The sequence below is a fragment of the Drosophila innubila genome, chromosome X, assembly GCF_004354385.1.
Source record: "Drosophila innubila isolate TH190305 chromosome X, UK_Dinn_1.0, whole genome shotgun sequence".
Classification (NCBI taxonomy): domain Eukaryota; kingdom Metazoa; phylum Arthropoda; class Insecta; order Diptera; family Drosophilidae; genus Drosophila; species Drosophila innubila.
In genome coordinates, this window is record NC_047626.1 from 39,813,135 (window position 1) to 39,876,889 (window position 63,755).

The 63,755-nt window shown below is 37.6% G+C and overlaps 1 protein-coding gene across 3 annotated transcripts; it reads right to left on the reverse strand.

The window, feature by feature from the left end:
- Window positions 1-22,228: 22,228 nt before the first annotated feature.
- On the reverse strand, window positions 22,229-31,225 carry LOC117792614 (WD repeat-containing protein 6). 3 transcript variants are annotated; one of them, XM_034632839.1, is made up of 4 exons: window positions 31,094-31,225; window positions 30,255-30,980; window positions 29,388-30,182; window positions 22,229-22,324 (listed from the first exon to the last, which is right to left on the reverse strand). In XM_034632839.1, exons 1-4 carry the CDS (start codon window positions 31,161-31,163, stop codon window positions 22,275-22,277), a joined length of 1,641 nt encoding a protein of 546 aa, XP_034488730.1. In that variant the 5' UTR covers window positions 31,164-31,225; the 3' UTR covers window positions 22,229-22,274. The 3 variants fall into 3 exon arrangements, with proteins under 3 accessions (XP_034488730.1, XP_034488713.1, XP_034488721.1); XM_034632830.1 differs by lacking the exon at window positions 22,229-22,324 and having other exon boundaries at window positions 27,882-30,182; window positions 30,255-30,776; window positions 30,843-30,980; window positions 31,094-31,187; XM_034632822.1 differs by lacking the exon at window positions 22,229-22,324 and having other exon boundaries at window positions 27,823-30,182; window positions 31,094-31,199.
- Between the last annotated feature and the right edge of the window lie 32,530 nt (window positions 31,226-63,755).

The following is a 63,755-nucleotide window of genomic DNA, read 5'->3' on the forward strand; positions in this document are numbered from 1 at the left end:
TTGGGGATTTATGACAAAACGGCTCTAACGATTTATTTATTTTATTTATTTAGTATAGTTCAAGGCGATTTGTTCCAGCTAATATTTAAGATGGATGTCGCGTAAATGAAGACCCTTAGCTTGGATAGCAAAATGCACTCGTTTTTCAATAATTTAAGACTTATATAATTTTAAAAAGAAATGATTTTGGCATTCGGCACATTTCACAATACGGTCCCGATTCCATTACGCAAAAATACCTTTTATGCGCAGTGCCGAACGCCAAAATTGTTTTGCACTAAGTTTAACATCGTACGTCACAAAATTGGATATCAGAAATTTTGGGTCATGGAAAGACTTTGGTCACTAGCCGATTACCTCGTAAAGAGTAAACGATTATACTATCCAATGGCAAACAAGATTTTTGGTTAACGGCAAAGCTCTAAAATTAACGAAGTTTTTCATATTTTTAGCTCGGTGCCCAAAAAAAATGGGCACTAGAGCCTATTAGATTCGTGACAATTATGACAATTGTGACACTACTTTGAACACCTTTATCTCCGACACTATAAAAGTTAGAGCAACCAAATTTGGTGAAAATACTCCGAGGATGTTGACCTATATCAAGTTTATTTTTAAATTTGGCCACGCCCACGTCCGCTCACTTAAATGTTATAAAATATAATAACAAGAGTTATTTTAAAGCTACAGTCTTGAGACTTGGCACACAGGATGGGGGGACGAGTCCTGAGGTGTGCTTCTTCGAGATCGGTTAGTAAACTGAGAAGATATTTTAGGAAATATAATATATGGAAGACATATAATCACCTGGATCTCAGAAACTATAAGAGCTAGAACTAGCGAATTCGGTTACAATACTGCTATGCTGCGCACGCAGATCAAGTTTGCTTTAGAATTTTGCCACGCACGGTCTGGAGGGATGGGGGTAACAGCAGGTACACATGCTCTGTTAATGTTGTAATAACATAATGTAATTTTAGTTATACATGTTACATCGATGTTATATTAACAAAGTATAATTTATGTTGGACATGTTTTAAATTCTTATCAAAAATACGCGTCGATTGATACCTCGATTACCGAAATCCGACAAATGGCTGAAAAGATAAACAAATTAAACATTTCTAGTGGTCTTTCCAAAATGAAGTAAAAAGTTTGTTTGTTTGTATCAACGCGCTAAAAAAATAGCTTAAATGTAATGATTGGGTTTATTCCTTTTCGAAACTCTAGAAAGGTTTGTTTTACGACTTTTTGAAGAACCCTCTAGTTTAGCGGGAAAACGCTAATCCCCGCTAAAATTGAAACCCCCCAAACCATCGAAGCTACAGATATGTCCTATATATCGTTAGGAAGGTGCGTTTGGGTGCTTTTAGGCGTACCTTTCAACTTTTTTTTTAAAGTACTCAGGCTAAATTTTAGAGGTGAAATAAGTTTTTGTCGCTTACGTTTCGGCGATTTATGACAAAACGGCTCTAACGATTTATTTATTTTAAATATGTTGTAATACGTAAAATTTCGCGATTTTTGGTATATGATACATCAATTTTGACTGAGGGGTTTGGATGAAACAGGGTAGGCCATTTAAAGCTGACCCATGGGATTTTGAAAAAAAAAATAAAACAATTTTCTTTCTTTGTTTCAAAATTTAATTAGTATGGTTCAAGGGGATTTGTTCCAGCTAATATTTAAGATGGATATCGCGGAAATGAAGACCCTTAGCTTTGATAGCAAAATGCACTCTTTTTTCAATATTTTTCATGGCATTGGCCAATATTTCAGACGATATGGCGGCTATTTCAAATCGAATGTTGACTTTCAGTTGAGCGGAGATCCTTAGCTTACTAGCGTATACCTTGATTTCAAATAATCCCACAAATAAAAGTGTGGTAACGTCAAATCTGGTAATTCCGGTGGCCAGTCAAAATCACCACTTTTCAATGGTTTCCATAAAATGATTGTTTCTTTAGCTGAATGGCATGAGCTGTTGAGCTGCTGTGTCGGAGAGGGGTGCGAGCTATGCCTAATTGCTGAGAGTGGCGATAGCTGGATGTCGTCGGAGTCTCCTCAATACTGGCTCGTCCGGTTTCAATGATTTCATCGGAGCGTCTTGTTCGTTGTCCAGATGCATGACTGACATTACTAACTTTTGTGTATGACACAACTTTTGCGTATAAACCCTTAATTGTGCTCTTAACTGGAGCACTTTTCACTCTATTTTTATTTCGAAACGCATGTTGAGTAAACAAAATTAAGAGGTCTTTTTTAATTTATAGCTACATAATTTCGGTGTGTTCTTTTGGAGTGTAATGCTCCATGCCATAAATTGCCTTCGAACGACACTTTCAACGCGGTATAACAATTGTCGATCGGTCAGCGCAGTCAAAAGTTATATCGTTTTCACTTGGGTTAGCTTAAAATGGCCTACCCTGTATTACCTGTTAACTCAATACATACATTTTTCGATCGGTCGAAAATCACGTTTTACTACAAAAAACTTTTTTGTTTTTTGAGATATCAGAACCAACCTGACAGATAATGCATTTAAATCGGACATATACATTCTGACTAAAATTCATTCAAATCGGTCAACTATATGATATAGCTACCATAAGAACGATCGGCAAAAAATCACGACTTAGTATGAAAAACTTTCTAGTTTTTTGACAAAGCTCAATTACTCTTACCGATAATGCATTTTAGTCAGTTGTATACGTTCTAACCAAATTTGGTTCAAATCGGTTCACTATATCATATATCATAATTTTAGTATGAAAAACTTTCTTACATATTGAGATATTCTAATCTGACAGAATATGCATCAAAATTCGTCTTATGCATTCCGACCAAACATTATGTTAATCGGCTGACTATATCATATAGCTGTTATTGGAACAATCAGTCGAAAATTTAATGCTTCTAAAGGCCTGAGAGCATGGTATCCTGCTTTGATGTAATTGTGAATTGTTTTTTAAATTTGAAGTAAGCATATTAGAAACCTTCTTTCATAGTATCAATGTCGGAAACATATGAAATTCAAAAACTTCTGATATCTTAAAAAAAAAATTTTCTACGAGGTAAAAGTCTAGTGACGAAAGTCTTTCTATGCCCCAAAATTTCTGATATCCAATTTTTTGACGAACAATATTTAATTTAAAATATAAACTTTTAACAAAAATACATTCGGCACTGTTGAAAACTAACTTTATGTAATAAGAAGCACAATCTTTTTGGGCATGGTGCAGAATGTTTTTTATTTCGTAATTTATATATTTTTGCTAAAAATTTATATTTCAAATTGAATATTGTTCGTCACAAAATTGGATATTAGAAATTGGGGCATGGAAAGACTGTCGTCATTAGACTTTTACCACGTAGAGTTTTTTTTTTTTTGGAAGATAGAATATACATTTAAGTTCGTCTCATGCGCTCTGATCAAACTTTACTCAATCGGTTGACTATATTGTATAGCTGTCATTGGAACAAACAGTCGAAAATTTATTGGAGCACTCTGCAATTGGATAAAATCTTCGGCGTGCCAAATGGCTTCTAAATGCCTGAGTACATGATATTATACTCTCGAATGCGGTCGACTGATCTGCTTGTTGTGATGTTATTGTGATTTGACTTTCAAATTTGGAATAAGCATATTTATAACCTTCTATCAAAGTAGCAACGTCAGAAACACTGAAAATTCAACAAATTTCTGATATTTTTATAAAAAAAAAATTTCTTTACGAACTAAAAGTCTAGCGACGAAATTCGGAAACTTAATTTAATGACGAACCATGTTTTATTTAGTACTTATAATATTTAAAAAAGAAATGATTTTGGCATTCGGCACATTTCACAATACGCTCCCGATTCCATTACGCAAAAATACCATTTATGCGCAGTTCCGAACGCCAAAATTGTTTTGCACTAAATTTAATATCGTACGTCACAAAATTTGGTATCAGAAATTTTGGGTCATGTAAAGACTTTGGTCGCGAGCCGTTTTCCTCGTAAAGAGTAAACGATAATACCATCCAATGGCAAACAAGATTTTTGGTTAACGGCAAAGCTCTAAAATTAACGAAGCTTTTCATTTTAAGCAATTTTTAGCTCGGTACCCAAAAAAAAAAAAAATGGGTACTAGAGCCTATTAGATTCGTGACAATTATGGTACACTACTTTGAACACCTTTACCTCCGAGACTATAAAAGTTAGAGCAACCAAATTTGGTGACAATACTCCGAGGATGTTGACCTATATCAAGCTTATTTTAAAATTTGGCCACGCCCACGTTCGCTTACGTAAATGTTATAAAATATAATAACAAGAGTTATTTTAAAGCTACAGTCTTAAGACTTGGCACGCAGGATGGGGGGACGAGTCCTGAGGTGTGCTGAAAGTTTCATCGAGATCGGTTAATAAACAGAGAAGATATTTTAGGAAATATAATATATTGAAGACATATAATCACCTGGACCTCAGAAACTATAAGAGCTAGAGCTACCGAATTCGGTGACAATACTGCTATGTTGCGCACGCAGATCAAGTTTGCTTTAGAATTTTGCCACGCACGGTCTGGAGGGATGGGGGTAACAGCAGGTACACATGCTCTGTTAATGTTGTAATAACATAATGTAATTTTAGTTATACATGTTACATCGATGTTATATTAACATAATATAATTTATGTTAGACCTGTTGTAAATTCTTATCAAAAATACGCGTCGATTGATACCTCGATTAACGAAATCCGACAAATGTTTGAAAAGATAAATAAATTAAACATTTCTAGTGGTCTTTCCAAAATGAAGTAAAAAGTTTGTTTGTTTGTATCAACGCGCTAAAAAATAGCTTAAATGTAATGATTGGGTTTATTCCTTTTCGAAACTCTAGAAAGGTTTGCTCTACGACTTTTTTAAGAACCCGCTAGTTTAGCGGGAAAACGCTAATCCCCGCTAAAATTTAAACCCCCCAAACCATCGAAGCTACAGATATGTCCTATATATCGTTAGAAAGGTGCGTTTGGGTGCTTTTAGGCGTACCTTTCAACTTTTTTTTAAAGTACTCATGCTAAATTTTACAGGTGAAATAAGTTTTTTTCGCTTACGTTTCGGCGATTTATGACAAAACGGCTCTAACGATTTATTTATTTTAAATATGTTGTAATACGTAAAATTTTGCGATTTTTGGTATATGATACATCAATTTTGACTGAGGGGTTTGGATGAAACAGGGTAGGCCATTTAAAGCTGACCCATGGGATTTTGAAAAAAAAATAAAACAATTTTTTTTCTTTGTTTCAAAATTTAATTAGTATGGTTCAAGGAGATTTGTTCCAGCTAATATTTAAGATGGATATCGCGTAAATGAAGACCCTTAGCTTGGATAGCAAAATGCACTCTTTTTCAATATTTTCATGACATTGGCCAATATTTCAGACGATATGGCGGCTATTTCAAATCGAATGTTGACTTTCAGTTGAGCGGAGATCCTTAGCTTACTAGCGTATACCTTGGATTTCAAATAATCCCACAAATAAAAGTGTGGTAACGTCAAATCTGGTAATTCCGGTGGCCAGTCAAAATCACCACTTTTCAATGGTTTCCATAAAATGATTGTTTCTTTAGCTGAATGGCATGAGCTGTTGACCCAGAAGTTATCCATGTCATTTTAGCTATGACTTAAGCGTCGGAGAGGGGTGCGAGCTATGCCTAATTGCTGAGAGTGGCGATAACTGGATGTCGTCGGAGTCTCCTCAATACTGGCTCGTCCGGTTTCAATGATTTCATCGGAGCGTCTTGTTCGTTGTCCAGATGCATGACTGACATTACTAACTTTTGTGTATGACACAACTTTTGCGTATAAACCCTTAATTGTGCTCTTAACTGGAGCACTTTTCACTCTATTTTTATTTCGAAACGCATGTTGAGTAAACAAAATTAAGAGATCTTTTTTAATTTATAGCTACATAATTTCGGTGTGTTCTTTTGGAGTGTAATGCTCCATGCCATAAATTGCCTTCGAACGACACTTTCAACGCGGTATAACAATTGTCGATCGGTCAGCGCAGTCAAAAGTTATATCGTTTTCACTTGGGTTAGCTTAAAATGGCCTACCCTGTATTACCTGTTAACTCAATACATACATTTTTCGATCGGTCGAAAATCACGTTTTACTACAAAAAAATTTTTTGTTTTTTGAGATATCAGAACCAACCTGACAGATAATGCATTTAAATCGGACATATACATTCTGACTAAAATGTATTCAAATCTGTCAACTATATGATATAGCTACCATAAGAACGATCGGCAAAAAATCACGACTTAGTATGAAAAACTTTCTATTTTTTTGACAAAGCTCAACCACTCTTACCGATAATGCATTTTAGTCAGTTGTATACGTTCTAACCAAATTTGGTTTAAATCGGTTCACTATATCATAATTTTAGTATGAAAAACTTTCTTACATATTGAGATATTCTAATCTGACAGAATATGCATCAAAGTTCGTCTTATGCATTCCGACCAAACATTATGTTAATCGGCTGACTATATCATATAGCTGTTATCGGAACAATCAGTCGAAAATTTAATGCTTCTAAACGCCTGAGAGCATGGTATCCTGCTTTGATGTAATTGTGAATTGTTTTTTAAATTTGAAGTAAGCATATTAGAAACCTTCTTTCATAGTATCAATGTCGGAAACATATGAAATTCAAAAACTTCTGATATCTTTAAAAAAAAAAAAATTTCTTTACAAAGTAAAAGTCTAGCGACGAAATTCGGAAACTTAATTTAATGACGAACCATGTTTTATTTAGTACTTATAATATTTAAAAAAGAAATGATTTTGGTATTCGGCACATTTCACAATACGGTCCCGATTCCATTACGCAAAAATACCTTTTATGCGCAGTGCCGAACGTCAAAATTGTTTTGCACTAAATTTAATATCGTACGTCACAAAATTTGATATCAGAAATTTTGGGTCATGTAAAGACTTTGGTCGCGAGCCGTTTTTCTCGTAAAGAGAAAACGATAATACCATCCAATGGCAAACAAGATTTTTGGTTAACGGCAAAGCTCTAAAATTAACGAAGCTTTTCATACTAAGCAATTTTTAGCTCGAAACCCAAAAAAAAGTGGGTACTAGAGCCTATTAGATTCGTGACAATTATGGTACACTACTTTGAACACCTTTATCTCCGAGACTATAAAAGTTAGAGCAACCAAATTTGGTGACAATACTCCGAGGATGTTGACCTATATCAAACTTATTTTAAAATTTGGCCACGCCCACATTCGCTTACGTAAATGTTATAAAATATAATAACAAGAGTTATTTTAAAGCTACAGTCTTAAGACGAGTACTGAGGTGTGCTAAAAGTTTCATCGAGATCGGTTAATAAACAGAGAAGATATTTTAGGAAATATAATATATGGAAGACATATAATCACCTGGACCTCAGAAACTATAAGAGCTAGAGCTACCGAATTCGGTGACAATACTGCTATGTTGCGCACGCAGATCAAGTTTGCTTTAGAATTTTGCCACGCACAGTCTGGAGGGATGGGGGTAACAGCAGGTACACATGCTCTGTTAATGTTGTAATAACATAATATAATTTTAGTTATACATGTTACATCGATGTTATATTAACATAGTATAATTTATGTTGGACATGTTTTAAATTCTTATCAAAAATACGCGTCGATTGATACCTTGATTACCGAAATCCGACAAATGGCTGAAAAGATAAACAAATCAAACATTTCTAGTGGTCTTTCCAAAATGAAGTTAAAAGTTTGTTTGTTTGTATCAACGCCCTAAAAAATAGCTTAAATGTAATGATTGGGTTTATTCCTTTTCGAAAGTCTAGAAAGGTTTGTTCTACGACTTTTTGAAGAACCCGCTAGTTTAGCGGGAAAACGCTAATCCCCGCTAAAATTGAAACCCCCCAAACCATCGAAGCTACAGATATGTCCTATATATCGTTGGGAAGGTGCGTTTGGGTGCTTTTAGGCGTACCTTTCAACTTTTTTTCTAAAGTACTCAGGCTAAATTTTACAGGTGAAATAAATTTTTTTCGCTTACGTTTCGGCGATTTATGACAAAACAGCTCTAACGATTTATTTATTTTAAATATGTTGTAATACGTAAAATTTCGCGATTTTTGGTATATGATACATCAATTTTGACTGAGGGGTTTGGATGAAGCAGGGTAGGCCATTTAAAGCTGACCCATGGGGTTTTGAAAAAAAAACAATTTTTTTTCTGTGTTTCAAAATTTAATTAGTATGGTTCAAGGAGATTTGTTCCAGCTAATATTTAAGATGGATATCGCGTAAATGAAGACCCTTAGCTTGGATAGCAAAATGCACTCTTTTTTCAATATTTTCCATGACATTGGCCAATATTTCAGACGATATGGCGGCTATTTCAAATCGAATGTTGACTTTCAGTTGAGCGGAGTTCCTTAGCTTACTAGCGTATACCTTGGATTTCAAATAATCCCACAAATAAAAGTGTGGTAACGTCAAATCTGGTAACTCCGGTGGCCAGTCAAAATCACCACTTTTCAATGGTTTCCATAAAATGATTGTTTCTTTAGCTGAATGGCATGAGCTGTTGACCCAGAAGTTATCCATGTCATTTTAGCTATGACTTAAGCGTCGGAGAGGGGTGCGAGCTATTCCTAATTGCTGAGAGTGGCGATATCTGGATGTCGTCGGAGTCTCCTCAATACTGGCTCGTCCGGTTTCAATGATTTCATCGGAGCGTCTTGTTCGTTGTCCAGATGCATGACTGGCATTACTTACTTTTGTGTATGACACAACTTTTGCGTATAAGCCCTTAATTGTGCTCTTAACTGGAGCACTTTTCACTCTATTTTTTTTTCGAAACGCATGTTGAGTAAACAAAATTAAGAGGTCTTTTTTAATTTATAGCTACATAATTTCGGCGCGTTCTTTTGGAGTGTAATGTTGAACGACACTTTCAACGCGGTATAACAATTGTCGATCGGTCAGCGCAGTCAAAAGTTATATCGTTTTCACTTGGGTCAGCTCACGTTTTACTACAAAAAACTTTTTTGGTTTTTTAGATATCTGAACCAATCTGACAGATAATGCATTTAAGTTGGACTTATACATTCTGATTTAAATTCGTTCAAATCGGTCAACTATATGATATAGCTTCCATACTAACGATCGGTCAAAAGTCACATTTTAGTACGAAAAACTTTATTGTTTTTTGACATATCTCAACCAATCTGACAGATAGTGCATTTAAGTTGTTTTTAAATATCCTGTTTCAATTTGGTTAAAATCGGTTCACTATATCATATAGCTTCCATAAGAACGATCTGCAAAAAATCACGATTTAGTATGAAAAACTTTCTAGTTTTTTGACAAAGCTCACCCACTCTTAACGATAATGCATTTAAGTCAGTTGTATAAGTCCTGACCAAATTTAGTTCAAATCGGTTCACTATATCATATATCATAATTTTAGCATGAAAAACTTTCTAACATAAAGAGATATTCCAATCTGACAGAATATGCATTTAAGCTCGTATTATGCATTCCGACCAAGCATAATGTAAATCGGCTGACTATATCATATAGCTGTCATTGGAACAAACAGCCGAAAGTTTATTGGAGCACTCTGCAATTGGATAAAATCTTCGGCGTGCCGAACGGATTCTAAATGCCTGAGTACATGATATTATACTGTCGAATGCGGTCTACTGATCTGCTTGTTGTGATGTTATTGTGATTTGACTTTTAAATTTGGAATAAGCATATTAATAACCTTCTATCAAAGTAGCAACGCACAGTGGGACAGAAAGGGTGGGGGGTGGTATTTAAATCATTTTTTCGATGAACGCGATTTCAAAAAAAAAAAAATGCATTCGATAGAGAAATCTCCAGAGATTACAAATCCAAAAGATTTTTGAAATCAGGTAAAAATTGTGGGCGTGACAGCCTCTCAAAGTTGAAAAATTTTTCAGTGCGCGCACAATTGTGCAAATTTTACTAAAAATGCTAACTTTAAAACGATTTTGTTGTCAAGTTATACGGCCGATCTTTATGTTTTGGTTTATATGAAATGTACATTCATTTCTAAATGAATGCCGTAAATTTTGTTTCTTCACGTGTTGGCTTTTTTATCCAGCGATGTTTAAAAAAAGCACTAAAATTAGGCTATTTTTTGACTTTGATGGAATAGAACTTCTAATGGACTCTAAGGACTCCACCCACTATAACAGGAGTCTTCGGTAATCAATTCTCTATCCAATCAACCCCGGTCTTTCTTGCGTCCAGCTGCGTCTAAGAGAGTTATAGGTCAAAAACTGATGCAACCTCGCAATAAAATGGTGTTAGAAGAGGAAGAGCGCAGTACAATTTCATACGTTATCGTTATGCGAGGCATCATACAAGATTTATCAAAAAAACAAAATTTTTTTTTTTTTAATAAACGTAATTAAACTTTTTTTTATATTAAACGATGCTGTTTAAAGAATAAAAAAGATTGAAATTTATATTTCGACCAAAAAATAAATAATTTTTTTTTTAATTTTACATGTAAAATATGCACTGAAAATATTTTTCAACTTTGACCGAAAGCCCTGAATCAACCAGTAGGCCTGTTACGCAGTGCAAACACTCATTTTAAAGCTTATAAAGTTCTCTATCAAATGGTTTTTAAATTTTTAAAAAATCTTCATTGGTTCAAAAGATATGATTTTAATACAGCAAAATGAGAGATTGTCCCACTGTGCAACGTCAGAAACATTGAAAATTCAACAAATTTCTGATATCTTTATAAAAAAAAATTTCTTTACGAAGTAGAAGTCTAGCGACGAAATTCGGAAACTTAATTTAATGACGAACCATGTTTTATTTAGTACTTATAATATTTAAAAAAGAAATGATTTTGACATTCGGCACATTTCACAATACGCTCCCGATTCCATTACGCAAAAATACCTTTTATGCGCAGTGTTGAACGCCAAAATTGTTTTGCACTAAATTTAATATCGTACGTCACAAAATTTGGTATCAGAAATTTTGGGTCATGTAAAGACTTTGGTCGCGAGCCGTTTTCCTCGTAAAGAGTAAACGATAATACCATCCAATGGCAAACAAGATTTTTGGTTAACGGCAAAGCTCTAAAATTATCGAAGCTTTTCATACTAAGCAATTTTTAGCTCGAAACCCAAAAAAAAAAAAGTGGGTACTAGAGCCTATTAGATTCGTGACAATTATGGTACACTACTTTGAACACCTTTATCTCCGAGACTATAAAAGTTAGAGCAACCAAATTTGGTGACAATACTCGAGGATGTTGACCTATATCAAGCTTATTTTAAAATTTGGCCACGCCCACGTTCGCTTACGTAAATGTTATAAAATATAATAACAAGAGTTATTTTAAAGCTACTGTCTTAAGACTTGGCACGCAGGATGGGGGGACGAGTCCTGAGGTGTGCTGAAAGTTTCATCGAGATCGGTTAATAAACAGAGAAGATATTTTAGGAAATATAATATATGGAAGACATATAATCACCTGGACCTCAGAAACTATAAGAGCTAGAGCTACCGAATTCGGTGACAATACTGCTATGTTGCGCAGATCAAGTTTGCTTTAGAATTTTGCCACGCACAGTCTGGAGGGATGGGGGTAACAGCAGGTACACATGCTCTGTTAATGTTGTAATAACATAATATAATTTTAGTTATACATGTTACATCGATGTTATATTAACATAGTATAATTTATGTTGGACATGTTTTAAATTCTTATCAAAAATACGCGTCGATTGATACCTCGATTACCGAAATCCGACAAATGGCTGAAAAGATAAACAAGTTAAACATTTCTAGTGGTCTTTCCAAAATGAAGTAAAAAGTTTGTTTGTTTCTATCAACGCGATAAAAAATAGCTTAAATGTAATGATTGGGTTTATTCCTTTTCGAAACTCTAGAAAGGTTTGTTCTTCGACTTTTTAAAGAACCCGCTAGTTTAGCGGGAAAACGCTAATCCCGCTAAAATTGAAACCCCCAAACCATCGAAGCTACAGATATGTCCTATATATCGTTGGGAAGGTGCGTTTGGGTGCTTTTAGGCGTACCTTTCAACTTTTTTTTTTAAAGTACTCAGGCTAAATTTTACAGGAAATAAGTTTTTTCGCTTACGTTTCGGCGATTTATGACAAAACGGCTCTAACGATTTATTTATTTTAAATATGTTGTAATACGTAAAATTTCGCGATTTTTGGTATATGATACATCAGTTTTGACTGAGGGGTTTGGATGAAACATGGGATTTTGAAAAAAAAAAAAACAATTTTTTTTCTTTGTTTCACAATTTAATTAGTATGGTTCAAGGAGATTTGTTCCAGCTAATATTTATGATGGATATCGCGTACATGAAGACCCTTAGCTTGGATAGCAAAATGCACTCTTTTTTCAATATTTTCCATGACATTGGCCAATATTTCAGACGATATGGCGGCTATTTCAAATCGAATGTTGACTTTCAGTTGAGCGGAGATCCTTAGCTTACTAGCGTATACCTTGGATTTCAAATAATCCCACAAATAAAAGTGTGGTAACGTCAAATCTGGTAATTCCGGTGTCCAGTCAAAAATACCACTTTTCAATGGTTTCCATAAAATGATTGTTTCTTTAGCTGAATGGCATGAGCTGTTGACCCAGAAGTTATCCATGTCATTTTAGCTATGACTTATGCGTCGGAGAGGGGTGCGAGCTATGCCTAATTGCTGAGAGTGGCGATAACTGGATGTCGTCGGAGTCTCCTCAATACTGGCTCGTCCGGTTTCAATGATTTCATCGGAGCGTCTTGTTCGTTGTCCAGATGCATGACTGGCATTACTAACTTTTGTGTATGACACAACTTTTGCGTATAAACCCTTAATTGTGCTCTTAACTGGAGCACTTTTCACTCTATTTTTTTTCGAAACGCATGTTGAGTAAACAAAATTAAGAGGTCTTTTTTAATTTATAGCTACATAATTTCGGTGTGTTCTTTTGGAGTGTAATGTTCCATGCCATAAATTGCCTTCGAACGACACTTTCAACGCGGTATAACAATTGTCGATCGGTCAGCGCAGTCAAAAGCTATATCGTTTTCACTTGGGTTAGCTTAAAATGGCCTACCCTGTATTACCTGTTAACTCAATACATACATTTTTCGATCGGTCGAAAATCACGTTTTACTACAAAAAACTTTTTTGGTTTTTTAGATATCTGAACCAATTTGACAGATAATGCATTTAAGTTGGACTTATACATTCTGACTTAAATTCGCTCAAATCGGTCAACTATATGATATAGCTTCCATACTAACGATCGGTCAAAAGTCACGTTTTAGTACGAAAAACTTTATTGTTTTTTGACATATCTCAACCAATCTGACAGATAATGCATTTTAGTCAGTTGTATACGTTCTAACCAAATTTGGTTCAAATCGGTTCACTATATCATATATCATAATTTTAGTATGAAAAACTTTCTTACATATTGAGATATTCTAATCTGACAGAATATGCATCAAAGTTCGTCTTATGCATTCCGACCAAACATTATGTTAATCGGCTGACTATATCATATAGCTGTTATTGGAACAATCAGTCGAAAATTTAATGCTTCTAAAGGCCTGAGAGCATGGTATCCTGCTTTGATGTAATTGTGAATTGTTTTTTAAATTTGAAGTAAGCATATTAGAAACCTTCTTTCATAGTATCAATGTCGGAAACATATGAAATTCAAAAACTTCTGATATCTTAAAAAAAAAATTTTTTACGAGGTAAAAGTCTAGTGACGAAAGTCTTTCTATGCCCCAAAATTTCTGATATCCAATTTTTTGACGAACAATATTTAATTTAAAATATAAACTTTTAACAAAAATACATTCGGCACTGTTGAAAACTAACTTTATGTAATAAGAAGCACAATCTTTTTGGGTATGGTGCAGAATGTTTTTTATTTCGTAATTTATATATTTTTGTTAAAAATTTATATTTCAAATTGAATATTGTTCGTCACAAAATTGGATATTAGAAATTGGGGCATGGAAAGACTGTCGTCATTAGACTTTTACCACGTAGAGTTTTTTTTTTTTTTGGAAGATAGAATATACATTTAAGTTCGTCTCATGCGCTCTGATCAAACTTTACTCAATCGGTTGACTATATTGTATAGCTGTCATTGGAACAAACAGTCGAAAATTTATTGGAGCACTCTGCAATTGGATAAAATCTTCGGCGTGCCAAACGGCTTCTAAATGCCTGAGTACATGATATTATACTCTCGAATGCGGTCGACTGATCTGCTTGTTGTGATGTTATTGTGATTTGACTTTCAAATTTGGAATAAGCATATTAATAACCTTCTATCAAAGTAGCAACGTCAGAAACACTGAAAATTCAACAAATTTCTGATATTTTTATAAAAAAAAAATTTCTTTACGAAGTAAAAGTCTAGCGACGAAATTCGGAAACTTAATTTAATGACGAACCATGTTTTATTTAGTACTTATAATTTTTAAAAAGAAATGATTTTGGCATTCGGCACATTTCACAATACGCTCCCTGATTCCATTACGCAAAAATACCTTTTATGCGCAGTGCCGAACGCCAAAATTGTTTTGCACTAAATTTAATATCGTACGTCACAAAATTTGGTATCAGAAATTTTGGGTCATGTAAAGACTTTGGTCATGAGCCGTTTTCCTCGTAAAGAGTAAACGATAATACCATCAATGGCAAACAAGATTTTTGGTTAACGGCAAAGCTCTAAAATTAACGAAGCTTTTCATACTAAGCAATTTTTAGCTCGAAACCCAAAAAAAAAAAGTGGATACTAGAGCCTATTAGATTCGTGACAATTATGGTACACTACTTTGAACACCTTTATCTCCGAGACTATAAAAGTTAGAGCAACCAAATTTGGTGACAATACTCCGAGGATGTTGACATATATCAAGCTTATTTTAAAATTTGGCCACGCCCACGTTCGCTTACGTAAATTTTATAAAATATAATAACAAGAGTTATTTTAAAGCTACAGTCTTAAGACTTGGCACGCAGGATGGGGGGACGAGTCCTGAGCTGTGCTGAAAGTTTCATCGAGATCGGTTAATAAACAGAGAAGATATTTTAGGAAATATAATATATGGAAGACATATAATCACCTGGACCTCAGAAACTATAAGAGCTAGAGCTACCGAATTCGGTGACAATACTGCTATGTTGCGCACGCAGATCAAGTTTGCTTTAGAATTTTGCCACGCACAGTCTGGAGGGATGGGGGTAACAGCAGGTACACATGCTCTGTTAATGTTGTAATAACATAATATAATTTTAGTTATACATGTTACATCGATGTTATATTAACATAGTATAATTTATGTTGGACATGTTTTAAATTCTTATCAAAAATACGCGTCGATTGATACCTCGATTACCGAAATCCGACAAATGGCTGAAAAGATAAACAAATTAAACATTTCTAGTGGTCTTTCCAAAATGAAGTAAAAAGTTTGTTTGTTTGTATCAACGCGCTAAAAAATAGCTTAAATGTAATGATTGGGTTTATTCCTTTTCGAAACTCTAGAAAGGTTTGTTCTTCGACCTTTTAAAGAACCCGCTAGTTTAGCGGGAAAACGCTAATCCCCGCTAAAATTGAAACCCCCCAAACCATCGAAGCTACAGATATGTCCTATATATCGTTGGGAAGGTGCGTTTGGGTGCTTTTAGGCGTACCTTTCAACTTTTTTTTTAAAGTACTCAGGCTAAATTTTACAGGGGAAATAAGTTTTTTTCGCTTACGTTTCGGCGATTTATGACAAAACGGCTCTAACGATTTATTTATTTTAAATATGTTGTAATACGTAAAATTTCGCGATTTTTGGTATATGATACATCAGTTTTGACTGAGGGGTTTGGATGAAACATGGGATTTTGAAAAAAAAAAAAACAATTTTTTTTCTTTGTTTCACAATTTAATTAGTATGGTTCAAGGAGATTTGTTCCAGCTAATATTTATGATGGATATCGCGTACATGAAGACCCTTAGCTTGGATAGCAAAATGCACTCTTTTTTCAATATTTTCCATGACATTGGCCAATATTTCAGACGATATGGCGGCTATTTCAAATCGAATGTTGACTTTCAGTTGAGCGGAGATCCTTAGCTTACTAGCGTATACCTTGGATTTCAAATAATCCCACAAATAAAAGTGTGGTAACGTCAAATCTGGTAACTCCAGTGGCCAGTCAAAATCACCACTTTTCAATGGTTTCCATAAAATGATTGTTTCTTTAGCTGAATGGCATAACCTGTTGATCCAAGAAGTTATCCATGTCATCTTAGCTATGACTTATGCGTCGGAGAGGGGTGCGAGCTATTCCTAATTGCTGAGAGTGGCGATATCTGGATGTCGTCGGAGTCTCCTCAATACTGGCTCGTCCGGTTTCAATGATTTCATCGGAGCGTCTTGTTCGTTGTCCAGATGCATGACTGGCATTACTAACTTTTGTGTATGACACAACTTTTGCGTATAAACCCTTAATTGTGCTCTTAACTGGAGCACTTTTCACTCTATTTTTTTTCGAAACGCATGTTGAGTAAACAAAATTAAGAGGTCTTTTTTAATTTATAGCTACATAATTTCGGTGTGTTCTTTTGGAGTGTAATGTTCCATGCCATAAATTGCCTTCGAACGACACTTTCAACGCGGTATAACAATTGTCGATCGGTCAGCGCAGTCAAAAGCTATATCGTTTTCACTTGGGTTAGCTTAAAATGGCCTACCCTGTATTACCTGTTAACTCAATACATACATTTTTCGATCGGTCGAAAATCACGTTTTACTACAAAAAACTTTTTTGGTTTTTTAGATATCTGAACCAATTTGACAGATAATGCATTTAAGTTGGACTTATACATTCTGACTTAAATTCGCTCAAATCGGTCAACTATATGATATAGCTTCCATACTAACGATCGGTCAAAAGTCACGTTTTAGTACGAAAAACTTTATTGTTTTTTGACATATCTCAACCAATCTGACAGATAATGCATTTTAGTCAGTTGTATACGTTCTAACCAAATTTGGTTCAAATCGGTTCACTATATCATATATCATAATTTTAGTATGAAAAACTTTCTTACATATTGAGATATTCTAATCTGACAGAATATGCATCAAAGTTCGTCTTATGCATTCCGACCAAACATTATGTTAATCGGCTGACTATATCATATAGCTGTTATTGGAACAATCAGTCGAAAATTTAATGCTTCTAAAGGCCTGAGAGCATGGTATCCTGCTTTGATGTAATTGTGAATTGTTTTTTAAATTTGAAGTAAGCATATTAGAAACCTTCTTTCATAGTATCAATGTCGGAAACATATGAAATTCAAAAACTTCTGATATCTTAAAAAAAAAATTTTTTACGAGGTAAAAGTCTAGTGACGAAAGTCTTTCTATGCCCCAAAATTTCTGATATCCAATTTTTTGACGAACAATATTTAATTTAAAATATAAACTTTTAACAAAAATACATTCGGCACTGTTGAAAACTAACTTTATGTAATAAGAAGCACAATCTTTTTGGGTATGGTGCAGAATGTTTTTTATTTCGTAATTTATATATTTTTGTTAAAAATTTATATTTCAAATTGAATATTGTTCGTCACAAAATTGGATATTAGAAATTGGGGCATGGAAAGACTGTCGTCATTAGACTTTTACCACGTAGAGTTTTTTTTTTTTTGGAAGATAGAATATACATTTAAGTTCGTCTCATGCGCTCTGATCAAACTTTACTCAATCGGTTGACTATATTGTATAGCTGTCATTGGAACAAACAGTCGAAAATTTATTGGAGCACTCTGCAATTGGATAAAATCTTCGGCGTGCCAAACGGCTTCTAAATGCCTGAGTACATGATATTATACTCTCGAATGCGGTCGACTGATCTGCTTGTTGTGATGTTATTGTGATTTGACTTTCAAATTTGGAATAAGCATATTAATAACCTTCTATCAAAGTAGCAACGTCAGAAACACTGAAAATTCAACAAATTTCTGATATTTTTATAAAAAAAAAATTTCTTTACGAAGTAAAAGTCTAGCGACGAAATTCGGAAACTTAATTTAATGACGAACCATGTTTTATTTAGTACTTATAATTTTTAAAAAAGAAATGATTTTGGCATTCGGCACATTTCACAATACGCTCCCGATTCCATTACGCAAAAATACCTTTTATGCGCAGTGCCGAACGCCAAAATTGTTTTGCACTAAATTTAATATCGTACGTCACAAAATTTGGTATCAGAAATTTTGGGTCATGTAAAGACTTTGGTCGCGAGCCGTTTTCCTCGTAAAGAGTAAACGATAATACCATCCAATGGCAAACAAGATTTTTGGTTAACGGCAAAGCTCTAAAATTAACGAAGCTTTTCATACTAAGCAATTTTTAGCTCGAAACCCAAAAAAAAAAGTGGATACTAGAGCCTATTAGATTCGTGACAATTATGGTACACTACTTTGAACACCTTTATCTCCGAGACTATAAAAGTTAGAGAAACCAAATTTGGTGACAATACTCCGAGGATGTTGACCTATATCAAGCTTATTTTAAAATTTGGCCACGCCCACGTTCGCTTACGTAAATTTTATAAAATATAATTACAAGAGTTATTTTAAAGCTACAGTCTTAAGACTTGGCACGCAGGATGGGGGGACGAGTCCTGAGCTGTGCTGAAAGTTTCATCGAGATCGGTTAATAAACAGAGAAGATATTTTAGGAAATATAATATATTGAAGACATATAATCACCTGGACCTCAGAAACTATAAGAGCTAGAGCTACCGAATTCGGTGACAATACTGCTATGTTGCGCACGCAGATCAAGTTTGCTTTAGAATTTTGCCACGCACGGTCTGGAGGGATGGGGGTAACAGCAGGTACACATGCTCTGTTAATGTTGTAATAACATAATATAATTTTAGTTATACATGTTACATCGATGTTATATTAACATAGTATAATTTATGTTGGACATGTTTTAAATTCTTATCAAAAATACGCGTCGATTGATACCTCGATTACCGAAATCCGACAAATGGCTGAAAAGATAAACAAATTAAACATTTCTAGTGGTCTTTCCAAAATGAAGTAAAAAGTTTGTTTGTTTGTATCAACGCGCTAAAAAATAGCTTAAATGTAATGATTGGGTTTATTCCTTTTCGAAACTCTAGAAAGGTTTGCTCTACGACTTTTTGAAGAACCCGCTAGTTTAGCGGGAAAACGCTAATCCCCGCTAAAATTGAAACCCCCCAAACCATCGAAGCTACAGATATGTCCTATATATCGTTGGGAAGGTGCGTTTGGGTGCTTTTAGGCGTACCTTTCAACTTTTTTTTTAAAGTACTCAGGCTAAATTTTACAGGTGAAATAAGTTTTTTTCGCTTACGTTTCGGCGATTTATGACAAAACGGCTCTAACGATTTATTTATTTTAAATATGTTGTAATACGTAAAATTTCGCGATTTTTGGTATATGATACATCAATTTTGACTGAGGGGTTTGGATGAAACAGGGTAGGCCATTTAAAGCTGACCCATGGGATTTTGAAAAAAAAAAAACAATTTTTTTTCTTTGTTTCAAAATTTAATTAGTATGGTTCAAGGAGATTTGTTCCAGCTAATATTTAAGATGGATATCGCGTAAATGAAGACCCTTAGCTTGGATAGCAAAATGCACTCTTTTTTCAATATTTTCCATGACATTGGCCAATATTTCAGACGATATGGCGGCTATTTCAAATCGAATGTTGACTTTCAGTTGAGCGGAGATCCTAAGCTTACTAGCGTATACCTTGGATTTCAAATAATCCCACAAATAAAAGTGTGGTAACGTCAAATCTGGTAATTCCGGTGGCCAGTCAAAATCACCACTTTTCAATGGTTTCCATAAAATGATTGTTTCTTTAGCTGAATGGCATAACCTGTTGATCCAAGAAGTTATCCATGTCATCTTAGCTATGACTTATGCGTCGGAGAGGGGTGCGAGCTATGCCTAATTGCTGAGAGTGGCGATATCTGGATGTCGTCGGAGTCTCCTCAATACTGGCTCGTCCGGTTTCAATGATTTCATCGGAGCGTCTTGTTCGTTGTCCAGATGCATGACTGGCATTACTTACTTTTGTGTATGACACAACTTTTGCGTATAAACCCTTAATTGTGCTCTTAACTGGAGCACTTGTCACTCTATTTTTTTTTTCGAAACGCATGTTGAGTAAACAAAATTAAGAGGTCTTTTTTAATTTATAGCTACATAATTTCGGCGCGTTCTTTTGGAGTGTAATGTTGAACGACACTTTCAACGCGGTATAACAATTGTCGATCGGTCAGCGCAGTCAGAAGTTATATCGTTTTCACTTGGGTCAGCTCACGTTTTACTACAAAAAACTTTTTTGGTTTTTTAGATATCTGAACCAATCTGACAGATAATGCATTTAAGTTGGACTTATACATTCTGACTTAAATTCGCTCAAATCGGTCAACTATATGATATAGCTTCCATACTAACGATCGGTCAAAAGTCACGTTTTAGTACGAAAAACTTTATTGTTTTTTGACATATCTCAACCAATCTGACAGATAGTGCATTTAAGTTGTTTTTAAATATCCTGTTTCAATTTGGTTAAAATCGGTTCACTATATCATATAGCTTCCATAAGAACGATCGGCAAAAAATCACGACTTAGTATGAAAAACTTTCTAGTTTTTTGACAAAGCTCACCCACTCTTAACGATAATGCATTTAAGTCAGTTGTATAAGTCCTGACCAAATTTAGTTCAAATCGGTTCACTATATCATATATCATAATTTTAGCATGAAAAACTTTCTAACATAAAGAGATATTCCAATCTGACAGAATATGCATTAAAGCTCGTATTATGCATTCCGACCAAGCATAATGTAAATCGGCTGACTATATCATATAGCTGTCATTGGAACAAACAGTCGAAAGTTTATTGGAGCACTCTGCAATTGGATAAAATCTTCGGCGTGCCAAACGGCTTCTAAATGCCTGAGTACATGATATTATACTGTCGAATGCGGTCTACTGATCTGCTTGTTGTGATGTTATTGTGATTTGACTTTCAAATTTGGAATAAGCATATTAATAACCTTCTATCAAAGTAGCAACGTCAGAAACATTGAAAATTCAACAAATTTCTGATATCTTTATAAAAAAAAAATTTCTTTACGAAGTAAAAGTCTAGCGACGAAATTCGGAAACTTAATTTAATGACGAACCATGTTTTATTTAGTACTTATAATATTTAAAAAAGAAATGATTTTGGCATTCGGCATATTTCACAATACGCTCCCGATTCCATTACGCAAAAATACCTTTTATGCGCAGTGCCGAACGCCAAAATTGTTTTGCACTAAATTTAATATCGTACGTCACAAAATTTGGTATCAGAAATTTTGGGTCATGTAAAGACTTTGGTCGCGAGCCGTTTTCCTCGTAAAGAGTAAACGATAATACCATCCAATGGCAAACAAGATTTTTGGTTAACGGCAAAGCTCTAAAATTAACGAAGCTTTTCATACTAAGCAATTTTTAGCTCGAAACCCAAAAAAAAAAGTGGGTACTAGAGCCTATTAGATTCGTGACAATTATGGTACACTACTTTGAACACCTTTACCTCCGAGACTATAAAAGTTAGAGCAACCAAATTTGGTGACAATACTCCGAGGATGTTGACATATATCAAGCTTATTTTAAAATTTGGCCACGCCCACGTTCGCTTACGTAAATTTTATAAAATATAATAACAAGAGTTATTTTAAAGCTACAGTCTTAAGACTTGGCACGCAGGATGGGGGGACGAGTCCTGAGCTGTGCTGAAAGTTTCATCGAGATCGGTTAATAAACAGAGAAGATATTTTAGGAAATATAATATATGGAAGACATATAATCACCTGGACCTCAGAAACTATAAGAGCTAGAGCTACCGAATTCGGTGACAATACTGCTATGTTGCGCACGCAGATCAAGTTTGCTTTAGAATTTTGCCACGCACAGTCTGGAGGGATGGGGGTAACAGCAGGTACACATGCTCTGTTAATGTTGTAATAACATAATATAATTTTAGTTTTACATGTTACATCGATGTTATATTAACATAGTATAATTTATGTTGGACATGTTTTAAATTCTTATCAAAAATACGCGTCGATTGATACCTCGATTACCGAAATCCGACAAATGGCTGAAAAGATAAACAAATTAAACATTTCTAGTGGTCTTTCCAAAATGAAGTAAAAAGTTTGTTTGTTTGTATCAACGCGCTAAAAAATAGCTTAAATGTAATGATTGGGTTTATTCCTTTTCGAAACTCTAGAAAGGTTTGTTCTACGACTTTTTAAAGAACCCGCTAGTTTAGCGGGAAAACGCTAATCCCCGCTAAAATTGAAACCCCCCAAACCATCGAAGCTACAGATATGTCCTATATATCGTTGGGAAGGTGCGTTTGGGTGCTTTTAGGCGTACCTTTCAACTTTTTTTTTAAAGTACTCAGGCTAAATTTTACAGGTGAAATAAGTTTTTTTCGCTTACGTTTCGTCGATTTATGACAAAACGGCTCTAACGATTTATTTATTTTAAATATGTTGTAATACGTAAAATTTCGCGATTTTTGGTATATGATACATCAATTTTGACTGAGGGGTTTGGATGAAACAGGGTAGGCTATTTAAAGCTGACCCATGGGATTTTGAAAAAAAAAAAAACAATTTTTTTTCTTTGTTTCACAATTTAATTAGTATGGTTCAAGGAGATTTGTTCCAGCTAATATTTAAGATGGATATCGCGTAAATGAAGACCCTTAGCTTGGATAGCAAAATGCACTCTTTTTTCAATATTTTCAATGACATTGGCCAATATTTCAGACGATATGGCGGCTATTTCAAATCGAATGTTGACTTTCAGTTGAGCGGAGATCCTTAGCTTACTAGCGTATACCTTGGATTTCAAATAATCCCACAAATAAAAGTGTGGTAACGTCAAATCTGGTAATTCCGGTGGCCAGTCAAAAATACCACTTTTCAATGGTTTCCATAAAATGATTGTTTCTTTAGCTGAATGGCATGAGCTGTTGACCCAGAAGTTATCCATGTCATTTTAGCTATGACTTATGCGTCGGAGAGGGGTGCGAGCTATGCCTAATTGCTGAGAGTGGCGATAACTGGATGTCGTCGGAGTCTCCTCAATACTGGCTCGTCCGGTTTCAATGATTTCATCGGAGCGTCTTGTTCGTTGTCCAGATGCATGACTGGCATTACTAACTTTTGTGTATGACACAACTTTTGCGTATAAACCCTTAATTGTGCTCTTAACTGGAGCACTTTCACTCTATTTTTTTTTCGAAACGCATGTTGAGTAAACAAAATTAAGAGGTCTTTTTTAATTTATAGCTACATAATTTCGGTGTGTTCTTTTGGAGTGTAATGTTCCATGCCATAAATTGCCTTCGAACGACACTTTCAACGCGGTATAACAATTGTCGATCGGTCAGCGCAGTCAAAAGTTATATCGTTTTCACTTGGGTTAGCTTAAAATGGCCTACCCTGTATTACCTGTTAAGTCAATACATACATTTTTCGATCGGTCGAAAATCACGTTTTACTACAAAAAATTTTTTTGTTTTTTGAGATATCAGAACCAACCTGACAGATAATGCATTTAAATCGGACATATACATTCTGACTAAAATTCATTCAAATCGGTTAACTATATGATATAGCTACCATAAGAACGATCGGCAAAAAATCACGACTTAGTATGAAAAACTTTCTAGTTTTTTGACAAAGCTCAACCACTCTTACCGATAATGCATTTTAGTCAGTTGTATACGTTCTAACCAAATTTGGTTCAAATCGGTTCACTATATCATATATCATAATTTTAGTATGAAAAACTTTCTTACATATTGAGATATTCTTATCTGACGGAATATGCATCAAAGTTCGTCTTATGCATTCCGACCAAACATTATGTTAATCGGCTGACTATATCATATAGCTGTTATTGGAACAATCAGTCGAAAATTTAATGCTTCTAAAGGCCTGAGAGCATGGTATCCTGCTTTGATGTAATTGTGAATTGTTTTTTAAATTTGAAGTAAGCATATTAGAAACCTTCTTTCATAGTATCAATGTCGGAAACATATGAAATTAAAAAAATTCTGATATCTTCAAAAAACAATTTTTTACGAGGTAAAAGTCTAGTGACGAAAGTCTTTCTATGCCCCAAAATTTCTGATATCCAATTTTTTGACGAACAATATTTAATTTAAAATATAAACTTTTAACAAAAATACATTCGGCACTGTTGAAAACTAACTTTATGTAATAAGAAGCACAATCTTTTTGGGTATGGTGCAGAATGTTTTTTATTTCGTAATTTATATATTTTTGTTAAAAATTTATATTTCAAATTGAATATTGTTCGTCACAAAATTGGATATTAGAAATTGGGGCATGGAAAGACTGTCGTCATTAGACTTTTACCACGTAGAGTTTTTTTTTTTTTGGAAGATAGAATATACATTTAAGTTCGTCTCATGCGCTCTGATCAAACTTTACTCAATCGGTTGACTATATTGTATAGCTGTCATTGGAACAAACAGTCGAAAATTTATTGGAGCACTCTGCAATTGGATAAAATCTTCGGCGTGCCAAACGGCTTCTAAATGCCTGAGTACATGATATTATACTCTCGAATGCGGTCGACTGATCTGCTTGTTGTGATGTTATTGTGATTTGACTTTCAAATTTGGAATAAGCATATTAATAACCTTCTATCAAAGTAGCAACGTCAGAAACACTGAAAATTCAACAAATTTCTGATATTTTTATAAAAAAAAAATTTCTTTACGAAGTAAAAGTCTAGCGACGAAATTCGGAAACTTAATTTAATGACGAACCATGTTTTATTTAGTACTTATAATTTTTAAAAAAGAAATGATTTTGGCATTCGGCACATTTCACAATACGCTCCCGATTCCATTACGCAAAATACCTTTTATGCGCAGTGCCGAACGCCAAAATTGTTTTGCACTAAATTTAATATCGTACGTCACAAAATTTGGTATCAGAAATTTTGGGTCATGTAAAGACTTTGGTCGCGAGCCGTTTTCCTCGTAAAGAGTAAACGATAATACCATCCAATGGCAAACAAGATTTTTGGTTAACGGCAAAGCTCTAAAATTATCGAAGCTTTTCATACTAAGCAATTTTTAGCTCGAAACCCAAAAAAAAAAAGTGGGTACTAGAGCCTATTAGATTCGTGACAATTATGGTACACTACTTTGAACACCTTTATCTCCGAGACTATAAAAGTTAGAGCAACCAAATTTGGTGACAATACTCCGAGGATGTTGACCTATATCAAGCTTATTTTAAAATTTGGCCACGCCCACGTTCGCTTACGTAAATGTTATAAAATATAATAACAAGAGTTATTTTAAAGCTACAGTCTTAAGACGAGTCCTGAGGTGTGCTGAAAGTTTCATCGAGATCGGTTAATAAACAGAGAAGATATTTTAGGAAATATAATATATGGATGACATATAATCACCTGGACCTCAGAAACTATAAGAGCTAGAGCTACCGAATTCGGTGACAATACTGCTATGTTGCGCACGCAGATCAAGTTTGCTTTAGAATTTTGCCACGCTAATCCCCGCTAAAATTTAAACCCCCCAAACCATCGAAGCTACAGATATGTCCTATATATCGTTAGGAAGGTGCGTTTGGGTGCTTTAGGTGTACTTTTCAACTTTTTTTCTAATGTACTCAGGCTAAATTTTACAGGTGAAATAAGTTTTTTTCGCTTACGTTTCGGCGATTTATGACAAAACGGCTCTAACGATTTATTTATTTTAAATATGTTGTAATACGTAAAATTTCGCGATTTTTGGTATATGATACATCAATTTTGACTGAGGGGTTTGGATGAAACAGGGTAGGCCATTTAAAGCTGACCCATGGGATTTTGAAATAAAAAAAACAATTTTTTTTCTTTGTTTTAAAATTTAATTAGTATGGTTCAAGGAGATTTGTTCCAGCTAATATTTAAGATGGATATCGCGTAAATGAAGACCCTTAGCTTGGATAGCAAAATGCACTCTTTTTTCAATATTTTCCATGACATTGGCCAATATTTCAGACGATATGGCGGCTATTTCAAATCGAATGTTGACTTTCAGTTGAGCGGAGATCCTTAGCTTACTAGCGTATACCTTGGATTTCAAATAATCCCACAAATAAAAGTGTGGTAACGTCAAATCTGGTAATTCCGGTGGCCAGTCAAAATCACCACTTTTCAATGGTTTCCATAAAATGATTGTTTCTTTAGCTGAATGGCATAACCTGTTGATCCAAGAAGTTATCCATGTCATCTTAGCTATGACTTATGCGTCGGAGAGGGGTGCGAGCTATGCCTAATTGCTGAGAGTGGCGATAACTGGATGTCGTCGGAGTCTCCTCAATACTGGCTCGTCCGGTTTCAATGATTTCATCGGAGCGTCTTGTTCGTTGTCCAGATGCATGACTGGCATTACTTACTTTTGTGTATGACACAACTTTTGCGTATAAACCCTTAATTGTGCTCTTAACTGGAGCACTTTTCATTTTTTTTTTTTTTTCGAAACGCATGTTGAGTAAACAAAATTAAGAGGTCTTTTTTAATTTATAGCTACATAATTTCGGCGCGATCTTTTGGAGTGTAATGTTGAACGACACTTTCAACGCGGTATAACAATTGTCGATCGGTCAGCGCAGTCAGAAGTTATATCGTTTTCACTTGGGTCAGCTCACGTTTTACTACAAAAAACTTTTTTGGTTTTTTAGATATCTGAACCAATCTGACAGATAATGCATTTAAGTTGGACTTATACATTCTGACTTAAATTCGCTCAAATCAGTCAACTATATGATATAGCTTCCATACTAACGATCGGTCAAAAGTCACGTTTTAGTACGAAAAACTTTATTGTTTTTTGACATATCTCAACCAATCTGACAGATAGTGCATTTAAGTTGTTTTTAAATATCCTGTTTCAATTTGGTTAAAATCGGTTCACTATATCATATAGCTTCCATAAGAACGATCGGCAAAAAATCACGACTTAGTATGAAAAACTTTCTAGTTTTTTGACAAAGCTCACCCACTCTTAACGATAATGCATTTAAGTCAGTTGTATAAGTCCTGACCAAATTTAGTTCAAATCGGTTCACTATATCATATATCATAATTTTAGCATGAAAAATATTCTAACAGAAAGAGATATTCCAATCTGACAGAATATGCATTAAAGCTCGTATTATGCATTCCGACCAAGCATTATGTAAATCGGCTGACTATATCATATAGCTGTTATTGGAACAATCAGTCGAAAATGTAATGCTTCTAAACGCCTGAGAACATGATATCCTGCTTCAATGTAATTGTGAATTGATTTTTAAATTTGGAGTAAGCATATTTGAAACCTTCTTCCAAAGTATCAAGGTCGGAAACATGAAATTCAGAAACTTCTGATATCTTAAAAAAAAAATTGTTTTACGAGGTAAAAGTCTAGTGACGAAAGTCTTTCCATGCCCCAAAATTTCTAATATCCAATTTTTTGACGAACAATATTCAATTTAAAATATATAAATTTTTAACAAATATTATAAATAGTTTTAATTTAATAAATTCTACTTAGTATTTTTTATCATTCATTTATTAAACAGTTTTTTTTTTTTAATTTTGATGTTATTTGCACATAAAATGTTATACTATATAAATTTTTTATAACAGCACTGCTAATTTACTTTCGAGCCCCCTAGTGTATAATTATATAAAAGGGCATCAATAATCTTATTACAGAGCCATGACGTGTAACCCAGAGCCATAAATATATAAATATTTGTTGTTATATAGAAGCAATCCTTTCACATCAGATATACACGTAAAGCCGATACGGGTATATTGTTTAGTCGTTAAATTCACCTTAAAGATTTGCTTATCGATACTACACGTATATGCACAAATTTCAAAGGTTTGATCGACGCCACGATATGGGTACAGAGTCAAGGCATTAACCTGGGCATTATGAAGGTCTTGGAATGCTGTGCTGTGTTGTATTGTCATGTCAGTCAAATGAATAATGGTATGTTTAACGTTTTCATCATCGCCGCCAGATAGCACATGTAATAAATGGTCATTGACAACAGCATGTAATGCATTGATGCCGGTAGTGTGCAACTGGAGCTGAAAACGCTTGAAAGAGAGAGTGTGATCGAATCCATAAAGCATCCCATGTGTGGTTGAAATTAGCAATAAATTGTTATTGTTCAAAAATTGTAAATGAAGCGGACAGCGATCTATATCAATTTGGCGTTGTAAATGTACCTCTGATGGATTTTCGAGACGCCAGCTAAGCAAACGAATTTTTCCATCAGCACTACCTAAATATAGCGAAAATCTTCCAAATTCAATTTCCGAATGTTGAACCACTTGAATTGCCATAAGTCGGGCATTATGTGAAATCGTTTTACTTGCAGAATTTGACTGTATGGTATGAGAGCATAATTCACTTATGACTGGACCTTTTAAGTCTATTTGATTGATGCATAGCTGCGCTCGACCTCCGACAGAAAAGATAAGCCATAAGTCTGGCAAAATTTCGGATTTAATGGGATACAATATCAGGTGTCGTACGCTTGAAATATGTGTATGCAGTTCGGCTAATTGAAATTGAATAATTGAATGACCGGATAACTGGTTAATTTTAATAATATTGTCATCACCAGCTGATATCATATATGATGACTGGTTTTCGTTTTGGTGCTGAATTAACTGAATGATATTGCAATTTCGTGTGTGCCAACTACTTTGTAATGTGGACACGAAACGTTCTGGGCAATTATTATAAAGTAACTGACTATAAAAAAATACTTGCTTTTGCTTAACGTATATTATATGAAGTTCGTTACAATTTAGTTGAAAATCCCAGCATCTGTGAGCGCCTCCGCACTGTAACTCTAAGAGTACGTCATGTTGACGAGACCAAACCACCAAATGATTGTCATTGAAACCTATCAATACATCGAATGTGGGCGATGCTTCCACCCAAGAAAGAGGCACACACTCCCGACGCATTATTGTCAATCGGCAATCAGTATAGCTTATGCGCAAATGTTTCAAAATTGATTCGTGTCCGGCACTTAGTACGTATGCATAGTTATCATTACTTAATACAAATTTAAACATATTAGATCCCATATTACCATGCAAGCATTTGAGAGTATCCTTAAGGTCGAAGTGATTAGATGCATTCTTTGAGTAGAGCATAGTATGTCCATTACGGCAACTTAACAACAAATATGTTGGCGATACAAGCAGGGCAGCTGTTATCCATGGTTCACGGCAATTCGAGATTTTGATGCTTGCTTGAATTTCCATTGTAAGCCCTTTGAGTATGAGGCAGTTACCGAATTCATCCGATATCAGATAAGTATCTTTGTTTAGAAAGTGAAATGATTTAATAAGACCTTCAAGCATTATACCATCGTAGAGTATTTGAAAGTGCTCCGTATCAATATCGGTCTCGGTGTTATAACCCAAAAGTGTAACACGCTGATATCCGCAGGTTGCCACTATTCTGTCGTACACGCTCAATACTGTGCATTTATATGCAGGGAAAGCAATAACCAATTTCCAAACATCCATTTGTGATGACCTCGATACTTTCATGTATAACAAGCGATTCTTGCTACTTAAACCAATGATTGTGCTGGTATTGAGATATTTAATATTTTTCACAAATTCACTTGTTGAATTCATTGGTATCGTAGTCAAACTGGTTAAATTCATTGCGTTTTTCCTTAGAGCCGTATGTAAATTATATGCAAGTATGTTTCCTGTCGAACTTGTGCTATAAAGTGTGAAGGTACTAGAGTCATAACCAAGTCGCCATATCGGAGCGCCAAACTGTTGACGACGCTTGAATAGCATATCTCCAGATTGACTCCAAAGACAAATGTATGAATCCTCGCCTCCGCTTATTACAAACACTTGGCCATCTATAACATGCAATATTATATCAATATTTTGCAATCTAGTGTTAACTCGTATATATGTAATTGTTAACTTACCGAACATTACAATAATAGCACAAATAACTCGAGAAGAATGCCCAAAACAGCTAAACATAGGTCTGAGCGGAGCCGCCGCACACAATTTCCAGTCTGCTGTGGGTATACTATTTAATTGCCAAAACTTTAAAGAGCGATCATCCGAAGTGGTTACCAGCAATTGAGCTCTTAAATTGAAGTCTATTGAAAATATGACACCGTTGTGAGCCTTTAGTCGCAAACGTAGAGGATACGTTTTTGTAAATGTCACAGGATTGAAAGCAACAGGATGGCGTGGTTGCCAAATTAGTATTTCTCCAAATCCATTGCCACTTATTATCATGAGCTTGTTATACTGAAAACCATTTAGACTTGTGTGGTAAAGCATTGAATATTCTGTGGAGCATGCTAGTTCCAATATACGGCATTCGCCGTCATCATATCTTAAATGTAAAAGCGCACTATGGGACATATGTATCACCAGTTCACAGCCGTCTCCTTGCTTTAAAAATGTAGCAGCATTAATCCAGTCTCTTGTTTCGCCTTCATACATTAATTGAAATGTTTCTTTTTGTGTTATATATTCATACAGAGAAAATTCATTCTCACAATAAATTAATAGTAGACGTCTCAACGAACATGCATGACTAAGTGCGAGACCGTGCACCTTTTTATGCTGCATCTGCATCCTCTGTGGCAGCCTTACACACGAAGTACCAGCGCGAAGAAATGCTTCGTTTCCAACAGCTACAAAAAATACAATTTTCACATGTACATACATACATACATAGTACTTATTATCTACAGAAATCTTGATGTTATTATATACATATGTATGTATTAGTAAAGGTGATATATACCAGCCAGTATGGACTCCCGATCAATACTTAATCCCATGGCATCTGTAAATAATGTTGGTGCGGTAGCCATATTATCTAATTTTAAATATAATCTATGGGAAAAAAAATTTAGTGAGGTAACATTGCGGAAACTCGATTAGACTCTAAATCGATTAAATCAATTTGTAATTATTTTTTTAACACCGAATATGTTTTAATAGGGCTATTCCATTCTTAAGCATAGTACTCAGGACAGTTAAATACTGTACGCTGTTCATTTCATTGACGACTGACTAACTGACTCTGTAACTGTAAAAATATATGTCGTATTCAAATAATTTCTGTTGTTTGTTTACAGAAAAGAAAAGAGAACTAACAAAATCTTATATGGATTAACCCAATATGCGCGATGCCTGCGTTCGCCCTCCCCTTATTCCTTCAACCGAGCGCAGTATGCCAACAATGTCACAAGGAGAACGTTCGTCACTGCCTTTGCATTCGTCTCCATATCCCTTCCATTTGAATTATATTTATTTTTTTGCTCTTTACAAAATTTTTGCAAAGCACAGCTAACCAAACCTTAGTGAATACCTAACATCAATACCTAAAGCTGAGTTCTTTCGGGAGAAAAATGATGTTTGAAATATGATGTATAAAAAAGGGTGGCGAAATAAGATAGAAAAAATTCAGCTGAAACAGCTGATTTTCATTATGCTGTGTGTTGGAACATTGAAATTTTCAATCTTCTTACAAAAATGGGCGCCATTCATTTGAAAACATAACAAAGTTGTTTGAAGTTGTTTAACGAGGACATAACTGCAACAATATTAGATACTACTACAACCATTTGTGAACTCTAATGATAGGTACTCACTTAAGCTTGTGAGGAGCACTGCTGCCAATTTAGCTTCTTTCCCGTCAAATCTGGCTGTTTTTGAAGACCAATTGCGGGAAAAATTTGAGAATGGCGGGAAGCGGGAATTCTGGCTTTTTTTTTTTAAATATATTTTTCGGTTTATTCAATGCTTCCAACGGTTTCATAAAAAATATATAAGAGTAGCAGCTTCATTGTTATTATAATTAATATTTGCAAATATCTTCACGAGTTTTGGCAAGACTATAATCTTTTTACCAAAAGTTGGAGCAAACGTAACAATCCTTTCGAAATGACAAAAGATTTTAATCCCCCCGATTGCTTTGCTTGTCTAACGCCGGCTCGCAGTGTGATACGGGACCAATATGTTATGGTCGGCGCTGAGCTATCGATATACAAACAGCTGTTGCTAGCGCCACCTATGGCATGTGGCGAGAACTAGCAACAACATAAAAGCTTTATGCTTTTTAATAGGAGGAATAAATGATAAATCTAGGAGAAGTAGGAATCAAGGATTTGACAGATAGGTTGGAGGTTAGGAAAATTAGAGAGGAAGTCAGTCTGGTTCGCGTGGTGGCTGCTGCAAGGCGGAATTTTCTTGAACGCGAAATTTGAATGTACATTGGAGATAATAAATTAAGTGATTAACACCAACACGCACAATACACAATCAGCCGCAGCAGCCACAGACACCGCAGCACCTCACACAAACACCTCCACAACAAGCAAGCAGCGCAGCGACACACAACACGAAGCACAACAGGCAGCAACATACACATTGAGACACGGGCACACACAGTCCAAGCACAGGCAACCGGGAACACAGTGAGTCGTCCCTGCGGTAACTTGGCGCAGTCCCATGCACACATGCGCGCCAAGTGCCACAACAGTCCCGTTGTCACGTCCCACAGTCAGAAGCAGCCAATTATCAGGCGAGTGCGCAGCCGTCACCTGCTCCATCCGCTGCTGCTTTGGCCAGACACCCACCGAAGAGCGTTGATTGATGTCCACTGCTGCAGATAGATTATAAATTGTATCAATATTGTCAATGTATATGTGCGCCCGTATATGCATAACAAAAAAAACCTCTACACGAGGTAAAAAAGAAACCTCTACACGAGGTAAAAGTCTAGTGACGAAAGCAATTTTTAGCCCCAAAATTTCTGATAACCAATTTTGTGACGAACAAAATTCAGTTTAATCTAAAAATTTTAAATAAAAATATAAATTAATAAAAAAAAAAAAGCGAAAATTGGCATTGTGCACTGTGAGCAAAAAGGGTGAGCTTTTTTGTACATAAAAATTACTTTTTGCGCAGTGCCGAATGCCAATTTTCGCTTTTTTTTTTATTAATTTATATTTTTATTTAAAATTTTTAGATTAAACTGAATTTTGTTCGTCACAAAATTGGATATCAGAAATTTTGGGACTAAAAATTGCTTTCGTCACTAGACTTTACCTCGTAGATTTTTTTGGGATATCAGAAATTTTTGCAATTGCTTTTGCTTTTGACATTGTAACTTTATCATTAATGCAGGCAAATAGTAAAATATATAAATTTAGTTGTTCAACGTATTTCATATTTTAAAAAAAAATTGTTCTTTAATTATAAAGAAAAACTAGCGGACTCCGCCCCCTGCTCGCTTTGCTCGCGTTGCTACAGCCGAGCATACTCTACTGTCGGAGACCCCGTACTTACTATGAAAAAAAAAAGTTTTTCATACTAAGACTTGGATTTCGCCCGATCGGTGCTATGACAGCTATATGATATTGTGCCCGTTTAGCCGATTAGAACCAACTTTGATCAGAATATATAAGTCTAATTTAAATGCATATTCTATTAGTTTGGTTACGATATCTCGTAAAACAAAAAAGTTTTTCATACCAAGACTTAATATTGGACCGATTGACTATATGATATAGTGGTCCGATAACAACTAACTTCGGTCAGGATTTTTAAAACTGACTTAAATGCAAATGCTATCAATTTGGCTAAAATATCTCACTAAACAAACAAGTTTTTCATACTAAAACCTAATTTTGACCCGATCGGTCCTATCAATACTTAATCCCATGGCATCTGTAAATAATGTTGGTGCGGTAGCCATATTATCTAATTTTAAATATAATCTATGGGAAAAAAAATTTAGTGAGGTAACATTGCGGAAACTCGATTAGACTCTAAATCGATTAAATCAATTTGTAATTATTTTTTTAACACCGAATATGTTTTAATAGGGCTATTCCATTCTTAAGCATAGTACTCAGGACAGTTAAATACTGTACGCTGTTCATTTCATTGACGACTGACTAACTGACTCTGTAACTGTAAAAATATATGTCGTATTCAAATAATTTCTGTTGTTTGTTTACAGAAAAGAAAAGAGAACTAACAAAATCTTATATGGATTAACCCAATATGCGCGATGCCTGCGTTCGCCCTCCCCTTATTCCTTCAACCGAGCGCAGTATGCCAACAATGTCACAAGGAGAACGTTCGTCACTGCCTTTGCATTCGTCTCCATATCCCTTCCATTTGAATTATATTTATTTTTTTGCTCTTTACAAAATTTTTGCAAAGCACAGCTAACCAAACCTTAGTGAATACCTAACATCAATACCTAAAGCTGAGTTCTTTCGGAGAAAATGATGTTTGAAATATGATGTATAAAAAGGGTGGCGAAATAAGATAGAAAAATTCAGCTGAAACAGCTGATTTTCATTATGCTGTGTGTTGGAACATTGAAATTTTCAATCTTCTTACAAAATGGGCGCCATTCATTTGAAAACATAACAAAGTTGTTTGAAGTTGTTTAACGAGGACATAACTGCAACAATATTAGATACTACTACAACCATTTGTGAACTCTAATGATAGGTACTCACTTAAGCTTGTGAGGAGCACTGCTGCCAATTTAGCTTCTTTCCCGTCAAATCTGGCTGTTTTGAAGACCAATTGCGGGAAAAATTTGAGAATGGCGGGAAGGGAATTCTGGCTTTTTTTTTAAATATATTTTCGGTTTATTCAATGCTTCCAACGGTTTCATAAAAAATATATAAGAGTAGCAGCTTCATTGTTATTATAATTAATATTTGCAAATATCTTCACGAGTTTTGGCAAGACTATAATCTTTTTACCAAAAGTTGGAGCAAACGTAACAATCCTTTCGAAATGACAAAAGATTTTAATCCCCCCGATTGCTTTGCTTGTCTAACGCCGGCTCGCAGTGTGATACGGGACCAATATGTTATGGTCGGCGCTGAGCTATCGATATACAAACAGCTGTTGCTAGCGCCACCTATGGCATGTGGCGAGAACTAGCAACAACATAAAAGCTTTATGCTTTTTAATAGGAGGAATAAATGATAAATCTAGGAGAAGTAGGAATCAAGGATTTGACAGATAGGTTGGAGGTTAGGAAAATTAGAGAGGAAGTCAGTCTGGTTCGCGTGGTGGCTGCTGCAAGGCGGAATTTTCTTGAACGCGAAATTTGAATGTACATTGGAGATAATAAATTAAGTGATTAACACCAACACGCACAATACACAATCAGCCGCAGCAGCCACAGACACCGCAGCACCTCACACAAACACCTCCACAACAAGCAAGCAGCGCAGCGACACACAACACGAAGCACAACAGGCAGCAACATACACATTGAGACACGGGCACACACAGTCCAAGCACAGGCAACCGGGAACACAGTGAGTCGTCCCTGCGGTAACTTGGCGCAGTCCCATGCACACATGCGCGCCAAGTGCCACAACAGTCCCGTTGTCACGTCCCACAGTCAGAAGCAGCCAATTATCAGGCGAGTGCGCAGCCGTCACCTGCTCCATCCGCTGCTGCTTTGGCCAGACACCCACCGAAGAGCGTTGATTGATGTCCACTGCTGCAGATAGATTATAAATTGTATCAATATTGTCAATGTATATGTGCGCCCGTATATGCATAACAAAAAAAACCTCTACACGAGGTAAAAAAGAAACCTCTACACGAGGTAAAAGTCTAGTGACGAAAGCAATTTTTAGCCCCAAAATTTCTGATAACCAATTTTGTGACGAACAAAATTCAGTTTAATCTAAAAATTTTAAATAAAATATAAATTAATAAAAAAAAAAAAGCGAAAATTGGCATTGTGCACTGTGAGCAAAAAGGGTGAGCTTTTTTGTACATAAAAATTACTTTTTGCGCAGTGCCGAATGCCAATTTTCGCTTTTTTTTTTATTAATTTATATTTTTATTTAAAATTTTTAGATTAAACTGAATTTTGTTCGTCACAAAATTGGATATCAGAAATTTTGGGACTAAAAATTGCTTTCGTCACTAGACTTTTACCTCGTGTAGAGGTTTTTTTTTTGGGATATCAGAAATTTTTGCAATTGCTTTTGCTTTTGACATTGTAACTTTATCATTAATGCAGGCAAATAGTAAAATATATAAATTTAGTTGTTCAACGTATTTCATATTTTAAAAAAAAATTGTTCTTTAATTATAAAGAAAAACTAGCGGACTCCGCCCCCTGCTCGCTTTGCTCGCGTTGCTACAGCCGAGCATACTCTACTGTCGGAGACCCCGTACTTACTATGAAAAAAAAAAGTTTTTCATACTAAGACTTGGATTTCGCCCGATCGGTGCTATGACAGCTATATGATATTGTGCCCGTTTAGCCGATTAGAACCAACTTTGATCAGAATATATAAGTCTAATTTAAATGCATATTCTATTAGTTTGGTTACGATATCTCGTAAAACAAAAAAGTTTTTCATACCAAGACTTAATATTGGACCGATTGACTATATGATATAGTGGTCCGATAACAACTAACTTCGGTCAGGATTTTTAAAACTGACTTAAATGCAAATGCTATCAATTTGGCTAAAATATCTCACTAAACAAACAAGTTTTTCATACTAAAACCTAATTTTGACCCGATCGGTCCTATGACAGCTATATGATATAGTAGTCCGATTTGAACCAACTTTGGTCAGGATATATAAAACCAAGTTAAATGCATATTGTATCAGTTTGGTTGAGATATCTCATAAAACCAAAAAGTTTTTCGTACTAAAACATGATTTTCGACCGATAGAAAAATGTATTTATTCACTTAACAGGTAATATCTTCCAAACCCCTCAACCAAAATTTATTTTTCATATACCAAAATACGCGAAATTGTACGTATTACAACTTATTAAAATTTAACAGAAATCGTTAGAGCCGTTTTGTCAAAAATCGCCAAAATGTAAGCTTAAAAACATTATATCACCTGTAAAATGTTACCTGAATACTTTAGAAAAAAGATTTCAAGGTACGCATAAAAGCCATCAAAAATACCTTTCCAATGATATATAGAACATATCTGTAGCTTCTATGGTTTGGAAACTGTTGGAGCTTCAATTTTAGCGGGATTTAGCGTTTTCCCGCTAAACTAGCGGGAAATTGAAAAAGTCGTAGAACAAACATTTCTAGATTTTCAAAGAGGAATAAATCCCCATCATTACATCTTAGCTTTTTTAGCGCTTTGATACAAACAGACAAACAGACAAACAAAGAAACTAACTTTTCATTTCATTTTGAAAAGTCCACTAAAAATTTCAAATTTATTTATCTTTTGAACCAGTTAACGGATTTGGGTCATCGAGGTATCAATCGACGCGTATTTTTGATAAAAATTTTTAAAAAATAAATAATTTTACCAAAAAGCCCCAACGGCTCCACAAGCTGCGATCATACAAATTTTTCCCCTCCCACTTACACCCCCGTATCTCATGACCCAGGTGAATTAGAAAAAGTTTTAGTATGCAATTTTGTAAGTTAGGACTAAACCTTTCGATCGGTATATAACTCAATCTGACCGGACAGTCGTAGCAAATTTTTCAACTTAGCTGTATATATAGTTAGTCGCCTTTCGCACCCTTCGTGCTGCTTTCGTCACTAACGCGAACTGCCGTCCGCAGTGATATGTAGTTACTTTGAAATTGCCATTGTTGATGCCCCCCTCTGACCCACAAGAGCTCTTTTGGTTAGGGAAGGCCATATTACACAAAACATATAACATTTACAATTTAAGCACACAATTATATTATTTATACAACACACAAACATATTATATTTAATGATACTTAGATATTAACACTTACTTGTACATTAATCCACAATTACGCACTTTGCGCACTTTTCCACATTCAAATAATTTTCTGCTCGCGCCACCAGTGAATGCGGGGCTGCCAGATAGTTGGATTTTGTGGTTTGTTTACATTTGTTTGTTTAGGGTATTCCGTGAATTTTGTTAGGTGTTAAATGTTAAAAATCAAACACGACTTATCGAATGCAATTTTATTAATAATATGGTTAAAATGTTAAGGATAATTATAGTTAATAATATTAATTAAATTTTATAACGTTTAAAGAAATGATTAATTAAATTTATTTATTCGGGTGAGTGGGTATGTGGTGAGGTTGGGTAAAGTTTGGAGTAGGGAGTCATCACAAACTATTAAAAGCCGACTATAGGTTGGGAGGGCGATCGTTGAGGTGGATAACAACATCTGTTCACCTAATCCTTGCCAGCAGTTGTCCGTGAAGGTGTTATGAGACCAAAGTCTGAGTATTATTCCAGTTAGTAAAAATATAAACCCGACTCGCCAAGTATCGATGGTCGTACTCATCCCTGGGTATACCGATAGTTAGCCGGCAAATCGATATTTGGCTGCGATTGATAAGTCGGTTCTTAACAAATATAAATGCATTTTCTATCAATTTGCTCAAGATATCTCAAAGAACAAATAAGTTTTTCATGCGCATACATTAATTTTGTACCTACATACAAAGTTTGAGTCTCTAGGTCTTATAGTCTCGGAGATCGGACATACGGACAGACACAACATCGCTAGATCGATTCGGCTGCTAATCCTGATCAAGAAAATGTATTCTTCTGCCTGTTACACACATTTGATTTGGGCAAACAGTAAAAAACATTAAATTTGTGAGCCCATAACATCCGATTTGGACGCTTAGCGACGAAAATTAGTGTGACCAATGCAACACCAAAAAGTAACCAAATGTTGAATGGTCACATTGGTGCGTCAGCGTGTGCTTTGTTTACATTTAATAAAGCGCCAAACTTGAAAAATAAATAAATGGAAAGTTTTTAGTATATGAAGGAGACGGGATTGTTAGCATATGCCCTATGCTGAAGAAAGCAGAGGAGAAGGAACGCAGGCTACGAGCATATTGAGTCAATATATAAAAATTGCATCGAATTGCTATTTTCATTTTTGTCATATAGGATCGGGTACTTCTATACTTATTTTATCAACTTTATCTTCTTCTCCGTTGTAAAGAAGTCCAAACGTCCTCTTTTTATTTGTTTGTGACCTAGAGACCTGAAATTTATATATAGGCTGTCCAAATATTGTACACGCCATATCTTATTTTGGTCGACAGAGAAATATCAGCTGTTGCCTACAGTTATGAAAAACGCTGCACCTTATCTGGCAACTCTTTTTTTATGCCTTTTGTGAGGAACTCATAGGTCAAGCGAGATAATTTATCTTTCGTTTCACCACTGTTTTATTTTATATGGAGTTTATCCCAGCGAACGGAATTATTTCAATGTGAGTACCTACCTTAATTATGTATTTTTTTCTATTTTTATTTAAAAAAAATATAAATTTCTCAAAATTATTTTTAATTGTCTTCGCATATTGCTTTCCCTTGAATTACTAAACATTTTCCATTCCTCATGCCTTCTTAATGTATTCTAATCAGTTGTGTGTTTTTTAAATTTCTACAAAGAGCGCAAATGACGCAACAGAGCTACCATTGCACTTTGTTTATTTTTGTGTGTTGCATTGGCAACACTGGCTTTCTCAAGGCCTCAGCAAATGATCAAGAATTTTTCGTTGGGGAAGTCAAACTTTTTCTGAGTACTCGCCTTAACCAGCGAAAGACAGTGTTGCCGACGTAACACAAACTATTAACCAAATGCCTCAGTTGTGCTATGCTTACATTTTGGGAACGCACTACTGTTTAGAATACATTAATACATAGGGAATGGGAATGGGAATAATAAGAATATGCGAATATGTGTGGGTTCTAATAAATTATAAATAATAAAATGATCTTGTCCTTATTTTTGGGTACTGAGCTAAAAATTAAAAATTTATATAATTTCCGTTTAGTTTTAGATAATATTCCATCTATTTTGTCCTGGTTCAATAACTCCAGATGTCTTTGCTTTGTTGTCAAATATTGTAACGATCCTTAAGGCTTCACCGGGCTGACTCGGTCGGCGTTATGAGTTCGTGCAACAAATTTATATTATGCAGCACATGCGAATAAATAAGAAAGCAGATGGATATTCAATATAAATGGTATTTGTCTATTAGCGACGCGATGGCCGACACTTTTAAATTTCAATGTAGGTTTATTTGATTTCGATGCGTTGCGTTGCTGAATGGTGTCCTCGGGTCTCTGTCCTTGAAATCCGCTGCAGGCTCGTCCCTCGTCGGTCGCTGGTCTCACTCCTGGTTGTAGCTCGATTCGTTTTCTCGTACTGGGAACCCTGCGACAGCTAGGATTGTCGAACGTAGATCCTGCGACAGCAAGGATAAGTCCCTCTTGACCCGCTCTTGCAGGGACAACTAAATCTATGTCCTGCTTTAGCAAGGACGGATAAACTAGGTCCTGCGACAGCGAGGAGAATGAACGACCCTGATCCTGCGTTCTCCAAGGACTCTCCGCTTAATTTTGCCCGCTTACAGCTGGGTTAGCTCAAGCCCTGCTAATGCGAGGACGACTACGACTGCGTCCTGCAACAGCTAGGTTCTCTTAATTTACTCCTGCGACAGCAAGGCTCTCTTAATTTACTCCTGCGACCGCAAGGCTCTAGGATGCTAATGCTACTATAACAATTACTGGATCCTGCGACAGCGAGGATATCTTTTCTGGTTCCGCGTCAGCAGGAACTATATCCTGCTGCAGCAAAGATATCTACGATGTTTCATGCGACAGCAAGGATCATAACCTGCTATTGCAAGGATATTTCTGATGCGTCCTGCGGCAGCAAAGACTATATCCTGCTACAGCAAGGATATCTACGATGGTTCCTGCCACAACAAGGATTATAACCTGCTACTGCAAAGTTATCTTCGGTGCGTCCTGCGACAGCGAGAACTATATCCTGCTACAGCAAGGATATCTACGATGGCACCTGTGACTACAAGGATTATAACCTGCTACTGCAAAGTTATCTATGGTGCGTCCTGCGTCAGCAAAGACTATATCCTGCTACAGCAAGGATATCTGCGATGGCTCCTGTGACTACAAGGATTATAACCTGCTACTGCAAAGTTATCTACGGTGTGTCCTGCGACAGCAAGGACTATATCCTGCTACACCAAGGATATCTACGATGGTTCCTGCGACAGCAAGGAGTATAACCTGCTACTGCAAAGTTATCTACGGTGTGTCCTGCGACAGCAAGGACAATATCCTGCTACAGCAAGGATATCTACGATGGTTCCTGCGACAGCAAGGAGTATAACCTGCTACTGCAAAGTTATCTACGGTGTGTCCTGCGACAGCAAGGACTTTATCCTGCTACAGCAAGGATATCTACGATGGTTCCTGCGACAGCAAGGAGTATAACCTGCTACTGCAAAGTTATGTTTTTCGGAGGATCCTGTGTCAACAAGGATTGATGTTTTGTCCTGCTATTGCAAGGACCGATCGGTGCTACTTGTTTGCTTGCTCTACTCCAAATGTCCCGCATGCGCTGTTGCGCGCCCTTTTATACTCTGGCTGCCGTAGGCAACGGGACTTCTGCTCTCTTGCATGACAGAGGCTTTGCTGAAGAGGGGCATACCAGAGGCGTCGCTGAAACTGTGTAACTGTTGTGGGGAACACATAGTTGTTCCTCACACTCCCCTCTTTCTTCGGATAAATGATAAGTCTTGATATGTGTATTTTCTTCAAGTTTTATTTGCACCTTTCATGGAACACGCGGATTCGCCCCTGCCCCGCCTTAATCTTATACCGGCGCCCCTCATCCCACACCAGGTATACCCGGCGCTTCCCGCGGCCAGGGCACGCCCACCAACTCCTCGTACCTGGTGGGCGGCCTCGGCGTCCCCTCGAAATTCTCCTCCTGCGCCGCCCGTGGGAATGCTAGCTCCAGTCCCAGTCACAACCCGGGGGTGCGCCCAGGATTACGGTTTCTCTCTCTTGCTATATATGTATGTATCCATGCGCATATATATATGCCATTATTGGATATGTGTGTATGTACATACATAAATAGGCAATTTGAAAATTGCAAGCCGAACACCGTAAATTGTGTCAAATCGTTAACAATTTTATTTAAATTGTAACAACACATAATTAAATGTTTAACAATTTTATTCAAATTGTTTCGGGTGGCCAAATTTGCTTGGGAAAGCATTATTAACATTTTTTCGGCTGTTAATAATTTAAAAATGTGAAGCGGCCATACTTGGCCAAATTCTTGCCCACGCCCCCACGGGGGCGCGAACCCCGATCTTTGGTCTAGAACGCACAGCAGACGGCGCCTCAAAGCAGAGCACCGCTTCCGGCGGCCTCTGGCTGTAATCGCAACAACACTTATGTGTGCTAATTGCTTGCTTTGCTGACGTCACAGCAACGTAGCTGCAGCTGTTGGCAGCTCTTCACTTCCCCTTTTATGTGCAATTATATATATGTATGTATATATGAACAATAGCGATCTCGTGTTGTATTTCCCTCGTCGTATATATATATATATATATGCATAGATATATGTCCATATATATATATATATATATATATGTACCCCTGTTTTAGCGATCTCGTGTTGTATTTCCCTCGTATATATATATATATATATATATATATATATACGTACATATATATATAGATATGTACTCCTGTTTACATATATTTGCTCCCTCGTTGTGGTTGTTCTAATGTTTATATATATGTATAATGAATTCCGCGCATAATAAATCCCTCGCTGTGTAGATATTTGTATTTGTTATTATTAACAAATGTTCATTCTTTGCCTGGTTATATGTATGTTATGCATATGGTTTTTGCTCTATACATTACATTATGTATGTAAGTGTATTTATATATATATGTATATATAGGTGTCATTACTCATGTAATAGTTGTTTCGCTGTAATTATAGACATATATATAACCCTAAACATACATAATACATTTCGCGCATCATAATTCCCTCGTTGTGTATATTTGTTTAATTGTTCGGCTCAATCAGACACGATGCACCCAACAACAAATAGCGTCGTTCTATTTTGCCTTTGTTGTGCATTCTCTCTGAGAGCAATTCCTCTCCGTTTTGTTTAAATCTTAGCGTCTTGGTTGTCGGCAATGTGCTATGCATATCAGCGAAATATAACCGTTCTTCTCTTTTAGCTTTCCTTTGTTTCGCTGTCTTGCGCCGCTCTCTGCGACTTAGTTGTCGGGTCATTGCTATGCAAAGAATACGAAAAGAAAACAACAACAAATGTTTGTGTTTTGCTTTGCCGGCCACTGACCGTCACGACAACAACAGATGTTTGGGCTCTCTTATCTTTTGTTCGCTGTGCGTTGCGTTGAGGTCGATGCTGCTCTCGAACAAGTATGCACAGTGGGCCGCGCTGATTGTTCCAACGTTGAATTAACTCTGTTGTTCATGCCGGTTATATAGTGAACATGTATATATATATATACATACATATATATTGATGTAATACATATATGTATATATATTTCTCCCTTTTTTGCCTCTTGTTGGAAACGAATGTTTCCTGGCCTTGGATTAGGGTGGTCCCAAAAAATTTTATAGTTAATTAATTTTTTTTTCTCCAGCAACAAAAAAAACTTATAAAACAAAAATTTGCATCGAATGTTTGCCGTGCCTTGTTTTGGATGCTCGTCTATTTTACGATTAATTAGGGTGGTCCCTAAAATATTATTTTTTTTTTTTTCCAGTTATCCTTGTTCATTGTGCGCATTTATGGGTGCTTGTGAGTGCTTTGGCGGATTAGAGTGGTCCCAAGGTTTTGTAACCACTTTTCAATAACAAAAAAAAATTATTTTTTTTTTAAACTTTATGTTAACCCATGAATTTATTGGTGTGCTGTTTTTTCTACGTATGTACCCTACTAACGCCCTCTGCAACATTTATAGGTAAAAAAAAAATCATTCGTCTGACCTGGTTTCCCTCGCCGCCGTATGTGGTTTTAGGTCTCCAACGTGTGCTCGCCGTATCTTTTTATCCGCCTGTGATTGCAGTTTGCATATTACCAGCGATATGAAGTCCACGATCTGGTATGGTCCTCCAAATCTAGGTGCCAGTTTTGCCGCAAATCCATCCACTGCATTGGATAGATGATGCTCCTTTAGCCACACGTGCTCCCCCACGCTTGGTTTCCATTGTCTCCTGCGCAGATTGTAATAACGTGCCTGATCTTGCGCCGCATTCTCCAAACTCCTGCGAACTATCTCAAATATTTCTTTGAGTTTGTTGGCGTTTGCTTGCGGTTCCTGTGTAGTCCGTCCTGTGCCGATGGCCACCTCATCATATAAAGCCTGGGGAAGTCGAGGCTCTCGACCCTGTGTCACAAACGCTGGCGTGTATCCTGTGGATGCTGTCACGCTGGTGTTTACGGCCAAAGTGATTTCTGGCAACGCCTCATCCCAACAGCGTTGGTTTGCTCCAGCGTATTGAGCAATCATTTTCTTTACTGTGCGATTTGCTCTTTCCGTGGGGTTTTCCTGCGGTGTGTACGGTGCCGTGTACTGGTGTCTCAACCCCAAATCCTGCAGGAAACTCTTGAATGCCTTGCTGGTGAATTGTGCGCCGTTGTCCGTGATGAGGACCTTTGGCACGCCAAATCTTGCCAGGATTCTTTCTCTGAACGCTTTTTGGAGAGCTGCCGCCGTTGCGCTTCGCATTGGTACTAATTCAGTCCATTTGGGGAACCGATCTATAAATACCAGTAGTGTTGTATTCCCGTGTTTTGAGCGTGGTAATGGTCCGACGAAATCTGCGCACACCGTGGCCCATGGTTCTTTCGGAATTTGCGTGAGCATCTTGCCGGCTGCCTGCAACTGGTTCGGCTTGTATTGCTGGCAAACTTCACATCGTTGTACATAGTTGCGGACATCTCGGGGCAATCCTGGCCAGTAATAACGTGCCGCCACCCGAGCTATCGTTTTCCGTGTTCCGGTATGCCCCGCTGCTGCTATGTCGTGATTCTCGTGTAAAACACGTTGCCTCTTGTTCGATGGAACACACAATTTCCAAGACGTCACGTCCTCGTGCCCTGCTCGGTGAGGGATGTGTCTGTATAGGTTGCCAGATTCTTCTAGATAGTCTGGAAATTTTCTGGGCTCCTTCCAGATCTTCCGTAGCATCTTGTGAATCCAGTTTACCTCAGTTCCACCAGTTTCCGCTGTCTCTTTTCCAATTTCAACCCGAGCGCAGACATCCTCATTTAGCGGTTGCCTCGACAATGCGTCTGCCACTACGTTTAGTTTTCCTTTGCGATATGCCACTTCGAAGTCGTACTGCTGCAATTCCAATGCCCATCTGGCGATGCGACCGGTAGGGTTTTCAATAGAGCTTAACCATTTTAGCGCCATGTGGTCTGTTACGACGGCAAAATGATATCCCTCTAGGTATGGTCGCATCTTCCGAATCGCCCAAACGATAGCTAAGCACTCTTTCTCTGTTGCTGAGTAGTTTCTTTCGGGTCCGTTCAGTGTTCTGCTGGCGTATGTGAGGATAGCTCCCAGTCCATAGTTGCTGGTATCAGTTTGTAGCGTGAATTGACGGGTGAAGTCGGGGCACGCTAGGACTGGTGCTTTTCTTTCACCATCTCAAACGCTTGTTGGTGCTCTTCGTTCCATAGCCATTTCACGCCTTTCTTCAATAAACCATTGAGGGGGTGCACCGTAGTGGAAAAGTCAGGCACGAATCGTCTGTACCAGGATGCCACTCCGAGATATTGCCGCAGCTCCCTGGTGTTAGTAGGCGGTTTTAGTTGAGAAATCGCCGCTACTTTGTCCAGGTCTGTTCTGTCACTTTATGTGCCAGATATTTTAATTCTTTTTTGAAGAAGTCGCACTTGTCGACATTGATCTTCAAATTCGCTGCCCGGAGTCGTCGAAACACTTCCATTAGATTGGCCATATGTTCTTCCAATGTTTTCCAAATAACGATGATGTCATCAAGATATGCGAAGGCATGTGGCAGCATTTCAGGTCCAATCACCCGATCAAATGCTCGTTGAAATGTTGCTGGTGCGGAGTGAAGTCCAAACGGCATAACTTTCCAATGGAAGAGTCCTCTGCCTGGTACTGTGAACGCTGTCAAGGGGCGACTTGTTTCCTCCATAGGGATTTGCCAGTAACCGTCCTTCAGGTCGAGGCTGGTTATGTAACGTGCTTCCCTCAACTGATCCAGGATGTGGTGTACTTGAGGTAATGGATAAGCGTCCTTGACCGATCGGCTGTTTAGCTGCCGAAAGTCGACGCACAACCTCCATTTGCCCGTTTTCTTTTTGACCATCACAATCGGGGCACTGTGTGGGCTGTTCGACGGCTCAATACATCACTTGGCTAGCAACTCGTCGATCTGTTTGTTGATTTCTTCTTGCATCTTAGGGTTCTTTGGGAAGTAGCGTTGCTTTTTTGGACGGTCGTCGTGCATCACGATTCGGTGTTCCGTGATTGGGGATGTACCGCTCATAACAGCAAATGCGGCTAGTTCCTGCTGAAGAAATTTATCCACAGCTGTCTCGGGGTGTAAGGATTTACACTGCTCCATGCCGATGCTCGTTGTTTCATCCTTAGTTGTAATAGTATGTTCCAGCGTGTTTTCCTCTTCTTGTATTGCCAGTTCTGGTTTTCTTTGCTCTTGTTTTCCTTGTTCTTGTTTTCCTTGTTCTTGTTCTCCTTGTTTCTGTGTGTGATCTGTGTTGACAACCGAGAGTTCCTCTTCTTGTACTCTGTTGTTTTGTCGACGAGTCGGGATTCTGACTTCGATTCCGGCGCATTCGAAGTTAGTTCCCATGTTGGAGAGGAAATCCCATCCTAGCACCAGTTCGTCGATAACTCCCGACAGAATTAATAACGGCATGTTTACAGTTTTGTTGCCGAGCTTTATCTGTGCCTCCACTTGTTCCGTAACGACACCAGTCCGGCCGTCTGCCAACCGCACCTGTCTCTGTGTTGCTCTTAATTCAAATCCTTCTTCGCATAGTGTCCCTGCTAGTTCCTCGCTTAAGAAACTGCTCGTTGCCCCTGTGTCGATGGTAGCGTTGTACAGGTTGTTTCCAATTTGAACCGTAGCTGACAGGCGGTGGCCCTCGTCTTTCAAAGTGCCGATTAATTGTGGGGAGCCACTTCTATCGGCATCCGCTCGCTCCTGGAAGCTGGACGCCGCCGATCGTTTCCCTGTTGACAACATTGAACTGTGCAAATTCCAATTCGACCACATATCCAACAGAACAGAAGACTCGGATTTCGACATTCCTTCGCCCAGTGTCCCTCGTTTCCGCATCTTCTACACGCCTGTGTAGGGTTGGGGACATGTGTTGGTTGTCCTGAGAACGCTCTAGGTGTTAGCTGTGGTCGCGACCTTGCGTTGTCGATGCAGCGGGTACATGGGCCTTTAGTTTCTGCTGGTCTAGCGTCTTCTACTGCCATGAGCCTGGGGCGGTTACCACGGGATTGTTGCCGCAATTTCTCTCTGTCCCGCTCCAGTTCCTCAAATTCCTCCGCCAGTTGCATGAGTTCGATCAAACTGCCGTTCTGATACGGTCTTGCGAACGCTCTGAAGTCGGGAAGACTGCTGTTGTATATTTTCTCTCGTTCCCGCTGCTTCGTTAATCTTAGTGGCCGCATCAACGTCTGCATCTCTACCATGAACTTTTTAAATGGTTCATCTATGCCCTGCTTCCTCCGATCAACTTCTTCCGCCAGCTTTGAGAAGTAATCTCTTGGTAGGAAAAATTCGTGGAAGCTCTTTGCGAATGATGCCCAGGTTCTCCAGTGCTCGTTGTTCGCTATGTACCACTTGAGAGCCGTGCCTTTCAGTAGCTCAGGCATTGCTCGTGGTATCTGGTCCAGTTCCAGCCCATAGGTTTACGCTGACCATTCCACTTGCTCCAGAAATTCTAATGGCTTTGAGGTGCCATCGAACTTAATACTCCACTCCCTCACTTGTTTTGCTACCGCTGCATAGTCCCGCGCTGGGTTCCTTTCGGTGTGTGGCTGGTATTCGTGGTGTGTGGTAGATGTGTTTTGCCAATGCGATTCTTGTTCTTCTCGTTTTTGTTGCTGTTCCCGACGCTGTGCCTCCGCGTTTGTTGAAGTAAAATCCATATTTGCCATTTCTCTGGCCACTGTGTTTTGTTCCGTTTTTGGATTCTCCCTTATAGCTGCAGCCTCCTAGTTGGGGATGCGCGTGGGGTAGGCGTCCTTCTTGTGTTTGTACCCAGTCGCCGAAGTCCTTTCGCATGGTGTCCACGCTTCCGGTCAGTGTGATCCCGAACTCGCTGCCATATTGCAGCAGTTCCTCATTTTTCAGGTTGTAAGTCCATGTTCTTACCATATTGAAATCTTACTATTCTTTTATTCGCAAAACCCTGCAAGTTGGGCGCCAGTTGTAACGATCCTTAAGGCTTCACCGGCCTAACTCGGTCGGCGTAATGAATTCGTGCAACAAAATTATATTATGCAGCACTTGCGAATAAATAAGAAAGCAGATGGATATTCAATATAATTGGTATTTGTTTATTAGCGACGCGATGGCCGACTCTTTTAAATTTCAATGTAGGTTTATTTGATTTCGATGCGTTGCGTTGCTGAATGGTGTCCTCGGGTCTCTGTCCTTGAAATCCGCTGCAGGCTCGTCCCTCGTCGGTCGCTGGTCTCACTCCTGGTTGTAGCTCGATTCGTTTTCTCGTACTGGGAACCCTGCGACAGCTAAGTTGTCGAACGTAGATCCTGCGACAGCAAGGATAAGTCCCTCTTGACCCGCTCTTGCAGGGACAACTAAATCTATGTCCTGCTTTAGCAAGGACGGATAAATTAGGTCCTGCGACAGCGAGGAGAATGAACGACCCTGATCCTGCGTTCTCCAAGGACTCTCCGCTTAATTTTGCCCGCTTACAGCTGGGTTAGCTCAAGCCCTGATAATGCGAGGACGACTACGACTGCGTCCTGCAACAGCTAGGTTCTCTTAATTTACTCCTGCGACAGCAAGGCTCTCTTAATTTACTCCTGCGACCGCAAGGCTCTAGGATGCTAATGCTACTATAACAATTACTGGATCCTGCGACAGCGAGGATATCTTTTCTGGTTCCGCGTCAGCAGGAACTATATCCTGCTACAGCAAGGATATCTACGATGTTTCCTGCGACAGCAAGGATCATAACCTGCTACTGCAAAGTTATCTACGGTGCGTCCTGCGACAGCGAGAACTATATCCTGCTACAGCAAGGATATCTACGATGGCTCCTGTGACTACAGGAATTATAACCTGCTACTGCGAAGCTATCTACGATGCGTCCTGCGACAGCGAGAACTATATCCTGCTACAGCAAGGATATCTACGATGGCTCCTGTGACTACAAGGATTATAACCTGCTACTGCAAAGTTATCTATGGCGCGTCCTGCGACAGCAAAGACTATATCCTGCTACAGCAAGGATATCTGCGATGGCTCCTGTAACAACAAGGATTATAACCTGCTACTGCAAAGTTATCTATGGTGTGTCCTGCGTCAGCAAAGACTATATCCTGCTACAGCAAGGATATCTGCGATGGCTCCTGTGACTACAAGGATTATAACCTGCTACTGCAAAGTTATCTATGGTGCGTCCTGCGGCAGCAAAGACTATATCCTGCTACAGCAAGGATATCTGCGATGGCTCCTGTGACTACAAGGATTATAACCTGCTACTGCAAAGTTATCTACGGTGTGTCCTGCGACAGCAAGGACTATATCCTGCTACACCAAGGATATCTACGATGGTTCCTGCGACAGCAAGGAGTATAACCTGCTACTGCAAAGTTATCTACGGTGCGTCCTGCGACAGCAAGGACTATATCCTGCTACAGCAAGGATATCTACGATGGTTCCTGCGACAGCAAGGGTATAACCTGCTACTGCAAAGTTATCTACGGTGTGTCCTGCGACAGAAAGGACTTTATCCTGCTACAGCAAGGATATCTACGATGGTTCCTGCGACAGCAAGGAGTATAACCTGCTACTGCAAAGTTATGTTTTCGGAGGATCCTGTGTCAACAAGGATTGATGTTTTGTCCTGCTATTGCAAGGACCGATCGGTGCTACTTGTTTGCTTGCTCTACTCCAAATGTCCCGCATGCACTGTTGCGCGCCCTTTTATACTCTGGCTGCCGTAGGCAACGGGACTTCTGCTCTCTTGCATGACAGAGGCTTTGCTGAAGAGGGGCATACCAGAGGCGTCGCTGAAACTGTGTAACTGTTGTGGGGAACACATAGTTGTTCCTGACAATATATGGCGGCCATTTTATATCTGTTGGCTATAAAAAGATTGAAAGTTTCATTATTTTTACAGGCCGCCAAACTAAAAGTAACTTCTTGATCTTGCAACTCTGTTTATTCGGACTTGAAGACGCACCAGCTAACCCGCTGATAAATTTGTATCTAACTTATTTCGCAACAGCTTTTTTTTATAAAAATGCCGTTTGAAATAATTCAAATCAGGGGTGCTCAGTGCCTAACACACGACGCACATTTGTTTTGTTGTTGAAAGTTACACATTAGTAGGCTCCTAGCGCACATTGACAAATTACCCAAACAATTTTTGACTTTTTGTTTTCCGTCCCTTTCGATCCTTTCAAAACAAAAACAATTTTACTCATTCGCTCTCTTTCTTTTCATTTTCTGATATGTCGACATTGTTGTTGCCTGAGTGACTCGTCGCTTATCCGAATATGTTGTTGCCTGATTGTTTCGGATACACTAAAAACGATACTTTGTTTGGAATCGTCTTACGCATCTGTTCTATTCTATTCTATTTCATATGTAATTTAATTTTGTTAATTGAAGAAAGACGTTCGTATTTTTTCCAGTGTACACATTGAAACAAAAAAATTTAATTACATGTGTGCGGGCGATTTATTTTATTTGTATTGGTGAGGGCACATCCGTAAGGCAGCTTTGAGCACCCTTGATTCAAATGATATGTTATATCGATTCTTATCTTTATTTTTGATTAATTGCGAATATAAATAGCTCGGATTTGAGTAATCATATAAGGGCTATTCCTGAAACAGATTCAGATTTGGTTCGTTAGAGATTTGGTTTCGCCCATCAGCTGTTTACAACTGTAGGGTGACCAGACAAAATAAAAATAAATACGGAAAGTGTGGTAACCTATAAAGTTTTCACGAAATCTGCCCTGAGACAGATTTCGTTTTGATGTCATTTTGAAAATATGTGAACCGTTCATTTCAATAACATTCTTTGGCAAAATTTGTTTTTTGTTTAAATTTTGTTGTGATTCTAGTATGCAGAATGTTGAAAGCTTCCTGCATTTAAAGAATTGATAATTAAAAAAATGTATATTTAATGCAGAAATATTAATTTATTATAAAACTAGGGGGCTCCGTCCCCGCTCGCTTTGTTCGCGGAATTGAAGCGTAAAAAGATGCGCGCTTCTAAAATTTTACTTGAATAAACTTTTTTTATCGTAAAATTAAATGACTTGAAAATGTAAATCAGCGGTGGGCAAGCCCTTGCTCGCGCTACTCACAAAACTCAAACGGTAAATTGGCTTGCTCGAGATTTTCGACAATACAACAACAACTTTTGACTCCGCGCGCAAATCACTTATGACCCACAATAAAACTAAACAACAAACACATAGCAAATGCTCGAGTTTCGGCTGCGACGCGTACGGTCATAAAAGTGTTCATTTTGCTATGATTTATGACTTCAGCAGCGTCTTGTACACTGTGTGAAAAAAAGTAAAGTTGGTTTTCATGAGTTTTGATACGTTTTGATTTCTACCACATAATAAGCGTTCGACTTGCAAATAAAATTAATTGGAACTTCTTTTAGTGTATAATTTTTTTTGGCTCATTGAAACAAACCACAACCACACAGATTTTTCGTCGCGACGCACAGAGTCATAAATGTGTTCATTTTGCTTTAATTTATGACTTCAGAAGTTGTGTTTGTTGTAGATGTTGTTGTAGTGCTCACGATTGCAAATTCGTTGCCCACCGCTGATGTAAATAATTCAATCATTTGTTAAGTCGGATAACCTGATAATACGGACACTCAATTTTGATCTATGAAATATTCTGTAGCCCGGGCACCACACAAATTAGTTTTTTCTAAAATCCGGTCACATCAATGGTTTTGTATTTAAGAACAGTGCAAGGGAAGGCATTTCAACAGCAGTAAACGCAAATTATATAGTCTTAGAAGATTTTTACACTTTTGAGAACAGCAAGGATATCTGCGATGGCTCCTGTGACTACAAGGATTATAACCTGCTACTGCAAAGTTATCTATGGTGCGTCCTGCGGCAGCAAAGACTATATCCTGCTACAGCAAGGATATCTGCGATGGCTCCTGTGACTACAAGGATTATAACCTGCTACTGCAAAGTTATCTACGGTGTGTCCTGCGACAGCAAGGACTATATCCTGCTACACCAAGGATATCTACGATGGTTCCTGCGACAGCAAGGAGTATAACCTGCTACTGCAAAGTTATCTACGGTGTGTCCTGCGACAGCAAGGACTATATCCTGCTACAGCAAGGATATCTACGATGGTTCCTGCGACAGCAAGGAGTATAACCTGCTACTGCAAAGTTATCTACGGTGTGTCCTGCGACAGCAAGGACTTTATCCTGCTACAGCAAGGATATCTACGATGGTTCCTGCGACAGCAAGGAGTATAACCTGCTACTGCAAAGTTATGTTTTTCGGAGGATCCTGTGTCAACAAGGATTGATGTTTTGTCCTGCTATTGCAAGGACCGATCGGTGCTACTTGTTTGCTTGCTCTACTCCAAATGTCCCGCATGCACTGTTGCGCGCCCTTTTATACTCTGGCTGCCGTAGGCAACGGGACTTCTGCTCTCTTGCATGACAGAGGCTTTGCTGAAGAGGGGCATACCAGAGGCGTCGCTGAAACTGTGTAACTGTTGTGGGGAACACATAGTTGTTCCTGACAATATATGGCGGCCATTTTATATCTGTTGGCTATAAAAAGATTGAAAGTTTCATTATTTTTACAGGCCGCCAAACTAAAAGTAACTTCTTGATCTTGCAACTCTGTTTATTCGGACTTGAAGACGCACCAGCTAACCCGCTGATAAATTTGTATCTAACTTATTTCGCAACAGCTTTTTTTTATAAAAATGCCGTTTGAAATAATTCAAATCAGGGGTGCTCAGTGCCTAACACACGACGCACATTTGTTTTTGTTGTTGAAAGTTACACATTAGTAGGCTCCTAGCGCACATTGACAAATTACCCAAACAATTTTTGACTTTTTGTTTTCCGTCCCTTTCGATCCTTTCAAAACAAAAACAATTTTACTCATTCGCTCTCTTTCTTTTCATTTTCTGATATGTCGACATTGTTGTTGCCTGAGTGACTCGTCGCTTATCCGAATATGTTGTTGCCTGATTGTTTCGGATACACTAAAAACGATACTTTGTTTGGAATCGTCTTACGCATCTGTTCTATTCTATTCTATTTCATATGTAATTTAATTTTTTTAATTGAAGAAAGACGTTCGTATTTTTTTCAGTGTACACATTGAAACAAAAAAATTTAATTACATGTGTGCGGGCGATTTATTTTATTTGTATTGGTGAGGGCACATCCGTAAGGCAGCTTTGAGCACCCTTGATTCAAATGATATGTTATATCGATTCTTATCTTTATTTTTGATTAATTGCGGATTTGAGTAATCATATAAGGGCTATTCCTGAAACAGATTCAGATTTGGTTCGTTAGAGATTTGGTTTCGCCCATCAGCTGTTTACAACTGTAGGGTGACCAGACAAAATAAAAATAAATACGGAAAGTGTGGTAACCTATAAAGTTTTCACGAAATCTGCCCTGAGACAGATTTCGTTTTGATGTCATTTTGAAAATATGTGAACCGTTCATTTCAATAACATTCTTTGGCAAAATTTGTTTTTTGTTTAAATTTTGTTGTGATTCTAGTATGCAGAATGTTGAAAGCTTCCTGCATTTAAAGAATTGATAATTAAAAAATGTATATTTAATGCAGAAATATTAATTTATTATAAAACTAGGGCTCCGTCCCGCTCGCTTTGTTCGCGGAATTGAAGCGTAAAAGATGCGCGCTTCTAAAATTTTACTTGAATAAACTTTTTTTATCGTAAAATTAAATGACTTGAAAATGTAAATCAGCGGTGGGCAAGCCCTTGCTCGCGCTACTCACAAAACTCAAACGGTAAATTGGCTTGCTCGAGATTTTCGACAATACAACAACAACTTTTGACTCCGCGCGCAAATCACTTATGACCCACAATAAAACTAAACAACAAACACATAGCAAATGCTCGCTATGCTTTGCTATGATTTATGACTTCAGCAGCGTCTTGTACACTGTGTGAAAAAAAGTAAAGTTGGTTTTCATGAGTTTTGATACGTTTTGATTTCTACCACATAATAAGCGTTCGACTTGCAAATAAAATTAATTGGAACTTCTTTTAGTGTATAATTTTTTTTGGCTCATTGAAACAAACCACAACCACACAGATTTTTCGTCGCGACGCACAGAGTCATAAATGTGTTCATTTTGCTTTAATTTATGACTTCAGAAGTTGTGTTTGTTGTAGATGTTGTTGTAGTGCTCACGATTGCAAATTCGTTGCCCACCGCTGATGTAAATAATTCAATCATTTGTTAAGTCGGATAACCTGATAATACGGACACTCAATTTCGATCTATGAAATATTCTGTAGCCCGGGCACCACACAAATTAGTTTTTTCTAAAATCCGGTCACATCAATGGTTTTGTATTTAAGAACAGTGCAAGGGAAGGCATTTCAACAGCAGTAAACGCAAATTATATAGTCTTAGAAGATTTTTACACTTTTGAGAACATTAGGGTCATTCGGAAGGTTTTTAAATCAGTTGCCACTTGTTCATAAATGAACATGATATTTAAACAACTTTCGGAACGCGCTGCCAGATGTGCGGCAAACCCCTTGAAAATGTCACCAAGGCATTGGATTACCACATGGATAACGATCCTGGCGCTCAGAAATTCATAGACATAGACAACATAAATATAACTGAATACATAATAGATAAGAAATAACTACGTCACATAAAACTCAATAGTGCAATAAGAATAAAGGAGTAAAGAAGACTTTAACACAAAAGTGATCTCCGTCCTTTAGTACATAAGATAACCTATAAAACCCCTAACAAACCAATAAACGATGTCAGTGCTTTAGCCAACGCGCGATCTCTTAGTGAATGCCACTTTCAATAGATACTTTAATCGGTATCGCGAAATCAAGTCCATAGATCGTACTAATGTTGTATCGTGGCACAATTATCGTTTAAAAAAAGAAAAATAGAGTGTTGAGAGAATCAGCGCTGAGCGACGCAAAAGAAAGAGCGGCGCAGAAGTCAGAGATGATCAACATAAAAGGCGGCGCGGGACCTTACAACGATCGCTGGGAAAGGCGACGTGGTAGCGTGCAACGAAAATCTACGGCCTCAACTCTGAGTATGGTTCTGAGTAACCTAGAAGAAAGGGGACAAGCGCTGGCAAGTGGTAAATTGTGAACCACAGCAGCGGAAAAAATACGGCGGCGCTGAAACCTGGCAACGATGGCTGAGAAAGGCGACGTGGGAATCCTGTACCGAAAGTCGAAGGCTCCACTCTGAGTATGAGTCTGAGTAACCCAGGAGAAAGGGGACAAGCGCCGCACAGTGGGACCATTTCTCATTTTGCGTTGCAAAAATCATATCTTTTGAGTCAAAGAAGATATTTTCAAAATTTAAAAATCATTTGATAGAAAACTTTCCAAGCTTTAAAATGATCGCCACAGGGTGATTGGCACAATGGGTGACTCAGGCTTGTCCGTTAAAGTCGAAAAATATTTTCTGCGCATATTTTGCATGTAAAATTAAAAAAAATAAATCCATTTCTTTAGTCCGAAATATACATATTAATGTTTTTTCGTCTATTAAACAACACTGTTAAATATTTAAAATTGTTTTATTACGCTAATTACAAAAAAATTGTTTTTTTTTCCGAAAATCTTGTATGAGGTTTGGCGAAGGGAAAACGTATGTAGTTGCACTGCGCTCTTCCTCTTCTAACACCATTTTATGGCGAGGTTGCATCAGTTTTTGTACTATAACTATGCTTAAGCACGCCTAGTTGCAGACAAAACCGGGGTAATTTTGTTAGAGAATAAAATAAATAAATATGTTAAGAAACAATTTTTTTTTTTATATTTTATTTAAAAAGAACATACATTTTAGATGAAATTAAAAACAAAAAGATCAGTCGCATAACTTGTCTACAATTCAGCTGAAGAGTTTTTATTTTTTTTAAATGCTCATAAATGAAAATACGGTTTGGACAGCCCTCGGGATGAGTGACAGATTTGGGACACAAACCACTTAAAAGGGTCACTACAGTGTAAAATTACCACATGGGTCGCAATCCTGGCTCTCAGAAATAATAGACAAATGTGTGAACCTGTATGCTCAAAATAGATAAGACATACACGCTAGTATGTAATATAAGAATCCAAAGAAAGGAGTCAAATATATTACAACGCTAATCTATACAATTATTAAAAAGGAGTCAAGTACACGTTAACCCTATGTTTTGTTATGGTCGGCGCTGAGCTATCGATAGGCAACCAGCTGTTGCTAGCTCCACCTATCGGCATGTATGGAAATCTAGCGAATCAGCGTCGACTACATCATAAAATCATTATGCTTTATGATAAGAGAATGAATGATAAATCTAGGAGAAGCATAAATCGGGGATTTGACAGACGTTTATGAAGTTAGGGATAGAAGAGGAAGAGAGAAGCTGGTTCGCGTGGTGGCTGCTGCAAGGCAGAGTTTCTTTTTGAGTGCGGAATTTTGAACAAATAACAAATATAAATGTACAAACGAATGGTGACAAACATCGACACACAATACACATCAGCCGCAGCAGCCACAGCCGTTATTCGCACGCACAACCGCAATACACACGCACAACACACAGCAACACACAACAGGCAGCAACCAAACACACACGACAAGCAGCGAAGTTCAACCATACCATACCTAAGGCACAAACAGGGAGCAGCACCTATACGTAGGCCAAGAGCGAGTGAGTCCGTCCCTGCAGGCAGCTTGGCGCAGATTTATGCCCTTGTGCGCGCCAAGTTCCATTGTCCCGATCATCTAGTCAGGAGCAGCCGGCGTGTTAGTTGTCCAGGGCAGGCGCAGCCGTTCTCTGAATATCAGCATACATACATTATAAAATTGTTAAATATAAATCTTTGCTAAACACAAATGTGCGCATGTACAAACCTGTATAAGTATATACATACCTGCATAAATTTTGATCTGAATTATAGATTAGATAACATAGAACAATAAGTAGAAAAGAGTCAAACATACTCTAACATCATGTCAACTACATTCTAATAATACATAAGATCACATAGATTCGATGAGTAGAAGCCAAGAATATTGTCAACACTATATTGAGCTCTGTCTAATTAGTACATAAGATATCCTATAAAACCTCATAATAAACGAGACAGTTCTTAAACAAACGCGAGTGTTTTTACTTAGCGATTGGCAAGCGTGCTTACATACTACTTCTGACGTTGCGACTAACATCGCGACGAAGTTCATGTACAGATATACATGCAGTAAAATTTGCTCATTTGTGCGCGCACTAAAAAATGTGTCAGCTGCGAGAGGCTGTCACGCCCTCAAGCAACGACAAATTTAAAGCCGACGCAGTGGTATTAACAAAAGTGGTAAGCCCTCAGCCTCCACAATCTTTTGAATACAATAAAAAGCTTTGGACAAATGAAGTTCTGGCAGATCCCATATTCAATACGCGAAGTCAGATTGATATTCTAATTTGAGGGGATATTTTTCGGAGATTCTGACAAATGATCTAAAACAAGAGGATAAGGTTATAGGATAACGCACAAAATTTGGATGGATCCTATCTGGAGCAGGGATGATACCCGAAACTAAAAAATTACAACCAGCAGTCAATGAAGAGAAATTATTGAAAATTGGAGAAGTTTCACAAACAAAGACTTCCTCCGAAGATGAGAGCTGCATTAATCTCCTTAAAGACGCAACAAAAAATGATCCAAATATCAGACTAATACTAAAGATACCGGTGGTTGAAGATAAAAAGAACAGGTCGCTTCAAGACAATAATCTTACACGTCCATAGAGCTAAAATAAGAAAGAATGTCCCGTCAACAATCATATGAAAGCATATAAAGTCGAAAATTACACGAAAAAAGTAAGAAAAATGGCAGACGATATAATTATTCGTTCAAAGTTACCAATAATATTTAAAGATCGGAGTTTTTTCCGTCGGCAAGTTCCCAATATGAAAGAAATTGGGAACTAAAACCAGTAAGGCATCAATTAAAAAGAATAACTGATGAAAGCACACTGCGCCTATTATATCCAATGAACTACACCTATGAATCTAATGACTTTCTGACTTCAAGACACTTGGTAATCGGGAGACCAACGTTAACGACTTTCAAGAGTAAACAGGATCAGAAAGTTTCATTAACAGAACTTGGGAAATTAATATCAAAAATAAAAAAAACTTTGTCCGAAATGGAAAAACAGATACCTGATCACAGTGCCTACAAAACGGCCACTTATACAAATTGAAGAATGTCGCCCAGGAATATATGGAATAATCTGTCCATTGAAAACAAATAGAAAAAATAATAAAAATAGACTTCAAAAACGAATCAAGTACATTAGTTACTATATTAAGCTGTCTACTTATCCTTACCTTAACGAATAACGTCGCCAGCCTTAAGGAAACAAAACTGGAGCAAGTGCAAGTAACACCCATCGACAAGGACGCAATGATATATCTAGATGTTCAAGGAAAACTGGACAAAATTTCATCAAAATGGAACCTGATTATTCATTACAATCTGAAACCATACATGTTAGAATTAAACAGAACAAATGACTATATCGAAGAATTAGCAATTAACTGCAGATATTTGGTTCAATTCGAAGAAGCATGCCACATGATGACTCAAGCCATGGCCTTTAGATATGCGCAACTGAAAAACAACAACGAATTACTGCTGAAAATAAAAAGAAAGAGACGAGGGGACAACGAGATTCAAAGACTTCGCAACGATATAGCCAAGAAAAATATACAAAAACCAAATGGCATTCTCATACCAAATTATGTTGCCACAAATAATTCAACTAATTGAAAACTGCGAAAATATCAGCAATCACAAACTTATTTATCGACCTGAATCATGGGAGAATCAATCCGCAGCTACTTAAACCGTCCCAACTGAAAAAGGAAATCAATGTCATCAAAGAAAGGCTACCAGCCAAACAAAGCCTTCCAGGAGCAACGACAGGTACAGAGCTGAAGGAAATATATAACTTAATGAAAGCTCAAGCCATGATAATGGATAATCGACTAGTAATACATGCCGAGACTCCGCTATTCAACCAGGAATCTGCAACTGTCTACCGACTAGTCCCGATTCCAATCGTGAAACACAAAAGTACAGTCATAGTTCAAATAAAGGCTGAATATCTAGTTTATAACTTCAACCAGGATATCTTCACGTTGATATAAGAAACCCAGTTAGCGTCATGTAACCTGCAATCCAATAAACATCTACTATGCAAGGGAACTTGGCCCTGGAAGAGCGCAACCGATAACTCATGCGAAGTATCAACGTTAAAGGAAAGTCTGGTTCCAGATTGTGAATTTCAACAAATTGCAACGGAAGATATGTGGACACAACTACAACTCCGAAACACATGGCTATTTAAAATTTTCACTGAGCCAGTTCTGGAATGGACCTGTGGAATTCAGCACAGCAAAGTGAAACACATCGCAGGACAAGGCATTTTGCGACTAGAAGAAGGATGTACAGTCCGCCAAGAAAAACATCTACTAACCGCATCTCAAGAAATTACAACAGAGGATGACGTAGAATATCTTGCATCACCTTTAATTAGATTAACAAATAACATCCCACTAACTCAAATAAGACCACTAGCAAATAAGTTGATAAACAACACAGAAGAAATTGATAAAATTAGGATATCACTGCGGACGGCAGCTCGCGTTAGTGACGAAAGCAGCACGAAGGGTGCGAAAGGCGACTAACAATATATACAGCTAAGTTGGAAAATTTGCTACGACTGTCCGATCAGATCGAGTTATATACCGATCGAAAGGTTTAGTCTTAGCTTACAAAATGGCAACTTTTTCTAACCAACCTGGGTCATGAGATACGGGGGGGTAAGTGGGAGGGGAATAATGTAAATGATTGCAGCTAATGGGGCTGTTGGGGGCTTTTGGTAAATTTTAAATTTTTTAAAAATTTAACTTAAAAATACGCGTCGATTGATACCTCAATCACCCAAATCCGATAACTGGTTCAAAAGATAAATAAATTTGAAATTTTTAGTGGACTTTTCAAAATGAAATGAAAAATTAGTTTCTTTGTTTGTCTGTTTGTATCAAAGCGCTAAAGAAGCTTAAATGTAATGATGGAGATTTATTCCTTTTCGAAGATCTAGAAATGTTTGTTCTACGACTTTTTGTAAAAACCGCTAGTTTAGCGGGAAATCGCTAAATCCCGGTAAAATTGAAACCTCAACACTTTTATTCTAAAGTATTCAGGTGATACAATGTTTTTAAGCTTACATTTTGGCGATTTTTGACAAAACGGCTCTAACGATTTCTGTTTAATTATTAATAATTATGTGAATACGTAGAATTTCGCGTTTTTTGGTATGTGAAACATAAATTTTGGTTGAGGGGTTTGGAAGATATTACCTGTTAAGTGAATAAATAAATTTTTCTATCGGTCGAAAATCATGTTTTAGTACGAAAAACTTTGTGGTTTTATGAGATATCTCAACCAAACTGATACAATATGTATTTAACTTGGTTTTATATATCCTGACCAAAGTTGGCTTAAATCGGACTACTATATCATATAGCTGTCATGGGACCGATCGGTTCAAAATTAGGTTTTAGTATAAAAAACTTTTTTCTTTAGTGAGATATTTAAACCAAATTGATAGCATTTGCATTTAAGTCAGTTTTAAAAATCCTGACCGAAGTTAGTTCTTATCGGACCACTATATCATATAGCCAATCGGTCCAATACTAAGTCTTAGTATGAAAAACTTTTTTGTTTTACGATATATCGTAATCAAAATAATAGAATATGCATTTAAATTATACTTATATATTGACCAAAGTTGGTTCTAATCGAACCACTATATCATATAGCTGTCATAGCACCGATCGGGCGAAATCCATGTCTTAGTATGAAAAACTTTTTTTTTCATAGTAAGTACGAAGTCTCCGACAGTAAAGTATGCTCGGCTGTAGCAAACAAAACAATTTTTATGTACAAAGAAGCTCACCCTTTTTGCGCACAGTGCACAATGCCAATTTTCGTTTTATTTTTTTTTTTCGTCACTAGACTTTTACCTCGTGTAGAGGTTTTTTTTTGTGGGATATCAGAAATTTTTGCAATTGCTCTTACTTTTGACATTGTAACTTTATCATTAATGCAGACAAATAGTAAAATATATAAATTTAGCTGTTGAATTTTTCATATATAAAAAAATTTTTGTAGTTATAAAGAACACTAGGGGGCTCCGCTCCGATCGCGTTGCTACAGTCGAGAATACTCTACTGTCGGAGACCCTGTACTTACTTTGTAAAAAAGTTTTTCATACCAAGACTAGGATTTCGCCCGATCGGTCCAATAACAGTTATTTGATATAGTGGTTCGATTAGAATCAACTTTTTTCATGTTATATAAGTTTAACTCAAATGCATATTCCATTAGCTTGGTTATGATATCTCGTAAAACAAAAAAGTATTTCATGCTAAGACTTAATATATGGGGGACAAGGATGCAATGAGAACAAGGCAAAGCTCCAACTTAGTCAAGATGGAGTGATTATTCTTTGCCCTCTGAGCATCAAGTCGACTTATAGGTGGAAAGTCCAGCAATGTTCCGTACACCCCTTTCCTCCGGGATTGGACCTCCTCGTGGTGTCCCCTGGTAACGTACAGTTGTACGGCTGAATTTGAGCGGCGACAGATATCCCCGTCTCACCCAAAAACCCAATATCCTGTCTACAACCTATCCCTCTCCAAGACCTGGGCAAGGGTCTTTAAACGGCCTTCCCTCAAGTGTTACCCGCTGACTTACAAAGTTCGCAGCTGAGGGGTCAAGTCTAGTTGTGTTCGGACGGAGCCTGCCCGAGGCCGGTCAACCCCGGGTCGTAACTAGCCTTGCCAAGGTATGGGGCACTGCCTTGGTCGACCACCCGTCTCCCCATCACCTTTCGGACCTGCGGCGCTTGTCTTTCGAGCAATGCGGGCGTTTATGAACATGTATTGAACCCCCCAACACCCGCCCCTGATAAACCGAGACACCAGAAGGATGTCGATACTAGCGATATCGACGAGGAGGCACTACTCGACTCCAGCCAGGAGACGTTAGTGCAACAGCCAGGGGGTGTTGCTCAAACGAGCACGCCCCAAACCGACAACACCCCCAACGACCAATCCATCGCTGCTAATCCCGGAGGGGACGGTAAGCCGAAAGCAAAGGCCATTCGTTGCCGTTTTGTTCTGCGTAAGATCGCAAAGAACCAGGCAGATGGAACGATTGACCCGCGCGACGCGGAGGACAAAGCACGTTGTCAGGAGGCGATAGCTAAGTTCGAGGCACAACGAGCTAGCTTAGCAGCGGAGCAGGCCACAAAGTCGATGCCGAAAGCAAAGACGGTGGCGAAAGAGAAAGCGAAGCGCAATAGGTCCCAAGAGGAGGCGCACAATGCGCCAAAGAGAACAAGGGACGCACTTGCTGGTCCCCGGGCTTCATCGTTTGGCAAGGCCGAGACCAGGACCTTCAGTGAGATGGCTAAGGATAACCTGTCCATGGCTCTGATAGACGAGCTCAACGACAACTACTCGACTCGTCGGACGTGATCCGTGACCACAGGGTTATCACCTAGCGATATCGACGAGGCGTCGAGGGTGTTCTTGACAGAATGTGTCGCCAAGATTGGCAACGCATGCGACGGACTTAAGATTAAGCTCGTCCCGGCCAAGGACATCCCCCGGCGTCCTCGGGTGCGCATTTGGCTACCCAAGGGGCAAACGGATCATGACAAGCTGATCCGGACGCTGAGAGCAATGAACCCAGACATCAAGACCGATGACTGGGCCGTCTTGAAGGCAGAGCAGGTCATGAAGGCAGGCCAGCCATTCCTATTGTTGATCAATGAGGAATGTCTGGCGCAGCTGGAGGCCAAATACAACAGATTGTGGTATGGCGTACGGAAAGCCAAGATTAAGGTTTTCCGTAATGAACCGCCAGACAACATTCTGGAGGAGGTCGACGACGCCAGTGGGCTGTTGGGCGACCTTCTGCTGGCCGAAAAGTCGGATGTCGATACCGGCACCGACAAAGCCACCGA

Bases quoted from the DNA above. Each gene is read 5' to 3' on its own strand.
- LOC117792614 (XM_034632822.1), bottom strand. From the start codon at position 31,163: ATGGCTACCGCACCAACATTATTTACAGATGCCATGGGATTAAGTATT. The intron at 30,981-31,093 runs GTATATATCACC...TATTTTTTGTAG, and splicing joins TCGGGAGTCCATACTGGCTG to CTGTTGGAAACGAAGCATTT. The intron at 30,183-30,254 runs GTAAGTTAACAA...TGCATGTTATAG, and splicing joins TGCTATTATTGTAATGTTCG to ATGGCCAAGTGTTTGTAATA.